At 31.4% G+C, this 72089-nt stretch overlaps 7 protein-coding genes across 8 annotated transcripts; 6 read left to right on the forward strand and 1 right to left on the reverse strand.

Moving 5' to 3' along the window:
• The first annotated feature begins 6921 nt into the window (after positions 1 to 6921).
• Positions 6922 to 8868, forward strand: LOC148575335 (uncharacterized). The gene is made up of 4 exons (XM_088506177.1): positions 6922 to 7255; positions 7727 to 7891; positions 8051 to 8224; positions 8453 to 8868. The coding sequence occupies exons 1-4, from the start codon at positions 6922 to 6924 to the stop codon at positions 8866 to 8868; spliced, it is 1089 nt and encodes a 362-aa protein (XP_088362303.1).
• Positions 8869 to 25831: 16963 nt separating this feature from the next.
• LOC107625956 (cytochrome P450 76T24) lies at positions 25832 to 28978 on the forward strand. Its single transcript, XM_016328704.3, has 2 exons — positions 25832 to 26780; positions 28134 to 28978. Exons 1-2 carry the CDS (start codon positions 25860 to 25862, stop codon positions 28755 to 28757), a joined length of 1545 nt encoding a protein of 514 aa, XP_016184190.2. The 5' UTR covers positions 25832 to 25859; the 3' UTR covers positions 28758 to 28978.
• A 2480-nt stretch (positions 28979 to 31458) lies between these two features.
• On the forward strand, positions 31459 to 32229 carry LOC148575336 (uncharacterized). Its single transcript, XM_088506178.1, has one exon. It carries the CDS (start codon positions 31459 to 31461, stop codon positions 32227 to 32229), a length of 771 nt encoding a protein of 256 aa, XP_088362304.1.
• A 78-nt stretch (positions 32230 to 32307) lies between these two features.
• LOC148575337 (uncharacterized) lies at positions 32308 to 35077 on the forward strand. The gene is made up of 7 exons (XM_088506179.1): positions 32308 to 32599; positions 32663 to 32773; positions 33311 to 33486; positions 33701 to 33797; positions 34008 to 34377; positions 34662 to 34932; positions 34997 to 35077. The coding sequence occupies exons 1-7, from the start codon at positions 32308 to 32310 to the stop codon at positions 35075 to 35077; spliced, it is 1398 nt and encodes a 465-aa protein (XP_088362305.1).
• Positions 35078 to 36185: 1108 nt separating this feature from the next.
• On the reverse strand, positions 36186 to 38334 carry LOC107627826 (uncharacterized). The gene has a single exon (XM_088505405.1). The coding sequence runs from the start codon at positions 38332 to 38334 to the stop codon at positions 36337 to 36339; it is 1998 nt and encodes a 665-aa protein (XP_088361531.1). The 3' UTR covers positions 36186 to 36336.
• Positions 38335 to 38858: 524 nt separating this feature from the next.
• Positions 38859 to 44685, forward strand: LOC107625957 (putative disease resistance RPP13-like protein 1). 2 transcript variants are annotated; one of them, XR_015904918.1, is made up of 3 exons: positions 38859 to 41829; positions 43647 to 43946; positions 44325 to 44685. XR_015904918.1 is itself a non-coding variant. In XM_016328706.3 (2 exons), the coding sequence occupies exon 1, from the start codon at positions 39109 to 39111 to the stop codon at positions 41782 to 41784; it is 2676 nt and encodes an 891-aa protein (XP_016184192.1). In that variant the 5' UTR covers positions 38859 to 39108; the 3' UTR covers positions 41785 to 41829; positions 44325 to 44685. The 2 variants fall into 2 exon arrangements, 1 of the variants encoding a protein (XP_016184192.1); XM_016328706.3 differs by lacking the exon at positions 43647 to 43946.
• Positions 44686 to 60959: 16274 nt separating this feature from the next.
• LOC107625958 (cytochrome P450 76T24-like) lies at positions 60960 to 63704 on the forward strand. Its single transcript, XM_016328709.3, has 2 exons — positions 60960 to 62012; positions 62980 to 63704. The coding sequence occupies exons 1-2, from the start codon at positions 61092 to 61094 to the stop codon at positions 63598 to 63600; spliced, it is 1542 nt and encodes a 513-aa protein (XP_016184195.1). The 5' UTR covers positions 60960 to 61091; the 3' UTR covers positions 63601 to 63704.
• The last annotated feature ends 8385 nt before the right edge of the window (positions 63705 to 72089 follow it).

A 72089-nucleotide genomic window follows, 5' to 3' on the forward strand; every position in this document is an offset into this window, starting at 1 on the left:
GCATGGCTTGTCTTTGATTCTGCTCAACCACCACAGGGAGTAGCTAGAGTGGCGAAGTGATGGTTGAAGGCAGAGATTAAAGCAGATGAAGTCATCATCATCATGAAGCATCAAGGGCCAGAATTTCATCTTGGAGAGCAAGCCAAGGATGGAGAGCTCGGATTGATGAAGGGTGATGATCAAGAAAGGACTAGAGGTAATTGCATGTTGGTTAATGCATGGTTATCTCTTCTCTCTCTATGTGGCCGAACCGGTTTTGTTGAAGGAGGAAGAAGTTGGTTCGGTTTTGGCTTCAATAAGTGGAGGCTCCCCTCTTCTATATTAAGGGTGGACAGCCACTGTTTGAAGCAAGGAGAAAATTTGAGAGTGCAAGGCACAGAGTTCTCAGAGCTACCTGAGCTAACAGTTTTCTCTTCTCCTTCAATGTATTCTGTTTTGTATTTTTCTGTTTAATTTTGTCATGTCTTGAGTCTCATGGAAAAAGGCAAACAGTGAGGTTTGTAATGAAAAAGCCATAGAGCGGAAAAAGGCAGAGAGTGCAAAATTAAAAGAAAAAGCCATAGATGTCTTAGAGTTCCTTTGTTCATCTATGTTGTGTTTCATGATTCTGTGGGAATCCCCTTGTAAGTTGGGTTAGCACTTTACAAGTTGTAATCAGATTGATTATAGTGAAATTCCATCATGTTTGTGATGGAGACTGGATGTAGGCTGCACTGCACTTAGCAGCCGAACCAGGATATATCTGGGTGTAATTTTCTTCTCTCATACTTCATTTCTGTTCTCTACTGCACAGGAGCAAAAACTAAAAATGTCTCGTGCCAAGTGACGAGCAAAAACAAAAAGTCTCGTGGCAAGTGACGAGCAAAAACAAAATTCTCGTGTCCAGAGACGAGCTAAAACAGAAAAGTCTCCTCTGAGTTCAGCAAGTGTAATCAAGCAAAAAGGGGGCTAAGATTCAACCCTCCCCCTTCTCTTAGCCACTGAAACCATCATAGTATATAATACAAAATTTTTTAAAAGATCACATGCCCAAAACATTAGCACCCAACTAATAAAATATGCACAACATATAAATTTTAGTATACAACACAAAAATATTGGTATATACCACAGAAGTTTTGATGTACTACACAAATCTTTGAAAGACTATATATTCGGAACATCGATTCATCCAACAAACAAAATACATTTGCAGTAAATTTTGTGTGCTATATATAAAAATTGTGTTATGTACAAAATTTTGTATAGCAAATATTTATGTGTTATAATGCAAAAGTTTGTATAATATACCAATAAAATACGTATATATAGCATATAAATTTTGGTATACAATACAAATTTTGATGCATAAAACATAAATTTTGATGTGTAATACAAAATTTTAGACGATTATAATTCACCCAACTAACAAAATACATTCGTAACAAAAATTTATAGATTATATTAATAAGTTTATATTATATACAAAATTTTGTGTATTATATTTTAAAATATTTATTATATCAATAAATTTTTATACTATTTAACAAAAGTTTATACGTTGCAAAAAGTACGAAAAAAAAATAATACAAAAGTTCTACATATGCTTGTTTTTTTTCATTAGACTTATATTAATTTAGTTAGACTTAATTACATAAATATTTATACGTGTAACATGAAAAAAAAATACAAAAGTGTGTGCGAAATCCGGATAGTAATTAGATATATATGATTTTGTGTATTTATTTTTCTTAAAATGAAAAATATATTTTTCGCATGTACACTTTTTTCTTGCTTTTGGTACGGCATAAAATAAAAATTTTAGATAACACTATCAGACAAACAGAAAATTTCAATAATAACAATATAATCTCTAAAGTAACCTCTAAAATTAAAACCGTCTATTATTTTATTTTTGAATTTTAATTACACTATTTTAATTTTCAAATTGAATTCCAAGCACCATAAGAATACTTAAACCTCTTTTTAGCAATGTGTCACCAATCAAATTACTGTTGAATCCTTAAAATATACGAATTATTTTTTAAAATAATAAAAAAATTAATTTGGTTGGTGATTGCATGCTTACATATCTACGTTAGCTGGTATGCAACTCACCCACTATCTTTTCACTCTTCAACTGTCACAACTATTTTAATTTAATTATTGCTATTCTCAAATTTTATATTTTATTTTAATTTTATTCTTAATATTTAATTTTAGTTTTATTTTTAATATTTTAATATATTTTAATTCAATCTTATGTGAGATAACATATGTAATAAATTTACGTTCATATGATATTGACACATTAATCTAAAGTTGTCACCTGTCAATAACATATGTTAGAATTAAAATAGATATAATTAAAATATTTAAAATATTAGAAGTAAAATTAAAATAAAATAATATTAAATATAATTTTAAAATTTTCAAAAATTTTAGAGACGAAATATGTATTTTTAAAACAGTCTTTAATTATTTTTAATTATTTTTTAATTTTTAAATAAAAAGTTTTGATATTTCATTTTCTGTATTTTCAAAAGAATATATATTTAAATTATTTATTTAAATGCTGAAAAACAATTTTAAAAAATAAATTAAGACTTTCAATCTTTAGTCTAAAAGAAAGAGAAAAATTAAACACGTTATCTTTGTTTTATTATTTCTATTTTATTAATTAAAAAAAGAAAATTCAAATATACACATTATTTTTTAAAATAAAAATAAAAATATTAATTTGGTTGCTGTTTACAAGCTTACATCTACATCTACATTAGCTGGTATGCAATTCACCCACTATCTCTTCACACTTCAACTGCCACAATTATTTTAATTTAATTATATATTTCACAGTTCACACTCCCATTTCATTTTGTCCTTTTAGGAAGTTATCATATTTTATATTGCCTGTGCGACACACGGGGATTAAAAAAACACATTAAATCATTGATAACAGATAAAATTATTAGGTAGATACTTTTATCAAAATATTTTTAATGTAAATATGATATTGTGAATTGTTAAATAATTCAGTCACATCGTTATAGCTCAAATGGCATAGTCTCCCCATACTCAATTAAGTGGTTGTGGATTCGAGTCTCCTATAAAAAAAATAAAAAATAAAAAAATAATTCAGTCACATCGTTAAATAAGATTATTATTATATTATATTATTATATTTAAATTAATAAAAAATTAGATAATAATATTTATAAACAATATATAGTTAAATATTTTGTACTAAGAAATCTTTTTAAAGCGTAATAAATGTTTCAAATTAAATAATTTTTTAAATATATATCACAGATTAAAAATATTAAATTCACTTGATTAATTTAATTTACTTTGTTTCATATAAAAGTGATGACCAAAAAACAAGAATAGATTCTCTTAATTTACTTTTTTTAATTAATGTTATATAATGTGATCTCTCGTTGTATATTTTTTAAGTTAGACTAAAAAAAATATATAAGAAAAAATCTTGAATGACAAAAGAATATACTTGACAAAATCATTAAAAAATTAAGAAAATTTATTCTCCCAAAAAAAAAACTAATTAAACTATATGTCTATATAAATAATCCAAATCATTAACTCAATTTTGTTTATAAGTAACGTTCCAGATTATTCCAAGCAAAACACAACAAAATGGCAAATATTATATACATATTGATGAATAAGTGACGAAAAAATATTTTTCATTAATTGTAATTACATTTATTTTAAATAATCATATTCTTGTCAAGTAACATTTTATTAAAGCATTCATTTTACAAAAGGAATTATGTGATATAAATCATGAATATTAGATATAATAATTTTTTTTTTTTACCGTCAAGAGAGACAACAAAAGGAATTCAAACGTACTTTTGATGGATATTTAATCTGTATCATAAAAAAATATTTAGTTTCTTTACAATAAAAAATTATTGATTATTTCTTAAAAACCTTATAACTCAAGAAATTAACAAAATAATAATAATAATAATAATAATAATAATAATAATAAATATTTTAAATTAATGAAGATTACCTATAAATTTTTAACTAAATAATTAAAACTGATATTATACAATTGTGTAATAATAAATATTCTTGAAACTTGTTTCTTAATATATTAAAATATATAATCTATTAGTTGTAAAAAATTAATTAACACTTTATACTTATATTTTAAATTACTATACTGTAAATGTTAATCTATATAATATTTGCGTAAAACAATATAAATATTAATTATATTTTTAAATACTGAATTTGGCTACTTAGATAAAAGGATTTATGACAAAGAAAATGATACATCTAGTATATTAATTATTGTTTTCTAAAAATATATAACTCAAGAAATTTGTAAAATAATAAGTATAAATATTTTAAATTAAGGAAAACTATCTATAATTTTCTAATTAAAGAGTTAAAAATAAAATTATATAATTGTGTCATAACAAAATGTTAAAGATTTTAGTAACGTTACTGTTGGAGATGATATTAAGCTGGTATCTAATAGTTCACAAAAGCAAGTTGTAATTAATTATGGTTGAATAATTTTTTAATCGTATTTATTTTTGTAACTTTAGTTAGAATGATAGAAAAGTTTGTTTTGATTAGAGGTTAAAGCTAGCAATAGTAATTACTTCATAACCATAGTAATTACTTCATAACCATAGTTAATTTATTTATCATATTGAGTTAGGTTTTAGTAAGATTAATTTTCTAATAGCTATAAATAGTGGATAACAATATGTACTCTGATGTACTTTGTGGTTTTTCTTTTAATTTTAGGTTTTGTATTTGTTCATATGACAAATTCACTTTCTCTGAGTCTTCTTCTTCCACTTCAATCTTATTTTCTTCAATAAAATCAGATCCAGATCACGATTTTATCATGGTGCGATGAGCGTGGAGGATCGTGAAAGAGGTGAAGCTTTTGGATACAAAAAGAGCATTGAATTAGCATCAATGGCCAACACTCTTTCTGACCTAATGTCGAGGGACGGCACACATGAGAGCTTTCAGTTTCGAAATCTAGCTCGCATTATAAGCCAACTATCGAGTTTGCAGCCACAATCGAGTACCAATTTACTTGTAGATCCAGCAAGTGTTTACTTCCTATACCAGCTTTGGGCAATTCAGTTCATAATTTCAACAATAATCCAAGCAGTCTTTCCAGAGAAAGAGGACGAGGAACTCGTGGAAGTAGAGGTGGAAGGAATTCAGCACCTAAGACCTGTTTTTATTGTCACAAGGCAGGGCATCTTGTGGATACTTGTTACCACAAACACGGATTTTCACCTCATCTACAAAGGAAGAAATTACCACGAGAGACTAGCAACGGAGTTATAGCTAATCATATTGCTGCTGGAATTGAAGAGAACAACACCCACAATGTCAAGCAGGACAAGGAAGCTGATGGTCAATCCCAATTCAATCAAAGTTTGAGAAATGCGTACACACAACTACAACTATAAGTGGAACGGTAGTATTTTCAGCTACATTCTATCTCACCGATGTGTTATACATACCAAGTTTTAACTTCAATCTTTTATCCATTTCCAAACTTACAAAAGGCCTGCATTGCAAATGTGTTTTTACTGACAAACTTTGTGAGATACAGAATTGGACCTCTTTAAAGATGATTGGCACAGTTAGAGCAAAACATGGATTATACATGCTAGATTTTTCTGCATTAGAATTAGCACATAAAGATAATATAGAAAATATAACATATAATAGGAGTACTAGGATTCTAGACATGCAAAGTCATAGTGACAAGATTTTCCTTTCTTCTAATCTTAGGACAGAAAATTTGGTTACACAAACTTCAAAATTTTCTATTAAGAATTTATAGCATTTTAGATTGGGTCATGTACCCCAAAGCAAATTTAACATTATCAAACAAATATATCCTTGTGTGCAGTTTCCTGTATCTACTTGTTCTAAACCATGTGATTTTTACCATTATGCGAAGCAAAAACGGTTACCATATACCCTTAGTGAAACAACAAGTTTAAACAGTTTTGATTTAATATATATTGATATCTGGGGCCAATGTCACTCATTTTTCTACAAGGTTATAAATATTTTTTAACTGTAGTAGATGATAAAATCAGATTTGTATGGATTTATTTCATGAAATTAAAGTCAAAAGCCAGTAGTTTGGTTCAGAATTTTGTTGCCTATGTGAAAGCACATTTTAATTCTCAAGTAAAGATTATTCGAACTGACAATGGTTCTGAGTTTAAACTTGATATTTTTTATAATTCACAAGGTATAGTGCATCAAACATCATGTGTTGAGACACCTCAACAAAATGGTATTGTTGAGCGAAAACACCAACATATTCTTAACATTACAAGAGCATTAATGTTTCAATCGTCCTTGCCAAAAAAATTTTGAAATTTCGCTATTGGTTTAGCTGTTCATTTAATTAATAGACTTCTAACTCCAGTTTTAAAAAATAAAACCCCTTATGCTACCTTATTTGGTAAGGATGCAGAGAGTAGTCACCTTAAAGTGTTTGGATGCTTGGCTTTTACTTTAACGTTAACTCATGGAAGAAAAAAAATTGATAAACGAGCATGAAAGAGTATTTTTCTTAGCTACCCAACTGGTACAAAAGGATATATTCTGTTTGATATTCACACTAGAGAACTATTTTTGTCTCAAAATGTGGATTTTTATGAACACTATTTTCTTTATAAATGTTTTCATGATGACATGCTCATAAAATCTATAAATGCCTTTTCTCTACCTATTGCTGATTCTAATTTTAATGGATTTGATCTTTTTACTTATGATTCCTTAAATGCATTTCATCCATCTCATGCAACTACTGATTCTTTTCATGAGCCTAGTGACCATACATTACTCACTGATTCACATGTAACTTCTACTAGTCCACCAAATAGTGCATCATTTAATTCTCATTCAAATGATAACATGCATAATCAGGATCTTAGAAGATCAACTTGTACACATAAACCACCTTCTTATCTTCAAGATTATCATTGTATGTTACTTAGAACAGGAAGCTCTAGTAACCAATCATGTTCCAAGCAGTATGATCTATCTCATATGGTGGCTTATGGGAAGCTGTCCCCTGTCCATAGAGCCTTTTCCCTAGCAATAACCACAACAGTTGAGCCAAAGACTTATGAACAAGCTGTGCGGCACAAATGCTGGAGAAATGCAATTAGTGCAAAATTGCTCGCTCTTGAGAAGAATAAGACTTGGTCTATTACTTCTTTGCCTATTGGAAAGCGCATCATTGGATGCAAGTAGATTTTTAAAGTGAATTTTAATTCATATGGTAGTGTTGAACGCCACAAAGCACGTCTGGTGGCTCAAAGTTTTCGTCAACGAGTTGGCTATGATTACTTTGATACATTCAATCCAGTTGTAAAAATCACCACTTTATGACTGATTCTTACTCTTGCTGCTGTCCATGGCTGGAAACTTCATCAATTAGACGTTAATACAGCATTCTTGCATGGTGAGTTGCAAGAAGAGGTTTATATGAAACCTCCCTAAGGTCTCGATGTTCCAAATGGTGCTATTTGTAAGTTGAATCTTTCTTTATATGGCTTGAAACAGGCAAGCCGTCAATGAAATTTAAGATTAAGTGGTTTTCTTCAACAACATGGTTTTATCAAGTCTCCTCATGATCATCCTCTGTTCATCAAGCACACTAAGCATGACTTGGCTATTATTATTGTTTATGTTGATGATCTTGTTTTATCTGAAGATAATCTATTTGAAATCGAAGCTATTAAAAGGGCTCTTGATGCTGAATTTAGTATTAAGGACTTAGGCCGGTTGAAATACTTTCTTAGAATAGAAATTGCTCGTAGTTCCAAAGAAATTGCTTTGTATCAACGTAAGTACACTCTTGATTTGCTTGAGGAATATGGTATGTTGGAAGCTAAACCTGCTTCAATTCCTATGTTGTATAATGGGAAACTTTCTGAGAAGAGTGGCACAAGATTACTAGATCCATTACAATATAGAAGATTGCTCGGATGACTCCTATATCTCACCAGCAATACTCGTCCGGACATTGCTTTTGCAGTTGGGAAGCTCAGCCAATTTTTGGATTGTGCAACTGATGACCATTACAAGGCAGCACTACATGTTCTTCGATACATCAAGAAATCTCTTTCTGAGGGTCTTTTCTTCTCTTCAAATAATGATCTCAAATTGACTGGTTATGTTGATTCGGATTGGGCAACTTGTTCCGATACTTGTCGATCAATAACTGGGTATTATTTTTTCCTAGGTTCTTTATTAGTGTCTTGAAAGAGTAAGAAGCAAACAACTGTAGCATGTACTTCCTCATAAGCTAAATATCGTGCCATGGCACAAGCAACTCGGGAAGGTCAATGGCTTCTTTATTTTCTTAATGACGGCCATGTATCTCATCCTCAGCCAATCAATCTCTATTGTGACAATCAATCTGCGCTGTATATTGCAGCTAATCCAGTCTTTCACAAAAGAACCAAGCACATTGAAGTAGATTGTCACATTGTTCGTGAAAAGTCTCAAACAGTGATGTTGAAATTGCTACCTATTAAATCAGCTCATCAAATGGCTGATTTACTTACTAAAGCGTTATCACCGGGTGTCTTTGAACCTTTATTTTTCAAGTTGGGCATGCTTGACTTACACGCCCCACTTGAGGGAAGATATTCTGTGGATGATAAGAGATTAAAGGTTTCAACAAGTCTTAATTCAAGGGAGGATGATAATAACGTTGCTGAACATGCAACTAATTCAATCAGTTTCAACTTGAGGGAGGATGTTGGAGATGATATTAAGCTGGTATCTAATGGCTCACAAAAGCAAGTTGTAACTATACTTAGAATGATAGAAAAGTTTCAACTTGAATAATTTTTTAATAGTATTTGTTTTTGTAACTTTAGTTAGAATGATAGAAAAGTTTGTTTTGATTAGAGGTTAAAGCTAGCAATAGTAATTATCTCATAACCATAGTTAATTTATTTACAATATTGAGTTAGATTGTAGTAAGGTTAATTTTCTAATAGCTATAAATAGTGGATAACAATATGTACTCTGTGGTTTTTTTTTAATTTTAGGTTTTGTATTTGTTCATATGACAAATTCACTTTTTTTGAGTCTTCTTCTTCCACTTCAATCTTATTTTCTTCAATAAAATCAGATCCAGATCACGATTTTATTAGTTACAGCTTACAACATTTGATGTTTGATTATAACTTTTTAATCTTCTTTTCAATATGAATGTTATTAAACTATTAAAAAATCTAATAATAAATATTCAAATGTTAATAATAAATATTTTTTAGACTTATTTCCTAGTATATTAAATATATATCTTAATAGTTGTAAAAAATTAATCCATTTTATATTTCATTTCATTTTGTGTTATTATTCATTACCCTTATGTGTCACTTTGTTTAAATTTTTGTGAATGTTTTGTTTCTCTTTAACAAGTTATGTTTATAACTATCATAAAAAAAATTATGTGTTAGTCGTTATAAAATTTCTATTTTTTTTCAATAATTTTTTTTGTATTTTCTTCATAAATTTCAATTTTTTGTCTTTATCATCACAAAAGTTTTGTGTTTATCTTCAATAAATTTGATTTCTGTGTTTTTTGTCTTTATTTCTCTTAAAAATATTGTGTGTATACCATGAAAAGATTTTGTTTCTCTCCAAAAATTGTGTTTGCCTTAAAGATTGAGTAATTACCCAAATCAGTCCCTGAAGATTTTAGAATCAGACATTTTAGTCCCCAAGGAAAATTAATACACGGATCAGTCCCTAAGGTTTTACTCCGGCAGACAAATCAGTCCCCATTTCATTTTCCGGCAGAGTAATTACCCAGATCAGTCCCCAAAGATTTTAAAAACGGACATTTTAGTCCCCAAGAAAAACTAATGTACAAATCAATCCCCAACGTTTCTCTCTATTAGACATAATAGTCCCCCGTCCAAAAATAAATAAAATAAAATAATAATTATTATTAATTGCACAATAATATTGTACTATATTTTTTGTATTTTTTAGACAAAAATAATGATAAATTTATTCATTAAATTCTTATATATATATATATATATATATATATATATATATATATATATATAGTCACTCAATAATAATAATAATAATAATAATAATAAAAATGATTAGAGATTATTTTACAAGAAATTCAAAGTTAAAATTATTTGATATTTTTGTATTTAATATAATCAAAAGATGTCCTAGGTAAAAAAAAATTATATATGTTTATATTAAAAAATATGTATTAAAAAAAAATTTTTAATTTGAATTTTATTTAATACATATTTTTTTTAATACAAACATATTTTTTAAAATAGTACATCTTTTGATTATATTAAATACAAAAATATCAAATGATTTTAACCTTGATTTTTTGTAAAATAATCTCTAATAATTTTATTTATTATTATTATTATTAATTACATAATAATATTATACCATGATTTTTTGTATTTTCTAGATAAAAATAATGATAAATTTATTCATTAGATTCTTATATATATATATATAGTCACTCAATAATAATAATAATAATAATAATAATAATAATAATAATAATAATAATAATAATAATAATAATAATAATAATAATAATAATAATAATAATAATAATAAATAAAATTATTAGAGATTATTTTACAAAAAAAATTAAGGTTAAAATCATTTGATATTTTTGTATTTAATATAATCAAAAGATGTACTATTTTAAAAAATATGTTTGTATTAAAAAAAATATGTATTTAATATAAATTCAAATTAAAAAATTTTGTTTTAATACATATTTTTTAATATAAACATATATAATTTTTTTTACCTAGGACATCTTTTGATTATATTAAATACAAAAATATCAAATGATTTTAACTTTGAATTTCTTGTAAAATAATCTCTAATCATTTTATTATTATTATTATTATTATTATTATTATTATTATTATTATTATTATTATTATTATTGAGTGACTATATATATATATAAGAATTTAATGAATAAATTTATCATTATTTTTGTCTAAAAAATACAAAAAATATAGTACAATATTATTGTGTAATTAATAATAATAATTATTTTATTTTCTTTATTTTTGGACGGGGGACTATTATGTCTAACAGAGAGAAACGTTAGGGATTGATTTGTACATTAGTTTTTCTTGGGGACTAAAATGTCCGTTTTTAAAATTTTTGGGGACTGATCTGGGTAATTACTCTGCCGGAAAATAAACTGGGGACTGATTTGTCTGCCGGAATAAAACCTTGGGGACTGATCCGTGTATTAATTTTCCTTGGGGACTAAAATGTCCAATTCTAAAATCCTCGGGGACTGATTTGGGTAATTACTCCTTAAAGATTATTTTGTGTTTTGTGCAAAAAATATCTGTATTTTTTACTAAAATTTATGTGTTATTATTTTGTGCCATCTAACTAAAAGTTACGCATAGTTCAAAGCAATTTTTGTGTTATCCAACTTATTTTTTGCATTATTCAACTAAAATTTGTGTATTTTTAACTAATATTTTTTTATATAATTCTTTTGAATAATTCAATTAAAAATATGCAAAATTCAAAATAATTTTGTGTTTTACAACTGAAATTTCTATATTTTTCTTATGCATTTTTTTGTGATGTTTCTGTGTAACTCAACTTAAAAAAGAAACTGATTTCTTTCCATAAAATTTCTATTTTTAAAGAGAAACATAAGAAAATAAAAAAATATTTTATATTAATAACAAAATATGAACCAGAGAAAAAAAAGTGCATGTTAAAAGAAAGAAGAAGAGAAAAAGTAAATAAAAAGAAGAAACTAAAAAAATAAAAGAAAAGAAGGAAAAAAAGAAGTATGCACTTAATAGTGTAAATGATATTTGTTGGACCAATTAATAATTTGAACAACTTGATTAGGTTTAGTTACTCAAAACCTTGTACTTATAACATATAAAACCGAATGCTTAATAGATTCCACAAGCTTGTCATGTATGTTAACCCTATTATATGTGATCATAAACTTTTGGCAAAGAACGATAAAGAGTAGCACTCAATTTATCCCTCAAATAATGTCAGATTGGATACTTTAGAACCTCCAACAAATTTTTATTTTTTAAAAAAATTTAAAAATTATTTTTGTCAAATAAATTATTTTTTTATTGTATTTAATTAAATTTGTAATATATATATATATATATAGACAAATAAATTTTTTACAAATTTTATTATAAAATAATTAAATTTAAAAAAATACTATAAGACAAATTAATCCCATCAAAATAATAAAGGGATTGGACTAATTTTTTCAACAAAAAGTTTTTAAAGAATAAAAATTTATTAGAGATTAAAATACTCTAATTTAAAATTTTTTTGAGATCAATTTAGGTTTTATTAAAAAAATATAGGCACAAAGCACACATACACGATCAATTGATAATAACCATCATATATATTTATAATTTCATACATACGATATTTATCATTAATAAATTTTTATAATTAACATTATAACATTTTAAATTATGCATCTTATTATATTCTTTAAACTATTTTATATATACACTAATAGATCATAATTTTAATTATTTTAATATTTTTATTTAATATTTATATATATGCTTTTTTATTAATTTTAACTTGATGAGTTAATAATTATTTTTAAAAATTTATTTTTTAATATTTAATTATATTTTATTTTTTAATTGTCTATATGTAAAATATGAGTTGTATAATAGAAGTTATTAAAATTTTTTAATTTAACCTCCATAATTTTTATAGAAAAATATTATTTTAATAGGTAATAATATGATTGAGAGATGTTAGAAATTTAATTTTTAAAAAACTGAAATTGATTTTGAAAAGAACATTAATAACTCTAAATAAACAGAAAAAATGTGAATAATAAAAAAAAGAGTAAAGTGTCGTTTTTGTCTCTAACGTTTGGGGTAAGTTCCAAAGTTGTCCCTAACGTTTTAATCGTCTTATTTAAGTCCCTAACGTTTCAAAATTGACTCAATGTTGTCTTGCCGTTAGGGATCTGTTAACAAAATTGACGGCGGGACAAAATTGAGACGATTTTGAAACGTTCAGGACTTAAATAGGACGAAAACGTTGGGGATAAAAACGATACATAGAAATAAATTTTAATTTTATCTTTCAATAATATCAATTTTTTACTGTACATAGTATTAAATTATTTTTTAATCATATCTAAATAAATTACACTTAGTCACATTACTTTCATTCTAAATAAATTTATTTATTTTTTTATAATTTTACACTTAAAGTAATGTAATTTTTTTATAAATAAATAAACTTTATACTTTCATTCTAAATAAATAATGTAATGTGATTAGAATGAAAGTGTAAAATTATAAAAAAAAAATTATAAGTAATGTGATTAAGTAATGAAAGTAAAATTATATTATTTAGAATGAAAGTATACAATTTATTTATTTATAAAAAATTACATTACTTTAAGTGTAAAATAATTAAAAATTAATTTATTTAGAATAAAGTGTAAAATCATAAAAAAATATAAGTAATGTGATAAGTAATGAAAGTAAAATTATATTATTTAGAATGAAAGTGAAAAATTTATTTATTTATAAAAAAATTATATTACTTTAAGAGTAAAATTATAAAAAAATTAATTTATTTTGAATAAAAGTAATGTAATTAACTGTAATTTACTTAACTTATATGTGATTAAAAAATAATTGAATACTATATATAGTAAAAAATTGATATTATTTATTGAAGGATAAAATTAAAATTTATTTCTATGTATCGTTTTTGTCCCCAATATTTTTGTCCTATTTAAGTTCCTAATGTTTCAAAATCGTCTCAATTTTATTTCGCAGCCAATTCTGTTAACGGATCTCTAACGACAAGATATCATTAAGTCAATTTTAAAACATTAGGGATTTAAATAGAACGATTAAAACGTTAGAGACAATAACTTTGAGATTTATTCCAAATATTAAAAACAAAAAAAATACTTTATTCTAAAAAAATAAATAATAAAAAAGTATATATCACTTACTTATTAAAAAATAAAAATTTTACATAATATTTTCATATTATAATTACCTTTTAACTACCTAGCATATTTGGTTTTATGTTTTGCATGCAATTTGCTTATGCAAATTATTCTCCCTGAATGAATTTCTTCCTAGTCTACTTTAGTTGGTGGCAGGTCTTTTCTCTATTTACCACTCTCATTTTATTTTTTAAATAAAAAAATATACATATATAATATGTTTTATTTTAAAATTTAAATAATTTCACTACAAATAAATTAAGTTTAATATTAAAAATTTTAAATTTATTTTATTTTTCTATTATATTAATCATTAGTTAATTTAATTAAATTTAGTTTTCTTCTATTTTTAAATTTTAGCCGTCATTTATTTATTCTTTTAAATTCTCTTTTTAATTTTATATTTATAACATCTTTTTTTTATTTTTTGTCTATTGGTTATCTTCTTTTTATTAAAAGGTAAATTTTAAATTTTCTATTTTATTTTATACAGCTCTCTATGACTTTATGTATCTTTCAATTTCATTGTTTCTTTTTTAATATTTTCAATTACAAATTTTAATTCAAACAATTATAGTTTAAGTATTAATTTATTTTTTTATTCTCTTAATGAATTTATATATTTTATTTTATTCTCAATTTAATGATCCTTGTTATTTATTTATTTATCTTTCGTTCTATTCTATTATATGTAATTATGTTGCACATAAAATTTTAAAGTGAATTAATCAATTTACTAATTTAGAATATATATCTTTTTTTTTAAATAGTAATGAAAAAATATTTCAAAAAAAAATTACCCATAGAATATAAAGTCACTCCATTAAATTTGAAGCGAAAAAACTTAGTGGCTAATATAAATTTTTTTATTCAAATAATTAATGTGCATTTTTATATTTTTAAATTTAAATTAATATATTTTTTGTTAGTAATATATATTATTTTTATCCTCCAGTATAAATTTTTTGTGTCCGTCACTGCTATTAACGCTGCTATTTTAAGATTATATTTAACTTATGAAATAGTGGGTTCTGGTAGATAGAGTTTAGCTAACGTATTTTAAAAATACATGGTAAATTTATTATTATTAATAAAAATATTTAAATTTTTTAAAATTAATATATTAATATTTTAAATTTTTTATTTTTTAATAATTTTTTAATTTAAAATATTAATATATATTTTTAAAACATATGATAACTAAACTCTTATTATTAATATTAAAACTCTATAATTAGTTAGTGTTTAATAGAAAAGAAGTGTTGGATGACACAATAAATACATTGAAAATTTAAATTTTTTTATTTTTTTCTATAAAAGTTTGTAATTGTTATACTCTAGAAAAACCAACAATGAATAAATTGAACATAATTTTACATTCAAATAAATTAAGGTGTTGCAAAATATAGGACAATTTTTACGTAAATAAAATATTTGGATTCTAATTTTATACAAATATAACTTTTGAAATATAAAGACGTAAATGTATTTTTTTCATATTTCTATAGAAACTGCTACTGGCAGCAACGGTTTATAGAAGAATATAATCTCCCATAGTGCAACACAGAAATCACTATAGGCAGCAGTGATTTCTGTTGATGGAGAATGTGCATAAATCGCTGTTGGTAGTAGCAGTTTATGTGTTTGGAATAGTTATTGGTATCTTTTTTATAGAAGAAAATGAAGGGCAGAGTTGGTAAAAAAGAAATAAATTTCTCACCTAATTTTTCAAGAGTAATTAGCAACCATAAACATGAAACGCAGAAACTACCAATTTTAGCTTCTCATATCCAAACATAAAAGTAAAACTTTCAAGAGGATCACTCGCGCTTCTCTCTTCCCAAGGTGTTTACTAAATACACCCTAAAGTGTATCTACAGTGTGAGACAGCAACAAAATATATCCATGCATGACATGATCATCCCTTATTTAGAGAGGGCTGGATTGTATCACTTAGCCGGATTCTCTGTCCTCATTATATCATAAGAAAACCGCTACTACCTCCAGCAATTTACACGCACGTCCCCAAACACATAAACCGCTGCTGTCAGTAGCGGTTTATGCACATTCTCCATCAACAGAAATTACTGCTACCTATAGCAGTTTCTGTGTTACACTCTACCCACGTAATCCGTAGTTATCTATAGCGAATTATGTGCTGCCAGTAGCGATTTCTATAGAAATATAAAAAAAAATATATTTACATCTTCATATTTCAAAACTTGTATTTTTATAAATTTAAAATCCAAACATTTTATTTATGTAAATTGTCCCAAAATATACTAAACAAAATACAAGTATATGGTGACATACTCTGCTCTTCATTCTTCTCCCCATCATAAAATGGGACAACATAATTGAACACACTACTATTTTAGTTGGTAGTAGGTCTTTTCTTAATTATTGATACTATTTTAAGATGAATTTTAGTAATCTCGTATCTTTAAGATATATGTTAAGATTATAAATTAAAAAAATATTTTTAAAAATATAAAAATTTAAAATTTAATATATTTATTTTATATTTATTAAAATAATATTTAAAATATTTCACTAATAATAATTTTATTATGTACTCTTAAAATATATAATAATTAAACTCTTTTAAGATTATATTTCACTTATTAAAATGGTAGAGTGTTCAAATTAAAGTTACCAGCACCATTATTATTAATATTGAAATCCTATTATTGGTTAATGCTTAATCGAAAATGTAACACCCTAACTTTTAGTATCTCATGATCGTATTAAAAGTAAGACGTTACTAACTTAATTCCTTTTATTATCTATGTAATATTGAGCCTTTACGCGTAAATCTATCGATGGTTTTACTAAAACTTATAACCTTTCCAACAAGAACAAACACCACATATTTACATACTTAATATTAATAATACATTGTAATATTACATACAAAAGAAATTACAGAACCTACCCCCTGAATAAAACTCTAACTAATGAGGCGACGAAAAAAAAAAATTCTAACAACTCAACTCGTAAACATATTTCTTTGTACTCTCGCCACTTCGCAATAAGCATTCCCACTTGTAGCTGAAAGGGGTGGATATAGGGGGTAAGAACTGGGGAGTTCTTAGTAGAGTTGGGGTGTATAATTATATCCATTTTATATATACTTGGTCAATAACAACAGTCAACAAAGTACGAGCCAATTCAACAATTATAGAACACAGAATCCAATCACAAGCACACACAATCATAGAAAACACACTCACAAACAAATATGCGCAAACAAGTATGATGCATGTCTATCCCTAGTGCAGGTAATGAACTTATCTGTCAGTTTCGACCCGCTCCCGATATGTAACTCAGCAACCTTTGTCTGAGTTTGGTTTCTAGTGTCATAATCTCTGTAAGACTGTAAGCAACTTCTATCTTACAGGTGCGACTCTCTTGAGCCGATGTATGCAAACATAACCTCAGTAAGCAATCTCTGTCTTACAGGTGAGGCTCTCTCTGGCCAATGTATGTATCAATAACTTTTGTAAGCAACCTCTGTCTTATAGGTGCGACCATCCCCTGAATTGGTCGATGTATCTCTGGAAAGCAAATCTCGGTGGATTCATCACCATATCTATGCTCGTTTTCAGTAGGTACATAATCATTTAAGCTTGTTCTTTTTTTCATTTCTTTTATTCCTGCTCTCTGTTCTTCTGTGGCAAAGATTCTTTTTACTTAATATATCCTTCTCTTTCTGTGCTTTTTCTGTTCTTCTCTTTCTCATCTTTCTCTTTTATTTTTTTTTTACTTCTTTTCTTTCTCTCTTCTTTTTTTCAATCTTTTAATTCCTTATCATAACCCAACTTCACAATCTTCCCTCGCCTTTCCCTAAGTGTCTTATAAAAAAGAATTATAAAGTACTTTAATTAAATCTGCGTTCTCTAAATCTTTTAAGATCACTCTGTTTGCTCTTCCCTGACTTATAATAATATTAATAATATCTTTACTATATAATGTTCTTAATAAAATAATAATAACAATAAAATAAGATATTTAAATGGTAAAAAAATAGCATTTATATCTATTCTTAAAAACTTAGTTTCATAAAAATTTTATTCTTAAACTCTTGCTATCTATGTTTTAAACCTCAAACTCTTAAATATTTTATTTTTAACTCAACATATTTACAAAATTATGTTTGAAACCTCACTTATCTCAATATTTATAAAAATAACCCTAAATTTTTATAAAATATCCAATTTTATCCCTGAACTTTATTTATTACCCAAAATACTCAAAAAACTTATATAATTATAATATTAAACTCAATCTTTTCATAAAAATACAACTATATTTTCTCAAAAATAATTCTTCTAGGCTGATTCTTCTCTTCACTAAGAACCGAAACTTTTCTTATTTTCTTTTTAAAATATACATTTAAATCTTAATCCGTTTTTGAGTTTTACGGTTATCGATTTTTCAACACTTTTAATTTAATTCCTCGGCCATTAAACCTCACCAACTTTATTCAAAAACTAACACAATAATAGCCTAAATCAGCCTCATTATCACAGTTTAGGTAGCACAAACATGACCAAATCACAAGCTTATTTACATATAACAATATATCAACAAAATTCAATATAAAGTCAATCAAACTCCATCAATAATCAATCACAACAACCATTCACTTATTCAATACAAATTTAATCGGTGAGAATTTACCGAAATCCTACCTCCGTACGAAATCAAAATACTCGAAGTTCCGAAGAAGCCTTCTGATCGAGTTGTCGAAGAAGAGAACGTCCGAAATTGTCTGTGTCTCCTAAAACTTCAGTTAGCCGAACTCAAGGGATAGAAAAACTACGTCACCATCAACTTCTACCGATCAAAAGTGATACCAACACATAAAAAAAGAGAATACGAACATTTTTACCAAATTAGATTTTTTTATTGGAGTTATAAATCACAAAAAATCAAAACTAAAATTTCGGTAGGATTGTGGTTCTCTCGATCTCTCGGTCACTCTTCTCTCTTCTCTCTTCTCTCTTCCTTGGCACTTTGCTTTCTTTTTTCTTCAAAGAATGAAAGCCATGCGTGTATGATGATGATTAATCAAGGATCATTGGTGATTAAATGAGAAATAACATGTGTCACAGTTATATATATATATATATTCATGCATGAAAGCCACATTTCAAATTTTCTTTCTTTATCCCTTCAATGGCTTTGGCCAATTTTCTTTTCCATTTGTTCCTTAATGGCTTTGGCCCAATGCATAGAAAAACTTAAATAATAATAATAATAATAATAATAATAATAATAATAATAATAATAATAATAATAATATAAGATTAAATGTATATAAGTTAATAATATAAATGAGATTGTAATTTAAGGATAAAAGATATTTGATGAAACATTAGCAAAGCTAAACTCACCAAAAAGTACCGATATTTACTCATATTGGCGGATTTAGAACCTGATAATAATAATATTAACTAAACTCTATTTTTTTAAAATTAAAAATATCAATTACTTAAATTAAAATATACATATCATTTTTATTATTTATAAATTACTAGATTTAAAATTTTAATTAGGTAAAATATTTCATCATATATATATATATATATATACACGAATATGAATTTGGTTAAATTTAAATAGTTATAAAATTAATTTAATTACTTATAATAAAGTAATTTCTAAAAATAAGAAACTCCAATTTATAAAAATATTTTTTAACTTATTTATATTTATATTTTCAAAAATGTGGGTCGTTACATCCTACCCACCTTACAAAGATTTTCGCCCTCGAAAATTGATACAATAAAATAAGTTCGAACTCTACAAAAAGAAACTAGGTTCATGAGAAAAATATCAGCAACATCAAAGATGAACACTCGAAAAGATTCGTGTGTGAACAGATAGGATCAAATAGAAAAAGAATGAAAACAAAATCCTCTTTAAAGAAGATTCAAAAATAAGAACTTCTGAAAAAAAGTACTAGAAATAGTTTATCGTATCAAAATAAGTTTTAAATTTTTATCTAGGGATTATCTCATTCATGTAGAAGAACACAAACTCAAGGGTTGTAATCTAAGCAGGAAGCGCATAAGTTACAGAATGCGAAGCAGAAGGATCAATCGTATAATTAGCTTGCTACGAATCGTAACTCTCAAGGTTTCAAATCGCTTAAGAATTAAGGATTATGCGTTGCATAAAAACAAATTCATGGTCAAATCAAAATGTATAGAATTTATGAAGAAGTGTATAAATAATGATAAAGATGGATAATCAAATCTGATTTCAAAGAGAATTGAAATAAGGGACGGAAGAGGTGAAAAATAAATGAATAAACAGTACACCTATCACGTGGCACGGTAAGAGTACATGTTTCGACGCAAACTAATCAAAAAAGAACATCTAACATTTTCAAAGACTTAAAAATCATTGTTATGCGAAATCAAGTTCAAAGCCAAATCAAAGAAGACATGGTTAATAAGAGGAATATGAGCAATATCAAGGACAAATTTTTCAAATGTTATCAAGTGAATAATTAGGATTACGATCAAGCAGACATATGTAAGAGCGATAAAGAATGGTTGAAATATAGTCAAATCATATTCCAAAAGAAAAATTTGAAACAAGAAACATTAATGCAAATGATAAAAGAGAAAAATGGAGCACTGAGTTACGCGGCACGAACAAAGATCATACTTCGAAATGGAGTAAACCCTCAAAAGTAACCTATAACGTCCCCAAACCTCGTGATTCGCGTTACCTATTACTTCTATTTCGTCTATGATAATCCATTAGTGTTTCTATGTACATGAATCATTAGTATTAAGTTGGCCAGACTTAATATCATGAGAAATGCAATAGTCAACTAACAGCATTAATCAATAGACAGTCATGCATCTGAAATTCAAACTTTTGTCATTAAGACAAGTCCTAATTCATAACAGACACTCAGAGTATACAGTGAAGCATAGTCAGTCCATTCCCAAGGCTCTAACAGGAATGAACTGCTCTGATACCATAATGTAACACCCTAACTTTTAGTACCTCATGATTGCACTAAAATTAAGGCGTTACTAACCTAATTCCTTTTATTATCTATGTAGTATAATATTGAGCCTTTACACGTAAATCTATCGATGGTTTTACTAAAACTTATAACCTTTCAACAAGAACAAACAACACATATTCACATATTTAATATTAATAATACATTGTAGTATTACATACATAAACAATTACAGAACCTATCCCTTTGAATAAAACTCTAACTAACGAGGCGAAGGAAAAACAAATTCTAACAACTTAACTCGTAAACATATTTCTCTGTGCTCTCGCCGCTTCGCAATAAGCCTTCGCATCTGTAGCTGAAACGGGTGGAGATAGGGGTAAGAACTGGGGAGTTCTTAGTAGGATTGGGGTGTATAGTTATATCCATTTTATATATACTTGGTCAGCAATAACGGTTAACAAAGTACGAGCCAATTCAGCAATTATAGAACACAGAATCCAATCACAAGCACACACAATCATAGAAAACACACTCACAAACAAATATGCGCAAACAAGTATGATGCATGTCTATCCCTAGTGCAGGTAATGAGCTCATCTGTCGGTTTCGACCAGCTCCCGATATGTAACTCAGAAACCTTTTGTCTGAGTTTAGTTTTTAGTGTCATAATCTCTGTAAGCAACCTCTGTCTTACAGGTGCGACTCTCTTGAGCCGATGTATGCAAACATAACCTCTGTAAGTAACCTCTGTCTTACAGGTGAGACTCTTTCTGGCCAATGTATGTATCGATAACCTCTGTAAGCAACCTCTGTCGTATAGGTGCGACCATTCCCTGGATTGGCCGATGTATCTTTGGAAAGCAAATCTCAGTGGACTCACCACCATATTTCTGCTCGTTTTCAGTAGGTACACAATCATTTTAGCTCGTTATTTCTTTCGTTTCTTTTATTCCTGCTCTATACTCTCCTGTGGCAGAGATTCTTTTTACTTAATATATCCTTTTCTTTCTGGGCTTTTTCTATTCTTCTCTTTCTCATCTTACTTTTATTTTTCTTATTTCTTTTCTTTTTCTCTTCTTTTCTTCAATCTTTTAAATCCTTATCATAACCCAACTTCACAATCTTCCCTCGTCTTTCCCTAAGTGTCTTATGAAAATGAATTATAAAGTACTTTAATTAAGTCTGCGTTTTCTAAACCTTTTAAGACTACTCTGTTTGCTCTTTCTTAAGTTATAATTATATTAATAATATCTTTACTATATAATATTCTTAATAAAATAATAATAACAATAAAATAAGATATTTAAATGGTAAGTAAATAATAGTATTTATATCTATTCTTAAAAACTTAGTTTCGTAAAACTTTTATTCTTAAATTCTTGCTATTTATGTTTTAAACCTCAAACTCTTAAATATTTTATTTTTAACTCAACATCTTTATAAAATTATGTTTAAAATCTCACTTATCTCAATATTTATAAAAATAATCCTAAATTTTTATAAAATATCCAATTTTACCCTTGAACTTTATTTATTATCCAAGATACTCAAAAGCTTATATAATTATAATACTAAACTTAATTTTTTAATAAAAATACAAGTATATTTTCTCAAAAATAATTCTTCTTGGCTGATTCTTCTCTTCACCAAGAACCGAAACCTTTCTTTTTTTTGAAATATACATTTAAATCTTAATCCGTTTTTGAGTTTTATGGTTTCTGATTTTTCATAACTTTTAATTTAATTCCTCGGCCATTAAATCTCACCCACTTTATTCAAAAACTAACACAATGACAGTCCCAAATTAGCCTCATTATCACAGTTTAGATAGCACAAACATGACCAAATCACAAGCTTAATCACATATAACAATATATCAACAAAATTCAATATAAAGTCAATCAAACTCCATCAATAATCAATCACAACAACCATTCACTTATCCAATACAAATTTAATCGGTGAGAATTTACTGAAATCCTATCTCCGTACGAAATTAAAATACTCGAAACTCCGAAAAAACCTTCTGATCGAGCTGCCGAAGAAGAGAACGTCCGGAATAGTCTGTGCCTCCTAAAACTCCAGTTGGCTGAACTCAAGAGGCAAGTAAGTTACGTCACCGTCAACTTTTACCGATCAAAAGTGATACCAACAAATAGAAAAAGACCGTCAACTTCTACCGATCAAAAGTGATACCAACAAATAGAGAAAGAGAATACGAACACTTTTATCATATTAAATTTTTTTATTGGAGTTACGGTTCACAAGAAATCGAATCCGAAATTTCAATAGAGTTACGGTTCTCTCACTTTCCGTCACTCTTCTCTCTTCCTCGGCACTTTGCTTTCTTTTTTCTTCAAAGAATGAAAGCCATGCGTGCATGATGATGATTAATCAAGGATCATTGGTGATTAAATGAGAAATGGCATGTGTCACAGTTATATATATATATATATATATATATATATATGAAAAGTCACGTTTCAAATTTTCTTTCTTTATCCGTTCAATGGCTTTGGCCAATTTTCTTTTCCATTTATTTTTTAATGGTATTGGCCCAATGGGTAGAAAAGCTTAAATAATAATAATAATAATAATAATAATAATAATAATAATATAAAGTTAAATATATATGAATTACTAATATAAATGACATTAGTAATTTAAGGATAAAAGATATTTGATGAAGTATTAGCAAAGTTAAACTCACCCAAAAGTACCGATATTTACTTGTATCGACAAATTTAAAACTTGATGATAATAATATGCGTATTTTTTTGAAATTCTATATATCTCGTTTGTAAATAAAATAAAATTAAATAAAATCGTGTTTTATCTCATTTATAGAATAAACAAGATATAAACAATTTTAATTTGTTTAAAATATGTAAAAAAATAAAAAATTAATAAAAATAAAATATTTAAATGATTTATTTAAAAAAATATTCTTATTCTACTCATTTAAGAACTCTCTAGAAAAAACTAACAATGAATAAATTGAACAAAATTTTATATTCAAATAATAAATTATGGTGTTGGAAAATATCTTTAACAAAATATAATTGCACAGTCACATAAGACACATATTCTCTTCTCCACCCATCATAAAATCCGACAACATAATTGAACACAACTATTTTAGTTGGTTGTAGGTATTTTCTCAATTATTGATGCTATTTTAAGATTATATTTGTCTTATTGAATTGAAATAGTGGAGTGTTGAAATTAAAGTTACTAGTACCGTTATTATTAATATTAAAATCCTATAATTGGTAAATGTTAATCTGAAAGAAATAAATGTTAGGTGACCAAATCAAATTTGTAACTAAGTCTAAATAAATATTTTTAAAAACATGTTTTTTATTTATCTTATATTAAGGTGCTCAATTTCTACCATTTTTTTTCTCTTATTTTTTTCCTTCTCTTTTATTTTCTTTTCTTCTTTTTCTACTTCTCTTTCATTCTTCTACATCTTCTCTTTCTTCTTATATATCCTTTTATTTATTTATTTGATTATTTTTTGTGCATTTTTAAAATTCGTATGCATAAGAAGAAGAGAAAAAAAGAAAGAAAATGAAAAATGCATAAAAAACCATAGAAATTCTTTGCACAAAACCAAAAAATTTATGATGATAAACATAGAAGTTTTTTTAAAGATAAACACAATTTTTAGGAAAAAAACAAAGGGAAAAAAAGCAAATATTTATTGAGAAAAAAACACATAAATTTTACAATAATAAACACATAAATAATTGTTTGAAGGTAAATATATAATTTTTTATTGACAATATACATAAATTGTGATAATTATCACATAAATATTTTAAAGGTAAACACGATTTTTTGAATAAAATATGGAAAAAAAACACAGAAACTTAATTATTGAGAAAAACAGAATTTTTCTTTTAAAAAAGCATAACTTTTTGAAGAGAGAAAAGGAAGAAAACACAAAAAATTATTGACAATAAATATGGAAACTTTTGAAGGTATAGAGAAAAATACAAAAATTTTATAACAATTTTTATGGTAAACAGTAAACACACGATGTTTTTAAGAGAAACAAAAGACGAAAATTAAACACAAGTTTATTAAGGATAAATAGAGAAATCTTATGATAATAAATACTAATTTCTTTTAAGTAAACACAATTTTTTAAAATAGAAACAAAGAAAGAACATACAAAAAATTATTGAAGAAAAAATAAGAAATTTTATAATGATAAATACAAAATCGTTTTACATATAAATGGAACTTTTTGAAGAGGAACAACAGAAAAAAATATAAAAAATTACTGACGATAAACACGAAATTTTTGTACTAATAAAGACAAAAATACAAAATAATTTGTGTCTTATTCAAATAATTTTTTTTATATTTTTCAACTAAAATTTTTATATTTTGTATTACAAATACTTTTTGTGTTATTTAACTAAATTTCATGGTTTATTCTTTTATACCATTCAATTTAACTAAAATGCTGAAAATATGTTATAATTTTCACATATTTAGTAATCCGAATTTCAAATCATATATATGTGAGAAAATATCCTTTAAAACAAGAAGATTAATATAGTGAAAAAAATAAAGGTTATTATTTTTTTATTATTTATAGAAGTTGAAAAAATAATAACTTCTCAAAAATATCATTATAAAACGTTTGCAATTATATATATGATTAAAGTGTAAAATTAATAGTACGGTTTAAAAAAATTAAAACAATCACACTACCCTTACCTTTGCATATAACTAACTCTCAAAATTAGGGCTATATATATACAAGTTTCCATAGAGATTAGCCACATAAACATATGAGAATCAATGATGATCATGGAGTATCTAGCACTACTTATAATTTCTTTTGTGTCCATAAGCATTATTATCCATCACATTTTTTTCAAATCCAAATTAGGCATCAGAGCACATAAATCAACCAAATTCCCACCAGGACCTAAACCTTTACCAATCATAGGAAACATCTTAGAACTTGGTACCCAACCTCACCAAGCACTTGCTAAGCTTTCTCAAACATATGGACCAATAATGACTCTTAAGCTTGGTACCATAACCACCATAGTTATCTCATCTCCTATGTTAGCCAAACAAATTCTCCAAAAATATGACCAAATTTTTTCTTATAGAACAATTCCGGATACCGTTAAAGCACTTGATCACCATATGTATTCAGTGGGATGGTTGCCACCTTCAACTCAATGGAGGATCCTTAGACGAGTTTGTGCTACGAAAGTGTTCTCTCCACTAAAACTTGATTCTACAGAAGTTCTTCGACAAAAGAAACTGCGAGAATTAATGGATTTTGTGAAAGTAAAAAGTGAAAAAGGCGAAGTTTTGAATTTCAGTGAGATTTGTTTTACAACCGTACTTAATTTTATATCTAACGCTTTCTTTTCTATGGATTTGGCTCATTACGACTCTTCTAAGACTCAAGAATTCAAGGATATAATTTGGGGCATTGGGGAAGAATCAGGAAGGCCTAATGTGGTGGATTTCTTCCCATTCCTTAGATTCCTTGATCCACAAGGTGCACGTGCAAGGATGACCAAGTATACTGAAAAGTTGATAGCTTTCGTTGATGGTCTTATAGAAGAAAGATTGAATTTAAAGGCTCTAGAAATGGAAACTACCAATAAAAGAGGCAAAGATGTGTTAGATTCTGTTTTGGAAGTTATGTTGGAAGACAATTCTCAAGTGACTCGTCTCCATGTTGTGCATCTCTTTCTGGTGAGTATCTTGTCCAATCCATCAAATAATTCAAGGTTTAGCTTTTGAAAAAAAAAAATTTTTTGGGCTAAAAAGTTGAATACTTAATTACATTCTTTTTGTTAGTATGTTTATATAAAGTTTAATTTTGATATTGTAAAGAATTTTACACAATTATCTAATCAATTTTATACTTTTAAATAATGTTTGAAGTAGTGGATTATTTGAAAATTAATTATTGAGTAAAGTATCGTTTTTGTTTCCAACGTTTGGGGTAAGTCCCAAAGCTGTTTCTAACGTTTCAATCGTCGTATTTAAGTTCCTAACGTTTCAAAATTTGCTCAATGTTGTTCTGCTGTTAAGGATCCGTTAACAGAATTGACAGCAGGACAAAATTGAAACGATTTTAAAACGTTAGGAACTTAAATAGAACGAAAACGTTGAGGACAAAAACGATACATAAAAATAAATTTTAATTTTATCATTCAATAATATCAATTTTTTACTGTATATAATATTCAATCATTTTTTAATCACATCTAAGTAAATTACACTTAATCACACTATTTTCATTCTAAATAATTTTTTTTTATATTTTTATATTAACTTATAACTTATAAAATTATAAAAAAATAAATTTATTTAGAATGAAATAATGTGATTAAGTGTAATTTACTTAGATATGATTAAAAAATAATTGAATACTATGTACAGCAAAAAATTGATATTATTGAAGGATAAAACTAAAATTTATTTTGTATGTATCGTTTTTGTCCCCAACGTTTTTGTCCTGTTTATGTTTCTAACGTTTCAAAATCGTCTCAATTTTGTCCCGCCGTCAATTCTGTTAATGGATCCCTAACCGCAGGACAACATTGAGTCAATTTTGAAACGTTAGGAACTTAAATAATATGATTGAAACGTTAGGGACAACTTTAAGACTTACTTCAAACGTTAGGGACAACACGATATTTACTCTTAATTATTTTTGTTAACATGGTAATACAATGATTGGTTATGATGAGTAAATAATATTAGGATAAATTATTTTGATTTCTTTTAACATTAGATATAATATTACATATGACATCTTTCTTTTATAAAAATGCACACTACTAGTGATTCTTTAAGGTTCATCAAGTTATATATATAATAACCAGTACTATTGTGCATATGTTTTGTAACATTTGACACAGAACTTTAGAAAAATAATATATATTGAAGGATAATAATTGACATGACAAATTAAAAAATGTCTTGAGTAAAATGCTTCACATAATACTATTACACTCTAATAATTAGCAATTTGTTGCGCAAACACTAACATATTGAATACTATTTCATCTTTTGTATTTTTTTGGAAAATTTTGTCAGATTTTATTTATGGCTGGAGTAGACTCAACATCAATGACCATAGAATGGGCAATGACAGAGTTATTACGTAATCCAGAAAAATTGGAAAAACTTAGAAAAGAGCTTCATTGTGTTCTTGGCAAAGATGAACAAAATCTTGAACAAATTGAAGAATCACATATCTCAAAGCTTCCTTTTCTAAGAGCAGTGGTTAAAGAAACTTTGCGCTTACATCCACCTGCCCCATTATTAGCACCACACAAGGCACTCGAAGATGTTGAGATAGCTGGATTCATGATTCCCAAGAATGCACAAATTTTGGTTAATGTATGGGCCATGGGAAAAGATTCAAGTATTTGGGAACATCAAAATGAATTCATGCCCGAAAGATTTTTAGATAGTAAAATTGATATTCATGGACATGATTTTGAATTAATTCCATTTGGTGCTGGAAGAAGGATATGCCCTGGATTGCCATTGGGTTATAGAAGTGTGCATATTGCGTTGGCCACTCTTCTAAATGGCTATGATTGGAAGCTAGCAAATGGACAAAAATCAAAAGATTTGGATATGTCTGAGAAATTTGGACTTACTTTGCATAAGGCCCAACCTCTCCAAGCCATTCCCATAAAATCACAACAATAATGAAGAATTGAAGATGATGCTTATTACAAAAGAGCAATCTTACTCTTCTTAACAAAAATATTTAAAAGACAATAAAAATCAGTTTAAATATTCTTATTTTATGCACTTTATAATTATTGTTGAAATAAATTAGTAATTTTAGATGTAATAAGTATATAACTATGTATATAAAATTATAAATCTAAATTAAATAAGATAACTTGAGATTATTGTCTTGCTAATATTATTATTCTTTTTTAATGATCTTTTTTTATTTTGTAGACTTTATGAAGCATTAAATAACAACTACACTACATCGAATAATTCAAGTTAATTATTGTTTATATATAATTATACATATGGATTAAGATTGTTAAGAATATTTTGGTTGTAGATAAAATTTAAGAAGAATTATATATATATATATATATATATATATATATATATATATAAAGTTATCCTTATTGGTATTTTATTGTAGAAAAATTAATGTTAAGGAACTAAATTTTTTAGGCAACATCAATTAACTTTTTAAAAATTATTTATTTATATATTTTAAATTATAATTTTTTAATAAAAAACGTTAACTTTTAAATTCTAAACCTTAAATCTTTAAAAGAAAGATGAGAATTTTTAAAACTAAAAAAAATTAATTAATGTTAGTTAATTAAAAATTGGTTATCTATACTTTTTCTTTTGAAAAATCATGCTTTATTTAGTATTGATAGTAACAAAAATGTTTGGTAACCAAAGAAAATTAGCCAAAAACAGACATAACTTGTGTTTTCAAAAAATTAGGGTTTAGTGGGAGTACGTACTCCGTACTCTGTACAATTTTGAAAATCGAAGATGAGCGGTGGAGTGAGCGGGGAAGAGACTTTGAGGGTGAAACACGGTGAGGCAGCCATTAATATCGGCGAAAGAGATAAGGGGGAGAGCGGGGAAGGGATTGCATAAGGGGAAAAGGAGGATCATATTTCGGGAGGGGTTTCTAAGCCTTTGAAGGTTTCTTTCAGGGACAAAGTTGTGGGTTCCAAGATTGCTAAAGCTTTTTCACTTGTTGAAACTTTATCAGGAGATAACATTGCGGTAGTTTCTGGGAAGCAAGGAGATCTCTTGCCACCGAGTGTCACGTTTACCCAAGAAGCTAAGAATTGCTTGGCAGAACTTTATAAAGATGATATAGTGATTAAGGTGCTAGGTAAACATTATAGCTAATTAAGGGAGGTTTTGATTTATTGGACGTGGGATTTGACTACTTTCTTGTGAAGTTTGATGTGGCTGAGGAGCGAGAAAAGGTTCTCTTAGGATCAAGAGTTTAGATCAAGTAAAAACTGTTTTGGAGCAACTTTAGTGTGGATTAGAATTTCCGGATTACTAATTTGGTGCTACCAAGAAGATGCAATGTTCCGTGTTGCGGCTGCAGTTGGCATTCCCGTTAAGGTTGATTTGGCAACAAAATTAGCTGAAAGAGGACGATATGCTCGAGCCTGTGTTCAGATAGATTTAGGATTGCCAATGACTAAGAAGATTCTTGTTGAAGGTGTTGAATATGATGTTGAATATGAAAGTCTTCACCTTATTTGTGGCTCCTGTCTCAAGTTTGGTCATGATATGAAGGTGTGCAAGACTGACAGCAATGCAGGAGGAGGAACTAATGCCAAGGTGATCAGCGATATAGCAAAGCAGCCAGAAAGCTCAAATTCAAAAAATCCAGTACATGTGGAAAAGGCAAGTTTTCATTTTGGCAAGAATCTTGGAGATGAGACTGTAAATGTTGCTGTCCCGGATTTGGTGGAGAGTGATTTGCATGCTGTTCATGTAGACCATGCACAACATAAGGATTTGGAAGGTTGGACTCAAGTGATTAGGAAAGGAAAGTATAAAATAGGTCAAAAGCCTTCTCCTAGCACCCATCAGGTACAACCAAAAGCAAAGACTCCTAACAAGGCTACCAATACTTGGACAAGGCCTAATCACCAACGTACAACACATGCTACTGGATCCAAAGTAAAATTAAGCAAGGGCATCAATATTGGAAAACTGGTTAGTGTGGCTTCTTCGGGGACCCGGCACAATGTTCATCATCAGCAGCAAGGTGAGACAACAAATGGCACTGTGCGAAAGCGTCCTCGTCCAAACTCTTTGCAGAATTCACCAATAGATAAGGATAGAGCATCGACGGCGGGTATGGTGCAAGTTTTGACGGAGAAAATTGGGCTGCAACTTGAGAGTCCATTAAAGGCAGGATCATCGAAGACAGGGACATCATGTTGAGTCTCGAGTTTGTTATTGGAGCTCCCTTTTTGCTGTTTTTATGGATAGTTTCAATATCATAGCCTGGAATGTGAAGGGTGCGTCTAACAAGATGGCCTGTGTGCATTGCAAAAATTTGGTGAGAATATATAAACCATCTTTCTTCTTTCTCTTTGAGACTCATACCATGTTTAATAATTTGAAGAATTTTTAGGATAAGTTGGGTTTTCATTGTGTTGGTATTGAGGAAGCAGTAGGACACAGGGGTGGCATTTGGTTTCTATCTTCTATTGTTAATGTTTCTTGTGTGGTTATTGATCAAATTGACCAATGTATCACAATGAAAGTGAGTGTGGGTAACTTAGTTTGGCTTTGTAGTGTAGTATATGGGAGTCCTCAATTCGAAAAAAGATGTATGCTTTGGGATCATTTGCGTTCTATTAATTCAGGCCATAATAGACCATGGATGGCCGTTGGTAATTTTAATGAGATTGTGGCACCAGATGAGAGTATATGTACTTATTTTTCTTCTCACAGAGCTAGTCTACTAGCTACTACTCTAGATGATTGTGAGCTCTTTGATCTTAAAGTGACTGGTAGGAGATATACTTGGTATAGAGCAGTTCAGGCTGGTAGGGACTTGGCTAAAAGGTTGGATAGAGCTCTAGTTAATGAGGCGTGGATGACAATATTTCCTGAGGGTTATTCTGAAATTCTTAGCAGGCTTCATTCTGATCATTGTCCTATTTTAGTTCGTTGTCATGGTAGCCCCAGAGTGAAAGGTTCTCGTCCTTTTAGGTTCCAAGCTGCGTGGGCAACACATCCTTCTTATAAACATGTTATTAGTAAGGCTTGGAATCAAGAGTTTGGAGGCGTTACTGAAAGGCTTAAGATGGTTCAACAGGCTTCTTTGGACTTCAAATCAAAGATTTTTGGAAATATTTTTGTGCGAAAAAATAAGCTGAAATATCAGATTGATCAGATTCAACGACGTTTGGAGGTTACCGATGTGTTATCTCTGAGAATTAAAGAAGCTGAACTGAGGGAAGATTACAATAGGCTTTTATTGCAAGAGAAACTTTTTTGGTACAAGAAATCTAAAGAGCAGTGGGTCAAGTATGGGGATAGAAACACTAAATTCTTTCATCTTCAGACTTTGGTGCGTAGAAACCATAATAGAGTACATGGATTATATGTTAGAGATGGGTCTTGGTCTACTGATCCAGATATTCTCTAGGAAGAAGCCCTCTCTTTTTACAAGAATCTCTTTGGTACAACGGAAGAGGTTGAGGTTGATTGTTTAGGGGATGTTCCGATGCCCACTCTAAGCACTGAGGCTTGTGCTAGGTTAATTGACCCTGTCTCTTTTGTGGAAGTCAAGTCAGCAGTATTCAGTATGAGCCCGTTTAAGGCTCCTGGTCCAGATGGCTTTCAAGCTTATTTTTTTAAAGAATATTGGGAGCTAGTAGGCACTGAGATTTGGAATATTGTCCGGAGCGCTTTTTTGGGAGAGTTCTTAAATCCTAGCATCATGGAAACTCTGATAGTGCTTATTCCTAAAATTGATAACCCTACCTTTATGAAGGATTTCAGGCCTATTAGCTTGTGTAATGTTGTTTATAAAATTATCACCAAAGTATTGACTAACTGACTTCGGCCTTTTCTTCCAGATATTGTTAGTCTTTTACAAGGAGGTTTTATTCCAGGTCGTGGTGCTCCTGATAATATTATTGTGGCCCAAGAAATTTTGAATTTCATGAAACACACAAAATCCAAGAAAGGTACTCTTGCTTTTAAAATTGATCTTGAAAAAGCTTATGATAGGGTGGATTGGAGGTTTTTGGAGAGTACTCTCATTGCTTTTGGTTTTCCTATCATCACTGTTAATTTGATTATGACTTGTGTCCGTGCATCATCTCTTTCTATTATGTGGAATGGGAATAGATTGGATAGTTTTGCTCCTAGAAGGAGGCTTAGACAGGGCGATCCAATGTCTCTTTACTTATTGGTGCTTTGTATGGAAAGACTTGCTTGCTATATATCTCATAAGGTGGTCGAGGGTGTGTGGAAACCAGTTTCTGTCACTAGGGGTGGCCCAAAATTTTCTCATTTGATGTTTGCAGATGATCTCTTACTCTTCTATCAGGCTACAAAGAGTCAGGTCCAAATGGTCATGCATTCTCTTAACATTTTTTGCAAGGCATCTGGCATGAAAGTGAATCTTGAAAAGTCTAAAGCTTTTTGTTCTAAAAATGTGACTGCTCGTAGAAGAGATATTTTTACTAGTGTTTCTTCAATACGTTTTGCTTTGGAGTTAGGAAAATATCTTGGAGTTAACCTTAATCATTCCCGTACCAGTAGGGCTTCTTTTCATTCGGTGATTGAAAATGTGAGGGGAAGATTAGCTAATTGGAAAGGAAGGCTTCTAAATAAAGCAGGGAAACTCTGCCTGATCAATTTTGTTGCAGCATCTATTCCTGTCTATCATATGCAGGTATCTTTTTTTTCCAAATTGGGTTTGTGATAAATTATCTTCTATGATGAGACAGCTCCTTTGGAAGGGTCAAGTTGATGGTAGAGGTCTTTCTCTTGTTAATTGGAGGACCGTGATCACTCCAAAAAATTTTGGTGGCCTGGGTGTTAGAGATCCTGCGTGTGTTAATATATCTTTACTTGGTAAATTGGTGTGGCAACTTTTTCATTGTCAGAACAAGCCTTGGGTTGCTCTATTGAGGGCGAAGTATCTGAGGAATGAGGGAGTGTTAGATGACCCTGTCCCTTGCAATGCTTCTCATGTTTGGAAGAGTATCTCAAAGGCTTTTGGTGCTCTTAAGGATGCCTTCTCTTGGTGTGTTGGGTCACTTGATCAATCTTTTTGGTTTGACAATTGGAGTATTGAGGGCCCAATTGCTCAAGATGTCCCTTTTGTACATATATTTGACTCTGATTTAACTATTAGAGACGTTTGGAAAGATGGTCAATGGAATCTCCATGATATTTTCTCTGTCATTCTAGAAGATGTCAAACAGCGTTTGAATGCTTATAATCCGGATTTGAATGCTGGAGAGAGTTCGGGTTGGTCGTGGGGTGTGGCATCTTCTAGACTCTACTCAGCTAGGAGTGGGTACAGTTGGCTAGCCAAAATAAAGTTTGACTGGAATGAGTATGATAATTGGTTGTGGGTATGGCGACTGCATATTCCTGAGAAGTACAAGTTCTTGATTTGGATCAGTCTTCATAATGCTATTCCTACGGCAGAGTTTCGTTTGGGTCGTGGTTTAGCTTTATCTAGCACCTGTCATCGGTGTCAGAATGGTTCTGAATCCATTCTTCATTGTCTTCGGGAGTGCCCTAGTGCCAAGGAGGTCTGGAACCTTTTAGGCCTGTATTCAGATAACTCGAATTTACATTATTGGCTCTATAGAGGTGCAAGGAGTGGAGATGTTTTTCTTTTCTTTTCGACCATCTGGTGGATTTGGAGAAGCAGGAATCATGACTTATTTAATATAGATGATTCATGGAGTGCTAGTAAAGTGGTGAGTTTGATTCGTAGTTTAGTAAGGGAGTTTCACACTATTTTTGCTATCATCAATCTCTGTCTCCTCCTTCACTTTGTTTGCATTGGGTTCCACCTCCAGTTCATTCTGTTAAATTGAATTGTGATGCTAGTTGGTTTGCTCCTTCTGTCTATACTGGTTTTGGTAGTATCATTCGCAATCCTGGTGGATGTTGGTTGAAAGGTTGCATTGGGAAAATCGAAGTGTACAGTGTTCTTTTTGCTGAATTGTATGCAATTTGGAGAGATTTACTTCTTGCTTGGGAGAGTGGATTTCGTGAGGTTATTTGTGAAATGGACTGTTTAGAAGCTCTTTTCTTGGTAAACCAAAGAATGCTTGGTAAGGATATTCCGGAATGGGATTTGACAAAGCATATACAGGAGGTTATGAATTAGAATTGGAGAGTCTCTATTCTTTTAATTCAGAGGACTGCAAATAATGTTGCAGATTGTATGGCTAAAGCAGCTGATTCTGTCGCGGACATTCACTCGAATTGGAGCCAACCATGGAGTGAGCTTCAACATCTAATAGATTTAGATATGACCCTAGCCAATTAATTTGGTTTTGTCTCTTTTTTTTCTTTCTTTTCTATTTAGTCACAAAAAAAAACAGGCATAACTTGCCTTATTTAGCATTCATTAATTGTTGCGACAATTAATGAATGCTAAATAAGGCAAGTTCTGGCTGTTTTTTGTGTCTCCCTGGCATTACCCTAATAATAATTATTGTTCAATGACAACAGAAATTCAAATTGAATTATTGAAATGAATATATTGAATTCTATCCTAGAGAGAAATTGGTATCACATCAAAACTAGTATCCATAAGGATCAACAATTTTACATTTGACCCATCCCCATCCATCATTTTGGCTTCCTTTATGAAGTCCCTGCCTTCCAATATCAAATTGTTGTTTTAAGCCAAGAACCACTCTTTACAATTACAAATCATTTCCCATGAACATCCAAGATCCTGCTCAGACTTGCCACTCTTGTCTCTTCTAAGTTGTTTGAGCGGCTGATAACTCTGTCTATACATTTAGATCAGCATTCTGGAAGTATCTGCATCATCTTTCATAGGAAACTGCTATCGGTGCAATATCCTTATGGCTTCCCTAAACGAATCTCAAACATGAATGAACGCGTTATTAGTAGAACATGAAGCATGTAATCATTGTAAAAATTTAAATTACTATCATAGTATACCACTAAATAGCTGAGATACTGACAGATTTTTCCAACTTTATCATTATAAAAAAATTAAATTATTATTATAGTCTATTAAGGTAGTTTTGGAAGTAGGCGTGATTGTTGCATGTTTCCAACGCACATATTCCTTTTGAATCATCACTCTTACCGAAACACTAATGTTGTTTGTGTTTTCTTCTTTTATGTATTACAAATAGATGGGAAAATCATCACAGTAACAAGAAGTGAATTCCTAATAATTATAATTCATTTTCAGGTCAAATTTAGTAGGCATGAAACAATAAGAGTGCTGCATACATATAGCATGTGTATCCTTAAGAAAAGATTGTCCAATTACTTCATTTATTATTAGCCTTTCCTGTTTTTAACTTTCCATCATACTGAAAAAAAGTAAACTAAATGGGTGGTAGCAATTTGTTTTTCCACATTCAAAACCATAATCACAATCAGATACCTTACTGAACATTGTTTTTCGGTGACAACAGGCATTGATTCAAATTGAAATAACAGGCTAAATTCTAACATAAGAAGATATTATATAACATGAAAGTGAGCTTCTCACATCACTTTAATTTACGTATTACACATCATCATCAGATCCACTCTCATGTTGGCTTCTTGTTGGAGGCCCCTGCATCCCAGCATCAAATTGTTCACTTAAACCAAGTTCTGCCATGAGAAGACGAACATGAGTGAGCAGTTCTCCTCCCCGGCGAAGTTGCTGAGCATGCGACCCCCACTCGCACTGATTTGCGGCATAAGTTAACATCTCTATCCACACCTCACAAATCATCTTCCACGAGCATCCAAGACTTTGTAACTGTGAAGCAAGACGACATCCATCCACCAAAACAGACTTGTCATTCTTTCTTCTGAGTTGCTTGAGCGGTTGATAAGTTCGCCTGTGCGTTTGAACCAGCATCCTTGCAGCATCCGCACCATTCTTTACATGAAACTGTCCCTGCTGCAATATCTTTATGGCTTCCCTGAAGGTATCCCGAACATGCGAAACCCTGTCAATCCATTTAGGCAGCATGAATGGACGCATGAGAAGAATATATATCATGTAATCTGAAAGCATTTTGCTCATTTTGCGATCTTTCTCCTCTGGAGTAGAATAGTAGTAAACACTAGTTGCCACATGCCAAACAAGGAGACAGTGATCAAATTCAAGTTCTATGCTCCATTTGATCTTTTTGGAGAAGTTATGGTTTCCGAGCACATTACTTTTAAATGAAAGCAATTCCTTGAGAGCATTGTGATCGAATAACCCTTTATCAAGAGTCTTGTGTTTGTTTAGAAGATTTCTAAAAATCAACTCCTTCAAATCATTTTCTACAGGATTCCAAGTCCTTTGCCAGTACAATTCAATGCCAAAGCAGATTCTGAAAAGAAAGTCAATTCCAAAATATGTTGCTACCCTCTTCTTCATGCAAAAGCTCAGCAAATCCTGTTGACTCACTTTTCCTGCCCACCTCGTTTGACCATGACGACACAAAGCCCAGTTTATTATGGAGCTCTGCAGTAGGCTTTTGCTTTTGTTCTTACTGGTTAGCCAACGGATAGTCCAGTCAGAAAAAACAAGTGAAACAAGCGCATAAAGCTCAAGCAGAATAGCCCCAACAAACAAAACAAGTGTTACATAGTAGTCAAGATTCTCAATATCAGAATAATAGTTATTATGAGAGTTAATAAAGAACAGATATGCCACTAGAGCAGATACCATAGAGAAAACACTGAAAAAACGGAAAATAAGGCCTGGTAAAGAGTAAATTACAGGTGCCTTGGTGTACAATAAGTCATAAAGGAATCCCAGCTGGACCTCAACCACTTTAAAGGCAAAATGACTCTGTTGTTGTACATTATTGTCCTCGATCTTCTTCACTATTAAGGAATGGCTTCGTCGACCTTCTGCGAACCGTAGACTTAGATTCGCATATAAACGCTTGAGAATGGGAAACAAAGAGTATCCTTTGTGAAGGAATTCTAGCTCATCAGAATCATGATGTGGTGTGAAATCCATGGCCTGGGCCTGGGCCTGCAGAGTTGGAACTGAGATAAGAGAGTCTTCGAATTGGGCAGGGCTAGCGAATCTGAGAACCCAAGTGCGCTGTGAGTACTTTATAAGTCCGGAGATGAAGACCGGTATGGCTATGAAGGTTAGAGGTGAGGTACTCCAAGATCTTAAGTAGACGTAGAAGGCCACTCCAACTTGGACTAGCAGACCAAGAAAGTGCCTTAACCATAATGTGTTGTCTTCCAAGGCATAAGCAGTGATTGTGTCAGGGCCACCAAGATGCAAGAGAAGAAAAGGGGCCCACAGCGCTTGCAGAGCGACGGCGTTTGAGATAGCACCTTGGCTGTTGGCAAGGTTCCCAAGCGAAACAGTGGCTAACCAGTCTGCTGATAAGTATGTAAACCAAACAAGGGCACTGATGAAGCTGCCACTCGCATATTTCCTTCTCGAGCCAAATATGATTAGAAGAACCTGCCATGTCAGGCTTAGTAGAACCAGCACACGGAGCTCCCATTTGTTCCACAGATCTCGGAGGTGTGCCGGGAAGATCTCCATATGCATGTAGCAACAATAAAGTACTCATTAAATACGGTCTCCTAAATAATTAATCTAGCTTTACCTTCTGAATTAAATTTATCAATAGTTCTAAAAAGCTAATATATTTTATGATTTATAATCATCAATTAATTATTAATAATATTTTTAATAATATAAAATTATACTTTTTTTGGCTACTAGTTAAATGCTAAGTAGATTTTAATATAAGTGCTGTACGTGAGACTTTCTCTAAGGTGAAAACTCAACTCCAGTCGACTTCACCTGAGTTGATAATTGAGAGTCGTTAAATGATTTGAGTGATTTAACTAAATTTTCTTCTAACAGCTCTCATCTATCAACTTTACGTGAAGTGCACTACAGATGAGTTTTCACCTTCCTCTAAACTTATTTCTTTTTGTGGGAGGCGCTGTGTGTTGTTGGGTAAAGAAAAGAAAGGAAACAAGGAAAAGAAATAATGATCTGATCTGATTTTCATTTTTATTGTTGTTGCAGAAGTTTGTTGTTTATGGTTAAGCTCTGTGGGAACCTTTTCTGCTTGTCTCATTCTTGTGGTCATGTAAAGATAAAAATAAAGAAAAAGATAAAAAAAAGTAGAAGGACGGAACGACAAAAGAAAAGAAAAGCCATAAAAGATTGGTCCCTATCTAATGTTTTCTTTCTGGTTTTGTCCAGAAATCTTTTATCATTTCTGGTTTTGTTGGTTTAAGCGATAAGATATAGACACACAAAAGTCTCAAGTTTGGAGAGGACTTGTTTGTATTTAGCCTACTGGCCACCATGGCTGCAGGTATGCTTAGTTGCGTGGAGTCTGAGTTGCAGGAAACATTATCCGGCTTGTCCCGGCAGGCGGGTCTAGTAACAACGTTGGAGAGAACATTAAAGATGTGTGCATCATTGAGAACTCTAGTTGAAGATGCGGAACATAAACAACTGTTTGATATTCAGGCGAAGCTGTGGATGCAACGCACTGTGGATATATGCTATGACATGGTGTACATATTGGACGAACTGAATCTGCAAGAGGTTGGAAAGGTACGTGTTTTTAGCCATCAGTTCTCTTTCTTCAATCCTTTCCGACGTCATCACAAGGGTATATATGCTCTTGGGCTGCGTCATAATAAGCTGAGAGAAATCATCAGTGGATTTGAAAGCCTAGCAGAGGAAGCACGTGTGTATGGAATTCGAAGGTCTGCTAAACTGGAGAACTGGAATATTTGTGAGCGGCAATTCAATCCTCTTTTTGAGTATGAGGTTTATGGCAGAGAAGTAGAAAGAGAATTTTTGGTCAGCAACTTATTAGACGGCAACGATGATATTCGAGTGATTTTCATTGAAGGAATGGCTGGAATGGGAAAGACTACACTGGCCAAACTTGTGTACCAAAATTATCAAGTGAAGGCTTATTTTGGTTATAAGGCATGGGTATCTGTCTCGGAAGAGTTCAATCTCAGAAAAATTGTCATGGCCATCCTAGGGTTTTCAACTTCTGATCTAATGAATGATGTTGAAATGGAATTACTGGTACTCATATTTCGTCGAGTTACTGCCGGAGAAAGATGTCTCTTTGTTCTGGACGACGTAGCCAACTATACTCTTGAGCACTGGCAACTAATAAGGGAGTTTTTCAATAATTTTTGTGTTGCGGGAAGTAGAATTTTGGTAACCACACGGAAGAAATCTGTCCCATACCGACTGGGATTCCCATCGGATGTTGTCGCATATCTGCTGCCACTAACTGAAGAAGATTCTTGGGCAATTGTTCGGGATACTGCATTTGGTCCACTAACACACACTGATTTCCGATACCCGAGAATGAAAATCACAGAGAAATGTCGTAACGTGCCGCTATATCTGAGATCTATTGGTGCTATCATGCGTTACAAACACAGCGAAATAGAATTTCGAGAGATATTGGAAAGTCAGATATGGGAGGTAGCACACGAAAATCAAATGGGGCCTTTCTTGATTATGCTCTATTGTCAACTCCCCTCTTATTTGAAACAATGCTTATTGTATTGTTCCATCTTTCCCAAGGATCACATAATCGTTATAGATCAACTGATCCGATTATGGATGGCACAGGGTTTTATTCACACGGAAGAACAAGGCCAGAGAATATTTAATGGGTTGTTGGGCTATTCCATCTTCAATGAAGTTACACTACATGGTACTCCGGGTTCCACATGCCGATTAGAGGGCGGAATCAGCAGTCTCAGCCACGCTATCGCAGAGAACGAATATCGCAGAATGCTTCTTGATAGTGGGGACGAACCTATAGAAGACCATGATCTTCCCAGGAATTGTCGCCATTGCACTCTTACTATTGCCACTCACACTTGTTTACCAGAGTCCATTCCCAATGCAGAGAAACTCTGCACTTTGATGATTTTGTCTGAGTATTCCTCAGTAGATGCAACAAACCTTTCTAGTCTGCTAAGTAATTTGAGGAGGCTCAGGGCACTGATCTTGAGCTCTTGTTCCATACAAGAACTTCCAACAAAGGTAGGAAAATTGTTTCATCTAAGATACCTTGACTTGTCTTTCAATCATGATTTAAAGCGCTTGCCTGGAGTAATATGCAATCTGCTCAATCTTCAAACTTTAAATCTCAATGGATGTCGTAGTCTTCAGAAACTACCCAAAGGTATCGGAAAATTGATCAAGCTACGGCATCTTGAGATTCTTTGGACAACCAGTCTTACTTACTTACCAAAAGGGATTGCATGTTTAACCTCGCTCAGAACCTTAAGCCGTTTCTTTGGGAATTCTCTTGTTGGAAGCAAAGCATGCAACATTGGAGACTTGGAAAAGCTGAACAATATCCAAGGGAATATCACCATAGATGGGTTGGGAGCTGAAACTGATGCTTCTGATGCTGAAAGAGCAGGTCTAGAGAATAAGAAAGGTTTGCGTGGCTTAGAGCTCTGGTTTACTGCTCCGGGAGCCGGTACCAACGATGAAAGGGTACTTGGAGCTTTGAAAGCACCTCCTGAATTGGAAGATCTCGGGATATTTTACTACAGAGGAAATTTGTTCCCCACTTGGATGATAGCACTGCAGAAGCTTACACATCTAACCCTTGCTGATTGTGAGAAATGCAGTGTTCTTCCCAGGCTTGGAGAACTTTCATCCCTTGAATCACTTAAAATAATCAATATGCCCAGTATAAAGAAGGTGGTGGATTCTGAATTTCTGGGAACAGAATCAACTGATGCATTTCCAAAGCTTAAAACACTTTCCTTCCAGAAACTGGATAATTGGGAAGAGTGGGTTGGACTAGGTGATGATGGCGTCCAAGCAAATTTTATGCCTTTGCTTTATTCTTTGTCAATTGTAAACCGCAGAAAGCTAAAGGCAATTCCGGACTACATAAAGCTGAAGAGAAATGAGAGGTCTTCATTTCAAACTAACATTAAAAAATGTCCTTCTCTTGAGCAAACACACTATCAGTAATGAACTAGAAGAACATTTTCCACTGCACAAAGGAATCATATGAAGGTAAGCCTTTCCCGAAACTATCCTTTGGTAAATGTTGCCAAAGTTGTTCATATTCCAAAATACTAAATTTGTGTTACAAACTTACAATATCTATCATTTTAGAAATGTCGTACATTTATAACTCAATATAGTAGTATTGCGTACCCAGTGTTTTTGCATACATTACCAGATTCTTAGAATGATCGATGATAAAGTATGAAGAGAGTATTATATTTTAAATATCTAAAATCTGCATAGCATGCAATCATCATCTGTTCATAATTCAATTCCACCATTATCGCAATATAAGGTTGTCATTTGTCAATGTCAGCAGCTAATAAAGTACGCACATGGACCAAATATTTTGATGACTTCAAAGTTCGACGTGTGAATGATTTTTTGGCTGGTTTTAGTCCATATTTTCTTCGCAATTTCTTTTATTTCTATCTCTTGTTTTTGTTGCTACACTATCTCCTACGCAGGACATATTAACAGGGTACTGCTCTCTGTATTTACAATTTAGGCCACTTAAGCAAAGGATTTTGCCTTCCGTTCTTTTAATACATATATATATATATATATAACCCTTTCTAAAATAACATTTAAGTTATCCTTTTTGATGTGTCATATTTTAATAGGTGTTTATTTATTTCAAATTTTTAATAGAATTTGTTAGATGGCTAATTTATCTAATAAAATAAAAAAATAAGAAATTGATTTCGGATCATTAAAATTTGTTGAAAATTTAACAAAATATTTGAAAAATAATGTTATAGATTACTCTTTTATTTTTCACACAAAATCTCTTATTTCTAATAAAAATTAAATAAAAATCCATACTTTCATAAAAAATAATTGTAAACTAGCTACATTAATTTAAAAAAAAAGATATAAAGTGTTTCAATTTCTTTCCCCCTTTTTTTTATATAATTAGAAACCAAATTGTATAGAATAAATTTTCAAATTTAAAGATCTACTTAACACGATAAACTTTTTAAATTGAAAATTTTTACGGTAACACTAATTTGTGTTTTTATTTTTAATTTGTCACATCAATATTTTAGTTTAGAATTTAGTTAATATAAGAAAATTTTTAAATTAACATTTTAATGAATATATAACAAATGTATTAAAATAAACATCAAATTAGAATGTGACACATCAGAAAAAGTAATTTACATATTATTTTAGAGAGGATATAGTAGCATTCATATATATATATATATATATATATTTATTGAAGTATTTAAGTTAAAGGGAAATTAATGGTTTTTATTTGCACAAAATGTTAACGGAATTATGAATGCAAATGCAATGCTTGTTTGGAAATTTATTGGGGATGCCTAACAGCTATTTTGGAGAGGTAAAAGTAAAGAGAAATTCTCCACATTCAAGCGTTTTTTTATATAAGTTTTTACAATCGCAATTTCTTTTTTTTTTTTGCTGCACGTTCTTTTTCCTCTTCCTCTTCTTTTTCTTCTTTTCTTTCGTTTCTTGTCTTCTCTTTCTCCTTCTTCAACCGTTACTGCATGTTTTCACTACACCTTTTCTTCTTCTTGCTGCACGTTCTTCTTCCTCTTCCTCTTCTTCTTCTTCTTTTCTTTCGTTTCTTGCCTTCTCTTTCTCCTTCTTCAACCGTTATTGCACGTTTTCGCTACACTTTCTTCTTCTTCTTGCTGCACGTTCTTCTTCCTCTTTCTCTTCTTTTTATTCTTTTCTTTCATTTCTTGCCTTCTCTTTCTTCTTTTTCATTTACGTGCTTTTCTCTCTATTTTCTTTCTTCGTTATTCTCGATTTACATTGTTTTTTGATATTAAGCTCTGAAATCGTTTTTGAAGAAGAAGAAGCAGCAGAAGATGAGGAGGAGAAAGAGAAAGAGTTCTGAATTATGCATAAGGTGTACTTCAACGAATTTTGGGTGTATTTCTTAAATCCTTTGGGTGTAGTTTTGTAATCTTTTGGGTGTATTTCTGTAATTCTTTGGATGTATTTCTATAATCGTTTGGGTGAATTTCTGTAACCGTTTGGGTGTATTTTTGTAATTCTTTGGGTGTATTTCTGAAGTTCCATTATCTTCAAATTTGGCAAGAAACTCGTTTTCATGAAGAAAGAAGAAGAAAAGTCGTGTATAATACATGGTGAGTAGCGCGCTTTGGAAACAGGAAGTGGTTGAATAACATGCATTTATTTACTCTTGAATGTGGGAGTGTAATACGTGTGTTTTGTTGGGCTTGTGCCAACTTGTAAGACTTGTAAGCCAAAAAGACTTATATGTATAGTAGGCCTCAAAAGTAAAACTTATTTTGCTAATTTTAATTAGTTTAATTGCTGGTCCCAAAATCAATTTTTACTTCTAGATTTCATCCTGAGAAAAGTGATAATTTGTTAATTTCTATCACATTTATTTTTTTTAGGAACTACTACCAAATATAAAATATTAATTGATCATACAAATTTCTGCTAGATCAAGAATTCATCTTTCTTATTATTGACCCATTTTTTTCATGTCTAAACAGATGTCTAGTCAAGCGTGGAATCTAGTAGACGGGGAAGTGCTTATTCAAGCTTTCTGCTTTTTATAATAAAGGTCCAGTTTACACAAATAAAATTGTTGCCTGTTGCCTGTTGCCCTGTTGAGCTACTTCGGATTTGGGAAACATTTTGTTTAATGTCTATTAAACTATGAGTGTCCTTGTATCCTTGCATGACTATTTGCTTAGTTTGCTTTTTTTTTTTTGTTTCCCTTTCGGTTTCACTCTATTTGTTTGGATAGTTTCATGTTTCAGTTGACAAACACTACTTATGCTCTGAACACTTCTATTGTTGACTCATATATGGTCGGAAATTGGAATACTACTGTTGTGTAGCATTTTGCCATTTTCGGCTTTTTTAAACATGTATCATGTATGTTTAGGGTATAACCGTATAAGGACTCACTAATTTAGATATGCTTCATCTATGTGTGTAACGCATTTATATGGAGTAAGGGGGTGCTTTACAAGGATATGGGGTAGCTTTTGACTGTACCATGGAACAAGAAATCAAAGGGAGGAAATTGTGTGCCAAAAAAAATGAGGCGCCAAATCGGAGAGTCCGAAATGTGAGGGATGAAAAATTTAAATTTTACGGTGAACTAATCGGACTCTTCGATTAGTTTTTTTTTTTAATTAAAAAACGGACCCTCCGAGTGTGCATAAAAAATTATTTTTTTGAAAACGGACCATCCGAGTTCTTCTACCACACAACTCCCTCGGTCCGAATTGTGTTCCACTGTCACTACACGTAGGTCAAGCACCTGTGTACTCCATAACGAGGCAAGACACCAAACTTACTTCTATATTAAAAATAAAAAACGCCGTATAAGAGAATGAAAATTTTATAAAGAATTATCTATGTTAAATTTTATTTTCTAACTAAAACATGCCCTATTGTTAAACATTTTACCTTATGAATTGATCATATATAAAATTTTTAATATTAGTCTTTAGGGTATACGTTTTTCATTAAGATTTGGATATAACTTTAATTAAGTTATATTTGGTATATTTGAGTTTTTTGGTATATACCGAGATCAGAACTATAAAATATATATATTAAAATATAAATATATATTAAAAATAAATTAAATAATATGTATATTTATATACAAATACATTAATACTAATTTTACTAGTTAATTTTAGTATATAAATAATACTTTTGTTTTAAAATTATCACTTAAACTTTTTTTGCACCATTTATCTCTCAGTTGTTTTTAAAATCTTCAATAACATTCTTCGGTTTTTTTCTTTTCTGAATATTAGTTCTCTCTCATCATTATCTCTTTCATATCCAGCAAATCACTCTCTTCCAGGGGCGGAGCTAGGTACAAGAAAAGGGGGGCAATGTCCCCCCTAATTTTAATTTTTTATATGTAAATTATATGTAAATTTCAGTTTAGCCCCCCTTAAAATTTTATTTTAGTCTTATTTTATTGTGTAAATATTTTTTGCCCCTTCTAATATTTTTTCTAGCTCCGCCCCTGCTTTCTTCATTCTTTTTTCACCAATAGTGCCTGTGACGCAGCCATTCACTACTGTCTTATGGTGCAACGAATACCTCAACCACCGCCACAAGCTAACAATGTGAAATATCTGCTAAACACCTAATATGGGCTCATTTTAATATTTTTTTGGTGACTAAAAATAAAACACAACAAAAACAAAAACCTAAGAAAAAGAAGATATATTTTCAAAAAAAACTCGTGACCGAAAAATTGATCTTTTTCTCTCCGTACACTACTGTTGCATTAGCTAGTAACACCATCCTCCACCGCAATGAGAGGTGGGTATGTCCGAGGTGGACACTCAAGATCTCATGAACCAAAACAGAAACAAACGATGGAACTAGAAAACACAGAAAGAAAAGGGAAGAAAGTAAGAAGGGCTGAAGAAGAGGAAGGGTTCACTGGAAGTTTGTCCCTAGTACCAAGAGAGGAAGACTGGATGATAGAGGAAACAGAGAGACAAATAGTCTCTGCTCCAACAATCCGAACCTTCAGTGAAGCAGTAAAGGGAGGCTTAAAGCCAGTTAGGGAAGCAGAAATGGAGGATGACGAGTTTTCCTCAACCGAAGAAGAAGGGGATAGCTCAGAGGAGGAAGAGGAATCCGAACAAGAATAGAACCGAAGAACTATGGAGAAGAGCCAGCAACCAGATATCAGGGTGGAAAGAGTGGATGGAATTGTTAACTTCGTCCTTAATGAAGCTGCATTGAAGGCATTAAGACATCCCTGGTGGGATACCTTAATCGTGAAATTACTAGGGAGGAAAATCTCGTTACCGGTCCTCAGTAGAAGATTAGAGACAATGTGGGGGAAGCAAGGAAGTATTGAGGTTATTGACATAGGTAATGACTTTTTCATCGTCAAGTTTTTCTCACAGGAAGACCTAGATTTTGCGCTAACAGGAGGCCCATGGAAAATTTTCGATCACTATTTAGCCATTAGGCCATGGAAACCAAACTTCAATCCAGTTGAAGCCACAGTAGATACTATTGCAGCATGGGTGCGATTACCCGGTCTGGCGATTGAATATTATGATGAAGAGATGCTCAAGAAGATTGGTAATGTGATTGGTCAGACCATGAAAGTGGATGTGAACACAGCAGAGAAATCAAGGGGAAAATTTGCGAGGCTATGTGTGCAACTGGACCTTACCGCTCCCCTGGTGGCGCAATACTCCATTAATGGAGTGAAGTATGGAGTGGAATATGAAGGGTTATACAACATCTGCTTTGCCTGTGGTATGGTGGGACACGAGCAAAACAACTGCCCGAAAAAAGTCACAGTTGAAGAAACCCAGAAAGATCCACAAGCGGCCATGGAGGAGGGAACGAGAGTAGAAAAGACAGGAAGTGGAAACGATGGAAAGGAAAAGGGCAATACTGGAATTGGCACAAAAGAAAAGGGTAAAAAAGTAATAGGAGAAGGGAACAGTGCCTATGGACCCTGGATGACCGTCCAACAAATAACACGTGGTAAGAGGGCAGCAAAACAAAATACTGAAGCAAGTAGTGGAGGCAAGGGTGAGACGAGTAGTAGAAATACGATTGGAGAAAATGGTACGAATGGTACGAGGTATCATGTTTTAAGGAATATGGAGGGGACCAGCCCTGATGACCACAATACAGATCATGCTAATCATTTGAGAGAAGAGAACGTCACTTCCAAGGGAAAGAAGAATAATACTGAGAAAACAGTAACTGTTATGGAGCAACACCAAACCAAACCCTTTAACCAGAAAAAACCCCAAGCCAACAAAAACAAACAAGACACTAAAACAGCCCAACCCAAAGAAAAAACACAAACCATAAACCCAAAACAGAAAAACCAAAATGCTACCCAACAGACCCACCCTAAAAACCCAATAGAACCCCAACAAAGAATGACCATCACCCAAGAGCAAAATAACCTGATCCCTGCCAGCCTTGATTCGAAAAACACACCAGAAAACCACCCAAGATGCAACACCTACGAACCCCAGAGCACCCATGAGACAACCATGAATACACCACAAGATGCACATTTGGAACAGGAGATCGTACCAGAAACAATACAGGGTGACGAAATAATGGAGGAAGTTATGGAACCAGACCCAAAGCCTCCAGACCTCAACTCCATTGAAACAGAGGTAATGCTGGAAGCAATAATGAAATATGAGGAACAACAGCAACTATCTCACAAGATGATAGAAGATGAACTACAAGATGAAGTGCAAGAGGAGGGCATGCAACTTGCAGATGAGGAAGGAGATCAGGAAAGGGAGGACAATCCCTTGAATGATTAAGATGGTAAACACCTTCCCTATTATAACCTCAATGATTATTATGTCGTGGAACTGTAGAGGGGCGGCAAGCAGTGCTTTTTGTCACACCCTGAAGGAATTTGTTGGTATGCATAAGCCCAATGTAGTAATATTGCTAGAAATCCGGTGTAGTGGTGAAACAGCTGAGAGAACTATAAGAAATTGTGGCTTTGACCATTGGCACATTGAAGAAGCAGTAGGGTATAGTGGAGGAATTTGGGTTATGTGGAAGGATCCTGACCTAGTGATCAATGTCATTGAGTCAAAATTTCAGTATGTCCACATGAAAGTCCGTGGTGGAAATGAGGAAGAGTGGCTCCTAACTGCAGTGTATGCTAGTCCACATGAAAATAAAAGACGGGAGTTGTGGAATGAATTGAAGGGTGTTGGAGGGAGAATGACAGAGGACTGGTTAATGGTAGGAGATTTTAATGAAATTTCAGATCCGTCAGAAAAGAAAGGGGGAGGAAGAGTGGATACTAATGCCTGCAGAAGATTTAAGAACTGGATAAATGAATGTGCCATGATTGATCTTGGGGCAGTGGGAAACCGGTTTACCTGGAAAGGACCAAAGTGGGAGAATCTGGACAGGGTGTTCAAAAGGTTAGATCGTGTAATTGCAAATGCAGACTGGAGATTAAGGTTTCCGGAGGCGCGAGTCGATGTTTTGACTAGGATGAAATCAGACCACCACCCGCTTCTCATAACCACTAATCCAGGGGCTGGAAGAAGGAGGGAAAAGCCTTTTAGATACGAGGCTATGTGGAGTAGGCACTCAGAATTCCAGGACTTTGTGAAGCAAAATTGGAATTATAACTATCAAAACAACAGAACTCTGGAGACATTTTCCAATGAGCTCCTAAGATGGAACAAAGACATTTTTGGGCATGTGGGTAAACAAAAAAGGAGAATAATAAATAGAATAGCTGGAATCCAGAAAGCTGCTAACTACGGAAAAAATGCTTTTCTGGAAGAGTTGGAGGAGAAACTAAGAAAGGAGTTAGAGGAGTTGTTAGATAGAGAGGAAGAATTGTGGAAGCAGAAATCACGGGATCAATGGATGATAGACGGTGATCGGAACACAAAATATTATCACACTAAAACCATTGTTAGAAGAAGAAGAAATAGAATTTTGGCACTAAAAGACAATGACGGGGTTTGGACTATGGAAGAGCAGAAGCTGAAGCTTAAGGTCGTGGAGTTCTTCCAAACTCTGTATGCAGAAGACAACAACGAGGTAATTAATTTAGAGGAGAACCAGCACTACCCCCCTATAGAGGAAGAGCTTAAGAGAAAGATGGAAGTGAAGCCAACAGCAAGGGAAGTAAAGGATGCCATCTTCAATATCGGATCCTACAAAGCACCAGGGCCAGATGGTTTCCCTTCAATCTTCTTTAAAGAAAATTGGGAAGTGGTGAATGAGAGCATGATAAAGCTTGTGCAGCAATGCTGGTGTAACCCAGAGCAGGTTAAAGACTTGAATGAGACTTATATAACTCTAATCCCAAAAGTTAAACTGCCGGAGGCAATCAACCAGTTTCGACCCATCTCCCTATGCAACGTGAGCTACAAGTGCATTGCAAAAATTTTAGTGGAAAGACTAAAACCAATAATGAGAGATAGAATCGCACCCTTTCAATCTAGCTTTGTTCCGGGGAGACAAATTCAAGACAACATCCTGATTGCTAAAGAGTTAGCTCACATGATGAAGAGGGCTAGAGGAAAGAAGACCTTCATGGCCATCAAGTTTGATCTTGAGAAAGCCTACGACAGGCTAAAGTGGAGCTTCTTGAGAAAATGCCTTTATGATTTTGGACTAGGTGAAGGGATGATCATTTTAATCATGAACTGCATAAGCTCTGTGTCTTATAACATCCTATGGAATGGGGAGAAAACAACCAGCTTCAATCCATCCCGGGGGGTAAGGCAAGGAGATCCTATCTCCCCATATTTATTTGTGATAGCAATGGACAAGTTGTCTCAAATGATTGAAAAGGAGGTTGCGAAAGGCAGGTGGAGGCCAATAAGAGTAAGTAGAAAAGGGCCAGAGATATCTCATCTTCTCTTCGCCGACGACCTATTGGTTTTTGCGGAAGTGGGGACGGAGCAAATACAGAACATCCAAGATTGCATCAGCCTTTTTTGTGCTCAATCAGGGTTGAAAATCAGTGTGGAGAAAACATCTATAGTATTTTCAAACAATACCAGAAGAGCGGAAAGAAACCAGATTACTAGCATATGTCAATATCAGGAAAAAACCAGTTTGGGAAGGTACTTGGGAGCCATGATCAGTAACCATAGAAAAGGTAAAGACCGTTTCAAGAATATGATAGAGAAAGTACAAAGCAAGCTCAAAGGTTGGAAGGCCAACTGCCTATCTCTTGCGGGGAGGATAACCCTGGCCAAATCGGTCCTCAACCCAATAGCAAATTTTGAAATGCAACACTGTCATCTACCAAAGAGCATATGCAATCAACTTGAGAAGATGCAAAGAGGTTTCATATGGGGAGAATCGCAACAACAGAAGCGGATTCATCACATTAGTTGGAACACCCTATGCCTCCCGAAGGCCAAAGGGGGGGGGTTGGTCTTCGACATATGACGAAGGTCAATGATACTTTTTTAATAAAACTCATATGGAAACTGATCACTGACAGGGATGCGTTGGTCACCAAAGTCTTCTCCCAGAGATACATATACGGCAGGAATAATACAGGGGGTTTGTATAGCAAACATGCAGATTCACCTCTATGGAAAGAGATTGTCAAACTCTGGCCTCTACTAATAGAGAATTGCAATTGCAACATAGGTGACGGTAGGAAAACTCTGTTCTGGCTTAATAGATGGGTTCAAGATGAAGAATGCTTGATCACAAAGAAACTTCTTCACACCGATAACATTGACATCACAGCAACAGTGGCAGATATGACAGATGAAAGTGGAGAATGGGATTTTCATGAATTGAGAAGGGTGCTCCCGCAAACAATCTTAGAGAAGATTCAAGCTATACCCCCACCAAAATAAGGAGTGGAAGACACCATAAAGTGGAACCATAACTCGAATGGTGAAGTTACGGTTTCATCAGTGTACAAATTCCTGACAAAAAATAACCAACAGGAAGAATTGCCGATGTGGAAACATATATGGAAGTGGAGAGGAATGGAGAGAATTAAAGTCCTAATGTGGAGGCTAGCCCATGGCAGAATCTTAACGGCGGGAAGAAAAGCAAAAATTATGGGAACAAATCCAAGTTGTCATAATTGCCCTAATCAGCCTTAGACATTGCTTCATGCCTTTCGGGATTGCCCACAAGCAGCAAAAATTTGGAGCCAGCTAATACAACCAACTGCAACAGCCATCTTCTTTGGTACGGATTTAACAAACTGGCTAAAACTAAATATGGAAAATAGCTTTGGAACAGCATCTGAACACTCCTGAAAGGATGAATTTTTTGTGACTTGTTGGTTGATATGGAAATGGAGAAACCAAGAAGTGCATTCCTTCCCCTTCAAAAGACCCAGAAATACAGTTAAAGTAATAAAATCTACAATCAGCAACTATACAGAAGCACTGCTAAAGAGAAAAAACGGAAGATCCAATACCCCCTCTAATAGGGAACGAGTAATCTGGTACCCACCTCCTCAAGGGTGGGTGAAATTGAACACTGATGGAGCATATAGGGAGAAAACAAAAGAAGCGGGGAGTGGCGGCTTGCTAAGAACACATGAAGGGGAATGGATAGGAGGTTTTACCGCAAGACTGGGAAATTGTCAAATTATGCAGGCAGAATTGTGGGGTGTTCTCCATGGGCTTAGGATGGCATGGGATTTGGGTATGAGGAGAGTAGTTATAGAAGTTGATTCAATAAAAGTGTATGAAGAGATAAAGCTCAAGCAGAATACACAACGCTTTAATCCCCTCCTTAGAGAAATTGACGAGCTACAAAAAGACCCTGGGAGCTCAACTTTCAACACATCTTAAGAGAAGGAAACATGTGCGCAGATTGGCTTGCCAAAGAAAGTTTCAAAAGGAAAAATGGGTTTCACTTCATCGACAGTATGCCTGAAGGAATGGAGTCTCTGTATATGAATGATAGAAGAGAAATAGTCATTGTAGACAATTAGTTTTTTTTCCTTGGGCCTTGGCCCCGATGGTTCACCAAAAAAAAAGAAGATATATTTTCTGCTATAATCTCAATTAAACTATGCCTAGGTAGCAGTCATTCCGTGTATAGAAGCTTATTTCGCACAGCATGCTTCGCCATGTAGTTAGTAGCAGTGTTAGCAGTCCGTTGGATTATGGCCAAATTCACCGTCCAGCTCCTATTACGAAGTTCTTAAATTTTGCCAATAAAATTCTGATGCACACCAAAAGAATAACGCATGATAGTATGATAGGCATTAATGCAGTCAGTTTCACAAATAACTTCTCTAAAGTCATCATCCCACACCAAACAAAGACCTCACAAGATACCAAACAATTCACACTGAACAATGCCAACCTCTGGTATAGTACTGGAACATTCCTTAATCCAATTTCCCGAGTGATCCCGAAGAATACACCCAAAACCAGCCACATGCTGATAGTCCAAGACACTAGCATCACAATTAAGTTTGATCACAGAGATAGGTAGAGAAGTCCAAGAAAAAGGAGTAGAATTCGGGTTTATACTAACCCCAAAATCATACAAATCACCACAATCTTTTACTGCATGCTTTATTAAATGAACAACTGTTGAAGTACTCAAGGAACCCTCAATATTAAAAAAGTCGTTATTACGGTCATGCCAAATCCACCAAACTGCCGCCGAGAAGAGGCACTCACAAACATGAGTATTATAATTAATCCAGCTATGGAAGTCCCTATCAAGATCAGCCACAATGCGCCCAATACCCAAACGATTCCAAACTGCCCGGACTTTTGGGCAATTCCAGAAGCAATGAAAAAGGTCCTCCTCTATCAGGTTGCAGCGTTGGCATATCGGGGAGCTAGCTAGACTTCAGCGGTACCAAAACTGTTGGTCGACAAGGCATTGTGAATTCCAAGCCACATAAGAAGCTTAACCTTTTCTAGAACTTGCAGCCACCAAAGCCAGAGATAATTGTCCTCATGATTTCATTGAATGGTCTGTTGTAAAAACCAATCATAGCCATATTTGGCTGAGTAAACCTTTGTACTCGAGTTTCTCCATGCCCACCTAGGACCAAAATCACCATGCAAGGCTGGTTGGATAGAAGACAGCTTGATTTTAAACACATCGTCAATAGAGTGCATAAGACATTCCAATCCCAGCGGTTATGAACCCATACATCCTCCACCTTCAAAGATGTATGCAGAGATGTGAACAAAAAAGGGGACACGCTCAATCAAACAGCCCTCCGGGTACTGTGAACCGAACCAGAAAGATTGAGAAAGTGACCCAATGCTCTAAGAAAATCCCTCTAGCATCTTGTTCTTAATCTTCATTATGTCATGCAAAATGTCCGAAGCATTATTTGTGATCACCGTATCCAACATCAAAGAATCAGGCACATACTTAGCCTTCAACATTCGCACCCAGAGCTTATGCGAATTATGCAACAACTGCCAAAGAAGTTTGCCCATCAAAGCCAAATTAGCACACTTCGTGTCTCTAACATCAAGGCCACCAAACTTAAGGGGAGTAATAACTGTATCCCACTTAACTAAGTGAAGACACCTTTCATCAATTTTTTTCTTTCAAAGAAAAGCTCTCAGAACAGAATCAATTTTTTTGCAAATAGAGGTAGAAAACAGAGAAACTTGCATATGATAAATAGGTAAAGTAGAAGTAACAACTGATTTAATCAAGCAAAGTCTACCTGCTCTATTGAGGAGTCTTCTCCTTTAATTTGCCAATCTAAATTTGATTTGGTTCAAAGTATCCGCAAAAGAGGCCTTAGAAGCTCTTGGAAGCCCAATGTTGACACCTAAATATTTTTCCAAGTCATTAGTCAGCCGAATAAGAGAAATCCTGATAAAAAACCTCCCTTCTACTATTAGAGATATTTTTGGAGCAAAGCGCTTTGGATTTTTCAAAGTTAATCTTCATACCAGATGCCTTGCAAAAAAGGTGCATAGTCCTTATAACATTCTGAACCTGAGTCTTGATAGCCTTACAAAATGAGAGAAGATCATCAGCAAACATAAGGTGAGACATACGCGGATCACCCTGAGAAACAACCATAGCTTCCCAACCACCAGAGCAAACTTGAGAATCAATAAAAGTGGCTAACCGCTCCATATAATGAATATTTATTTTTAATATATTTTTCTTTGTGTCCCACTAAATATTTCTCATCATAATAATAGAAAAGGCCCTTATCACGTCGTTGTTTGATCTTGCAGCTGAGAGTCGACGATGAGTAATTCTGCCACTGCTCCCCTGAGTTTGAATGGATGCCTTTTCTGGTGTCGTGACCATGGGTGCTACATTTGGCGTGGCCGAACGGACCAGTAGTGGGGTCCGAGCCAAACTAAATTGGGTAGGGAAGTTACTGGATGGGCTGCGTCCTCCATGCGGTCTCAAGCTAAGCTGAGTAGCTTGAAATTTCTACTCATGCAGTTTGGCTAACGAAACCGCTTCCACATACATCTTTGGTTTTGCCAACTTCAACTCACACTTCAAAGCATCCATGAGTCCTACCACGAAAAGGGAGATAAGCTAGTCTTCTCTGAGTTCGGTGACCTGGTTTGAGAGCTCCTCAAAGTGGTATTAATAATTGGCCACGGTGGTTTGCTGTTTAAGCTCTTTGAGCGCCGCCTTGGGTTCATGAAAAATATTATGGCCGAATCTCACGCGTAAGGCTTCGAGGAATCCTTCCCAATTGTAGTTGATGGCATTGTTGACGCAGCATCGATACCAGGTGTAAGCTGGTCCCGTGAGGTGGAACGATAGCATTCACATCCGCCATGCCTCCCAAACCACATACAATTCAAAATACTCCCTAGCACGGAAGGTCCACTCCTAGACCCCAACTCCGTCAAACATGGGAAGCTCAGATCGTGATCCCTTCGACCACCACAATTGGTAAGTCTCCCCCATCGACTCAACCGGATCGTAATTCTCCAATGGCTCTAAGGTTGATTTCTTCAGCTTTAAGGTTTTTCTGAGCATCCGCTCAATGTCCTTCATGGTGGTCTATGGTCTTTACACTACAAGAAAAATACTGAGAACCATCGGATTTACCTCGAATTTAGTATCCGACATTAGCGGCAAGTTTTTTGTCGGATTTACTGTCAGAATTGGCAATGAATTCGTCAACCTAAAATATGTTTTTATAAGATTTTTATTTAAATAAAAAAAATTAAAATTATGTTTTCGAAATTAGAATAGAGATTTTCTAATTCATAAATATTTGTCTGTCATTGTTTAATTTGTTTTTTTATTTTATTGTTTGGTTGATATATTAATTTGTAGTCTAAGTCGTTGGATCGTGAGACAACACTGGTGGAGACTTTCAAGTATTCCCATACTTTGAAGGCAAACAAGGAGAAAATTGCTGACGAGTGGTCGGCAACCCATTATGTGAGTTTAAATTAATCCTAAATTTTAGCTTCATTTGGTTTAAAGTCAATTATTTAACTATTATCCTAAAAAAAAAAAAAAACTAACGTGCGTAATGCAGGAGGAGTATCAGCAGAGGTTGGAGACTGCGACCACAAATCTTAGTCTCTTGGTGGAGCCGACGAAGTTGGCTCCAAGACCTCAATTGTGGATTCCGACAAAATTTGGCACAAGACCACCTCTGAATCACACAAGAATCGTCGTTTTAGGTTGGCCTCATTCTTCGCCAGTGGCCTCCTCTCCTCTGCGTTAGCGGCTTCTTCTGCCTCTGCCACCAGCCTTGCTGATCCCCAGAAAGTTATCGACCTGAGAGAGGAGGTGCAGAAGCTAATACAGAAGTTTCACGAGCAGCAGAAGCAGTCCGAGCAGAAGTATCAAGAGATTCTTGCATGCGTTGCCGCCAGCTCGGACCTGACAGAGAAGAGGAGGAGGATGAAGAAGAAGAGGAAGATGTTAAAGAGGGATTTTTTGTCCCTCCAACAAAAGGAACTGACACGTGACACACCTGGGATTGGTAGCCGTTTGCTATTCGGTTGTAGGGATCGTTTTGTCTATTTTTTTAGTGAATAGGGACCTGGATGAGGTTTAAAGATGATTAGGATGCGTTATGTCTTACGGAAAAAAGGTCAGGGACTGAAAAGGGTATTTACCCAAGAATCAATTTTGAACATTCTTCACTATTATTTTGAGTTTGTATCACTTGAAATATTGTGTGACAGAGTGGGTCAAAGAAAGATATTTACGTGTATTTTTACTTTATACAATTTAAATTTAATTTTATTAAAAAGAACTTATTCAATATTTGTAGACACGCACAATAAATATTCTAAAAAAAAAGTTATTTTTATTATTTTAGAGGTCATTGAAAAACTGCATGCAATAGGAGAAGAAAATAAATAAATGTTAAAAGAAAAATCACAAAAATACGAAGAATAAAGTTAATATTTAAAGAGTAAAAAAATAAATATACAATTCAATTTCAGTTTACATATATAGTAATGCAAATATCATATACCTAATTATAACAAAAAACTCTATTATTAATTAATGCTTAATAGAAAAGAATTGGATGACACAATAAATACATTAAAAATCTATATTTTTTTATTTTTTTTCTATAAAAGTTTGTAATTGTTATACTCTAGAAAAACCAACAATGAATAAATTGAACAAAATTTTACATTCAAAAATTAAGGTGTTGCAAAATATATTAAACAAAATACAATTGTACGGTGACATACTCTATTCTTCAGTCTTCTCCCCCATCATAAAATGGGACAACATAATTGAACACACTACTATTTTAGTTGGTGGTAGGTTGTCTTTTCTTAATTATTGATACTATTTTAAGATAGAGTTTAGCTATTTCGTATCTTTAAGATATATGTTAAGATTATAAATTTAAAAAAATATTTATTAAAAATAAAAAATTTAAATTTTAATATATTTATTTTATATTTATTAAAATAATATATTTAAAATATTTTACTAATAATAATTTTATTATGTACTTTTAGAATATATAATAATTAAATTCTTTTAAAATTATATTTGACTTATTAAAATGGTAGGGTGTTCAAATTAAAGTTACCAGTACCATGATTATTATTAATATTGAAATTCTATTATTGGTTAATGCTTAATCGAAAAAATATATGCTGGGTGACCAAATTAATTTTGTAATTAAATCTAATTAAATATTTTAAGATATTTTTTTATTTATCTTATATTTAGATATTCAACTTTCAAGCAACATCTTCTTTTTCTCTTATTCTTTTCTCTTCTTCTTTTTTTTTTTTCTACTTCTCTTTCATTTTTCTACATTTTTTAGTTTATTTATTTGATTATTTTTTGCGTATTTTTTAAAATTTTATATGCTTAAGTAGAAGAAGAAAAAAAAGAAAAAAAATGCATAAAAAACCACAAAAATTCTTTATGCAAAAAAAAAAAAAATTTACCACAATAAACATATAAGTTTTTAAGGTAAACCTAACTTTTAGGAGAAAAATAAAGGAAGGAAATATAAAAATTTATTGAAGAAGAATACAAAAATTTTACGAAGACAAACGCATATAATAAATAATTGTTTGAAGGTAAACACACAATCTTTTGAAAAGAAAACAAAGAAAAAAATATATAGAAATTTATTGATAATATACGTAAATTGTGATATTTAACTAAAATTCATGTTTTATACTTTTGTACCATTCAATTTTAACCAAAATGCTGAAAACTTGTTATAGTTTTCACATATGTGAAAGATGATACTTTAAAACAAGAAGATTAGTATAGTGAAAAAGTAAAAGTTACTATTTATTTATTATTATTTGTAGAAGTTGAAAATATAATAACTTCTCAGAAATATCATTATAAAACTTCTGCAATTATATAGAAGATTAAAGTGTAAAATTACTGGTACGGTCTAAAAAACTAAAAGAATCACACTACCCTTACCTTGCATATAACTCTTAACTAGGACTATATATATTAGCTCCATAGAGATAGATTAGCCACATACACATATGAGAACCGATGACGATAATCATGGAGTATCTAGTATTACTTCTTACTAGAATGAGACCCGCACGATACGCGGAAAGGTAAATTAATAATAGTATATAATAAATATTAAAAATTATTATATTTTATAGAAATAAATTAAATATGTATAAATTGAAGTTAAATTTAAAAAAATATTTTATTTTAAATAATTTATAATATAAAAGATTTGGATGTTAGAGTTATACAAAGTAATATTTTTATTTGGTGGTTTGATTTTTGCATTTTTTTTAGTTGATGGACTTAGTTATCTTATGTGGTCGCTCGTCCTCCTTTTTTTTTTTGGTTGTTAGAGTTGCTGCTTTTTTCTTTTTGTCGTAGGTTTTTGTGAAGATATATTCTTTATGAATTGTTGAGTTTGATGTACTTTCTATTGTGTTATTTGGTTCCATCTTTGTATGTATGTTCTTCTTCCGAAGATGTGTCTTGAATTTGTATGGTTTTCTTTCTCCTTAATCTCTTGATGGGGTGGTGCTTCAATGTCATTATTTTTCTGAAATGTCATTAGATTTGAAGCAGTTGTGCCCAATAAATTTTTTGCGTCGCCATCAAATAGTACAAAAGTTGTTGTAACACTTTGATCTGAAACATTTAATTGAATTATGAACCTAAAATAAGTATTGGGTTAACAACTAATAATTTGATAGATGAGATTATGAAAAGTATATAGAGTTACCTTATTGTTGGATATTGTGGTGTTTAATTACATGTGCCACAAATGTAGTTGTTTCTTTTTTTTATATGCTTTCTTCTGAAACTTTTTATATTTAACATAGTTTCATCCTAATTTGTCATCAATTTCGTTTATAGTTGCTAAAATTATGACGATCTTTTTCCCATTCCAATATTCAATTTATATTATCATTAGGTATATGGTATTTGAGTAAGTATGAATGTATGATGTATGTTGTGATTTTTTTTTGTCATACCTGATCATCAGATTCTCATTGCATGACCATTAGATCTTGGATAGTTATTCGTTTTCTAATCGTTCTGCTTTGAAAGAATGATACTCTATTGAGTAAGTTTGAGATGTACAGTTCGAAAATAAATTTTTTGTGCTATATTTGATGTTATGTGAAGGAATATTGATAAGAGACTTATATATGTAGTTTAAATGGTATGAAATTTAAATACTTATAACGTAAAATTTATTATGATTAATAATATTATTATGACATTTGTAATAAGAATGTTTATTATCTTTAGTGAGTTATTTATAAAAATTAATAAATTAATTGTTGCGGTTATAAATTTATTGTATTGTTTATAACGATAAAGATATAATAAATATAGGAATATGAATTCAATGTATTTGTAGGTTACAAATTTATTGGATTCTATTTTTTAGTTTTTTATTTGTATATTTTATTTTTTTTGCTGATTTGGAAATAATAGTTGATTTGGCAAGAATTGAGTGGTTAATTCTAAAGTTATGCTAAATAAACAATATTGCTGATATGATATTAGTAGGAGGAAAGAAATATCCAAAAATAATGTGATGCATGTTTATGTATCTACTTTTATATATTAAGAATAGATAATTTCTTTTGAGTTCGTAAGCATTATTATTCATCAAATTCTCAAATCCAAATTAGCCATGAGAACACCTAAATCAACCAAATTCCCACTAAGACCTAATATTGGCGTTTTGATACCTAGTGTTTTTTCACATTGAAATATAAGTATTTTTTCAAATTCTATATATCTCTTGTTTGTAAATGAAACAAAATAAAATAAAATTGTGTTTTATTTTATTTTAAATGAATTAAAATGGTTTATATCTCGTTTATAAACGAGATATAAACCATTTTAATTCGTTTAAAATATGTAAAAAATAAAAATTAATAAAAATAAAATATTTAAATTATTTATTTAAAAAAAATTCCCTTATTCTACTCATTTAAGAACTCTCTAGAAAAACTAACAATGAATAAATTGAACAAAATTTTATATTCAAATAATACATTATGGTGTTGGAAAATATCTTTAACAAAATATAATTGCACGGTCACATAAGACACATATTCTCTTCTCCACCCATCATAAAATCCGACAACATAATTTAACACAACTATTTTAGTTGGTTGTAGGTATTTTCTCAATTATTGATGCATTTTAAGATGAGTAATGCTAGGTGGCCAGCAACTTTTGTCATTTGTAGTCATCAAATAGCCATCAATGATGGTTTTAATGGTGTGAGATTGATGTGAGATTTCATCCAATAGTTCATTTTTCTTTGCTAGTTACATGCTGGCCAAAATTTTACAAAGTTGCTGGTCCCCTAAACTTTTCCATATTAAAATCCTATAGTTGGTAAGTGTTAATCGGAAAGAAATAAATGTTACGTGACCAAATCAAATTTGTAACTAAATCTAAATAAATATTTTTAAAAACATGTTTTTTATTTATCTTATATTTAGGTGTTTAATTTTCACAATTTTTTTTCTTATTATTTTCCTTCTCCTTCGTTTTCTTTTTCTTCTTTTTCTACTTCTCTTTCATTCTTCTACATCTTCTCTTTCTTCTTATATATTTTTTTATTTATTTATTTGATTTTTTTTTGTGTATTTTTAAAATTCGTATGCATAAAAAGAAGAGAAAAAGAAAAAAAAATTGAAAAATGCATAAAAGATCATAGAAATTCTTTGCACAAAACCAAAAAATTAATCGTATGGTTTAAAAAAATTAAAACAATCACACTACCCTTACCTTGCATATAAGATATAACTCTCAATTAGGGCTATATATATATAAGTTCCATAGAGAGTAGCCACATACACATATGAGAATCAATGATGATCATGGAGTATCTAGCATTACTTATAGTTTCTTTTGTGTCCATAAGCATTATTATCCATCACATTTTCATCAAATCCAAATTAGGCATCAGAGCACCTAAATTAACCAAATTCCCACCAGGACCTAAACCTTTACCAATCATAGGAAACATCTTAGAACTTGGTACCCAACCTCACCAAGCACTTGCTAAGCTTTCTCAAACATATGGACCAATAATGACTCTTAAGCTTGGTACCATAACCACCATAGTTATCTCATCTCCTATGTTAGCCAAACAAATCCTCCAAAAATATGACCAAATTTTTTCTTATAGAACAATTCCGGATACCATTAAAGCACTTGATCACCATTTGTATTCAGTGGGATGGTTGCCACCTTCGACTCAATGGAGGATCCTAAGACGAGTTTGTGCTACGAAAGTGTTCTCTCCACTAAAACTTGATTCCACGGAAGTTCTTCAACAAAAGAAACTGCGAGAATTAATGGATTTTGTGAAAGACAAAAGTGAAAAAGGCGAAATTTTGAATTTCAGTGAGACTTGTTTTACAACTGTACTTAATTTTATATCTAACGCTTTCTTTTCTATGGATTTAGCTCATTACGACTCTTCTAAGTCTCAAGAATTCAAGGATATAATTTGGGGCATTGGGGAAGAATCAGGAAGGCCTAATGTGGTGGATTTCTTCCCATTTCTTAGATTCCTTGATCCACAAGGTGCACGTGCAAGGATGACCAAGTATAATGAAAAGTTGATAGCTTTTGTTGATGGTCTTATAGAAGAAAGATTGAATTTAAAGGTTCTAGAAATGGAGACTACCAATAAAAGAGGCAAAGATGTTTTAGATTCTGTTTTAGAAGTTATGTTGGAAGACAATTCTCAAGTGACTCGTCTCCATGTTGTGCATCTCTTTCTGGTGAGTATCTTGTCCAATCCATCAAATATTTCAAGGTTTAGCTTTTGAAATTATTTTTTTTGGGCTACAAAGTTGAATACTTAATTACATTCTTTTTGTTAGTATGTTTATATAAAGTTTAATTTTGATATTGTAAAAAATTTTACACAATTATCTAATCAATTTTATACTTTTAAATCACTTTTGAAGTAGTGGATTATTTGAAAATGAGGAAGTATAGGGAGCCAATAAAGTATTTATACAATGTGTATAATAGGGGGATAGATATGTTCGATTTAGTAAGATATCAGATGTTTATTATCCTTGGTATCCGGATGGTTATTCTGGATAGTATGGATGTATTGTGTTTGAGAAATTAGTAGTATTTTATCTTGGATGTTCATTTTTTAACTCATATTGAGCCAAATAAATAACTCATTATACACATTGTATAAATACTTCATTGGCCCCTAACGGGATTCTTTGAAAATTAATTACTTTTGTTAACATGGTAATACAATGATTGGTTATGATGAGTAAATAATATTAGGATAAATTATTTTGATTTCTTTTAACATTAGATAATATTACATATGACATCTTTCTTTTATAAAAATGTACACAAGTTTTTCTTAAGGTTCATCGAGTTATTTATATAAGAACCAGTACTATTGTGCATATGTTTTGTAACATTTGACACAGAACTTCTTTAGAAAAATAATATTGAAGGATAATAATTTGATATGACAAATTAAAGAATGTCTTGAGTAAAATGCTTCACATAATATTATTAGTTTATTACACTTTAATAATTAGCAATTTGTTGCGCAAACACTAATATATTAAATACTATTTTTTTTGTTAATGAGCTACAGTTCAAATGGCATAATTTTTCTATACTTACCTAAAAGTCGTGGGTTCGAGAATCTTAACTTCGGAAAAAAAAAAAAACTATTTCATCTTTTGTATTTTTGGAAAATTTTGTTAGATTTTATTTGTGGCTGGAGTAGACTCAACATCAATCACCATAGAATGGGCAATGGCAGAGTTATTACGTAATCCAGAAAAATTGGAAAAACTTAGAAAAGAGCTTCATTGTGTTCTTGGCAAAGGTGAACAAAATCTTGAACAAATTGAAGAATCACATATCTCAAAGCTTCCTTTTCTAAGAGCAGTGGTTAAAGAAACTTGGCGCTTGCATCCACCTGCCCCATTATTAGCACCACACAAGGCACTCGAAGATGTTGAGATAACTGGATTCATGATACCTAAGAATGCACAAATTTTGGTTAATGTATGGGCCATGGGAAAAGATTCAAGTATTTGGGAACATCCAAATGAATTCATGCCTGAAAGATTCTTAGATAGTAAAATTGATATTCATGGACATGATTTTGAATTAATTCCATTTGGTGCTGGAAGAAGGATATGCCCTGGATTGCCATTGGGTTATAGAAGTGTGCACATTGCGTTGGCTACTCTTCTAAATGGCTATGATTGGAAGCTAGCAAATGGACAAAAATCAAAAGATTTGGATATGTCTGAGAAATTTGGACTTACTTTGCATAAGGCTCAACCTCTCCAAGCCATTCCCATAAAATCACAATAATGAAGATGATGCTTATTACAAAAGAGCAATCTTACTCTTCTTAACAAAAATATTTAAAAGACAATAAAAATCAGTTCAAAATAGTTTAAAATCTCCTTACTTTATGTATTTTATAATTATTGTTGAAATAAATTAACAAATTTAGAGCCAACGAGTAATATCTCAAATGACATAATCTTTTCATTCTCATTTAGAGGTTTTAGATTCGAGTCTCATTCCTAACTTTAAAAAAAAATTAATAAGTTTATATGTGTAATAAATATATAATTATATATATAAAATTATGAATGCTAAATTAAATAAAATAATTTAAAATTATTATCTTTTTTAACATTACTCTTTTTTAAATACTTTTTTATTTTGTAGACTTTATAAAGCATTAAATAATAACTACACTCGATCGAATAATTCAAGTTAGTTATCGTTTTTTATATATAATTATACATATGGATTAAGATGATGATTAAGAATATTTTGGTTGTATAGATAAAATTTAAGGAAAATTTTATATATAGAAATTAGAAAGTTATCCTTATTGGTATTTTATATATAGTTAACTTCTTACTTGAAAAATAACGCTAAGAAATTAATTTTTTTAGTTAACATCAACAATTTTTTTAAAAATTATTTTACTAGATTTTTAAAATTATTACCCAACCGCAGAAGCACCAACCTAGATGAGAGATTTATTTTGCTAGCAAATAGTGAGAAGCAGGGGATGGATGGAAAATGCATTTTGCTATAGATTCACGTATACATGAATTGTGAGGTTACTTTTGGAGTTTTACCCTGACTCAAAGAGGAAGTGTGATCTGTGATTCCATTTTCTTCTGCCAATAATAATCTCATCATCATCTTCCAGCAATTTCCAGGGCAAGGAGGGTTGATGTTGTCATAATATATATCCTTTTTATGTCTTTGTTGCCATTACTTTATCTGATTGGACAGTGTATTGGCTAACTCAGCGAGGAGAGAAGGAGTTGTTTGATGAAACATTTGTACTCTTGCATTTCTCGCTTTAGATTAATTTTACACAGTGATAAGTCATCAAAAATATACATGGGACAGTTCGACCTGTTTGGTCGGAAAACGGCTTGTTCAGCAAATTAAAGTATATTTTAATACAATCCTACTACGTTACTAACAGCATTTCTGCGAACTTCTGCCAACTCTTATTTATAACTGTGTTTAATGGAAGTGTCTTTGTGGATGTATCTAATAAAAATGTCTTTTTTATAGCTGTATTTAGTAAAAGTGTCTTTAAAGATATATTTTTTGGATGTGTCTCTTTATATATGTGTTTAAAATATAATAATTAATTATTGTTGGCAATAAGTTGGCAGATAATATATTGGTACCCTATACTTTTCCATATTTTAAATATAATCGGTTCCGTCATGAGCGATTCCAAGAAGTGGATAATAACTTGAAAGAATTTATTTCTAAGCAACTAGAAGATGAGTCCTGCTAGAAAGACAATGGAGTATTTGTATAATGTGTATAATTGGTTGTTTATTTAACCCAATATGAATTAAAAATGAAAATTATCCACGAAATAATCAATTTAAAAACTCTTATATATTTAGTTATTTCACATCAAATTTCAAATTTCAAATTTCAAATTTTCCAATTTCAAATTTTGAAAAAATTCAGTTAGTTATTAAATCCTCTAATACTCTCTTCTTTTTTAACCGGCGGCCACCTCACCTTCATCAATAATCATTCCATTTCACCATCGCTACTTGGCATGTTACATGCCACTCACCCTTAATAAAAATAACCATCCACTTAAGGATAAAAATAATCATCCGCATACCTAATGAATTGAACATCTAACATATTTTAATTATATATAACTAAACTCAATCCAATCAAAATAATCATCTACATAAAAATAAAATAATCATCCGCATACCTACTAAAATGACCATCCTAAATTAACCATTAAAATAGAAGAAGAAGATGAATAAACAGAAGAAACTATTATTGTGGTGAAACATAATTTTGAAGGACTAGTCATGACAAAAGCGGCACTGTTGTGAAGCATAGGACTCAAATCATGAAAGAAGCTAACTATGCTTGGATCAGAAGAAGAAGAGCATGATGATATCATCGGTGAGAAGAGACTTGAAGGAATCGGAGAAAGCGAAGGCGCATCGGAGGAGGTGAGGACGATGTCGGGAAGAAGGCACACACTGCGACAAAGGCGCTGAACATCCGGGTTGTTGCAGTGCCGTTAGTTCGACCCACACAATATGCGCGTCCTCTCTTCGCGGTAGCCTGTGCGGCAACGGCGCCAGTCGGAACAGTGTCGGCGCGATTTCCAATGGCGACTGGTGACCGTAGCGTTAATGTACCGGCGAGATTTCATGAGAAAGATATAGAACGCTGACAAATTATATTGAGAGAGAGAGGTGAGAGATGGAGGTAGTTTATTTGTTTCCAAAACCAACAATAATCTTAATATTTAATTTAAATTTTAAATTAAAAACTATTTAAAATTAATTAGTTGCCTATAAATTAGTTTTAATTTTAAATTAACTCCATTGTATATATAATATAAAATATACTAGGTCTCCTCATTCTTTTCCCTAAAAAATATATTATTATTAGTATATAGACACCTTCTCGCTCTTCCGTGAGAAACGACTAAGGATATTGCTTTCACATTAGAAAATGCGAGCAATAGTGGTTGATATCGGTCACAACGTGCTTATTATGCATGTTGCTCAGTTGTCAAAACGAGACGTGAAACCGATAAAGTTATTAGTTTCTTGATTCAATTAATATATTATTAGCTGAAGTGGTTAATTTGGGAAATGGATTCTTTTCAATTTTTTTAATATTTGACAAAATTTAGTGTGGTCTCTTACTTTTGATTTTATAAGTGGGATCAGAAATAAATAAGAGAGAAAATAGTGAATAGTTAAATTAAACACTGCACACTATTTATTTTTTTTGTTATTGAAGAGGATTTACTCCCGTTAATTTGATCATGTTAAAAAAAATTAAGTAAAAATACTGAAATGTTTTTTTTTTTTATAATTTGTGCAATTAAATAGGTAATACCACAAATACTCCAAATAACAAATTTAATAGTAGAAATTAAATAATTAAATACTATAATTTTTATTGTGAAAAATTTTTTAAAAGAGAGACAAAACCTACAGAACTTAGTCTAATAAATCTTTCTACTATCAAAATAATGGGTATATAATTAATTTTTTTAGTAGTATTAATGTATCTCAACAATTAATAAAATACATCATCAAAACTGATGAAATCAATATAAACCTTTCACAAAAGTAAGTATCTCAAATTAGACAAAAAAAAAAAGACAATACAACTAATAAATTATAGAAAAATTATCACATGTTCCACCAATAAAAACAGGAACATGAAAAAGACTAAAATAACCCTAATTTTTGAGGTAAATTGACAAAAAATGTTAGTTTAAAAACACCGTCCGTAACTCGCAGTTAATATAACATCTAAAGGTGGAACAGTGACTATAGAAAATTGGAAATAATGAGCCTTAGGTACTGTTTGGGAATCCAAATAAATAGAAATTAATGGTTGTATTTACATCTAAAATATTCTTCTAATAATTATTGGGTACAACCAATGTTCATTTTTTTTCAATAAAAAATACTTTTATTATATGTATAAAATTATTAAAACAATCTAAGTATGATGACAAAATTTTAATAGAAGTCATTCTATTTAGGAGTGGCAACATACATCTTATCTGTGAGTATTTAATTTGGTCAAAGCAAATTTAAATGTGGGTTGAATTTCAATTCTATCCCACCAATCCACACCTTATATATGTATATGTTATAAAAATAGTAAAATATATTATAGGTGGATATTAAACCAAAAATCTCTCACTTAGTATAAAAAGTCTTTAATATTGAACCAAGATCATCAATTAATAATAATTTAACAATTTTATTTATATAAAAATTAATTTTATTTTAGTGATATATAAATACAACATTATATCACAATATTTTATTTGTATTTATATTATTAATTTAAACAAAGACTTTATGTAAAATTGAATATTTGATGGTTATATTATTTATGGGATGATTGTATTATTTGTGGGATAATTGTGTTGTCTGTATTAAATTTTTAATTTACATGCTCATTAAGTTATATAATAATATTGCATATTTGTAAAAATTCGTAAGAAAGGTTGGATACTCACGAATTAATTGCATGTAGGGTTAGCGTTGGGTTGCTATCAACTCGCTAATAAAATAGGATTGAATTCAGTAATAAATTTAACTCATAAATAAAATTAGAATTGAATTCAAACTCTATTCTACTCATTGCCACCCCTAAATTTTCACTGTATGCTCAGAACTTTGCAAATAAATATTACATTTTTACATGTTCAAAATCATCAAATATATTAATATTTTATTATTTATTATATCATTAATTTGTAAAATAAAAAATATACACTTTTATATAATATTGTCAATTATATTTATTTAAAATTTAACTATTAATATTAAATTAAGATATTTAATTAATTTTTCATTCTCATATATTAAAAAAAACCATTTACAAATAATTTTACACCATATAATTAATACTTTTTATGTATATATTATTTATTTAAAATAATTTTTTTCAAAATATTTATTATTTTATTATATTTGTAATATTATTCAACTATTATATATATATATACACACGTTTTATTAATATATGACATTTATTAATATTTACTCAATTTATTACTATCTATTACTTAATTATATAATTCTTTTCACAATATTTGAGTATAATTTAAAAATGTGCTAATTTCTTATATTTTAAAATATTTTATTTATAAAATTATTTTATAATATCCATTTTAATATCGACGTTTAGATCTATGGTTAATTTAATAAATGCTTTAAACACCAACTAATAACTATCCAAAAGTCCAAAATATAGTGCCAACTTTGAATGAAGTTAGACAAATAAGACAGATTCAGCCTTCTAAACTTAGGAAAGGCTGGAACGATTGAATGTTCAATGTGCACTACTTTTGGTATAGATCCACAAAAAAAAAGTTATATTGAATCTCTACCATTTACATTTTTTAAATTAAATATGGATGGTTGAAAAAAATAGAATAACATGTTTCGCTCAAGTACAACGGAACATGTGATAAGCTTCCTAAATTATATCTAATGTTTATCTATACACTAAAAACAACATACTAAAATTTCATAAAAAATAAAATAAAGGTTAAATTACACAATTAGTCCCTACACTTTTAGTAAAATTACAAATTGGTCCCTATAGTTTAAAAGCTTATAATTGGGTCCCGGAAGAAAATTAAAATTTGTAATTAGGTCCTCAATAACGTTTACTGTCAAAAAAATATATATTTACCATAATGTCCACTTCTTCTTTTTCCTTTTCTTCCATTATCCTTTCTCTTCCCCTCTTCCCCTTCTTTATTCACTGGCAGCCATGGCCATGTCATCAACCACCACAGCAGCTCTCTTCTTCTTCCCCTCACTTCCTCTCTGCAAATTCAGTTTCTCTTCAAGCAAATAATAATTTGCTGGGCTGCATTTTTGCATTTCTACTGTTGTTCAATGATGCTGATTATATGGTTTGAAATGTTGAATTACAATGAATTCAAAACTCATCCATTATGAAAATTCAACTTCCTTTTATCGTAGTAGCACACAAAGTCTCAAACTTTGACTCTGCCCAATCTTTCTGAACTTTCTCTGATTACTTCAATATGTAAATGTAGTTTTTCTTTTATTTCTTATACAAGCTTGGGCAAACGAATTATGTTCATACTTGAGGAAATTTGTGGGTTTTGAGTTAACTGAGTCCGGTTGTCTAGATGACCATAATTGTAGATAATAATGTGATAATTCATGTTTTTGGATGTCAACGAATGAAAGATGCACTCTTGGTATTCGATGAAATGCTTGTGAGGAGAAGGGTAGCGTTTGAGAAATGTTGGTACATATCTGAATATGTTTTTCATAGTGCCAGAGCTACATGTTACCACCGATCCTAACTTCACTGCCGCTATTACAGCCGCCATCTCCTGCATCATCGGAGGTAACTACAACAACAACAACAACAATAATAATAATCATAATAATAATAAACCAAACAGCACTTGAGATGGTAACAACGACAACAACGGCAGCCATCTCCTCCATAATCCAATTCATGACGCTCTTTCCTCTTTTTCCTCTGTTTTGGAAAGTGGAGAAGTGATAATGAGAGGGCTGGGGTGGGGGTGGGGTGGGTTAGAGAATTTTTGGTCATTTTTAAATAGTTAAATTATAGTGTTGGTCCCTATACTTTTACTAAAATTACAAATTAGTCATTACTACTAAACACGTACAACTCACATGTTTTAAATAGCGAATATGCTGAGGAATATTCCATTAAATCAAACGGTGTTTAAACGGTAGAGATCCAATTACAAATTTTAATTTTCTTCAGGGACCCAATTACAAACTTTTAAACTATAAGGACCAATTTGCAATTTCACTAAAAATGTAAGGATTAACTGTGTAATTTAACCTAAAATAAATTTATCAATTTAAAGAGATCAAATTAAACCTGCCCATTTCTCCAATTTCTTCTTCTTCTCGTTGTGCTCTCCCTCACTCTCTGTATCTTTCTTTTTTGTTTTGAAAAATTAAGCCTTCTAATCTCTTTCTCCCTCACGTGGCTTATAGCCACTTCTTCCTCTTTTATTTATTTATTATTTTAAAGTTATGGGTTCTACTTGAGTTGAAGACCCATCAATAAATCTTCTTTTCACCGATTCAAATGGGAATAGGCTATTCTATTAAGTCCATCTTCTCTTTACAAGAATCAAACTTCACTGTAGGTAAATTCTTAATCATCATATCTAAATATTATTATCAGTATGGATCTTCTCAAGTGCATATGACTTCATCTCAAGCACTTGACGTATCCAATGATACCTCATCTCTATGAGTTTCGATGTAGAATAAAACGTTAGATTCTTACTGAGATGGATAACACTTTAACTGTCACAAAATAATACAAACTTCTCTTGATTGATACCTAACTCTTGTAGAAATTTTTTCATCCATAAGAGATCCTTAGAAACTTCAACAACAGCAATATATTCTGCCTCTGTAGTCAAAGCAACACATTTCTAAAGTCGAGATTGCCACGACATAGCTCCCACTATAAAAGTCATCATATAACTAGAAGTAGACTTCCTTGAATCAAGATTCTCAATCATATCTGCATCTGTGTAACCATCTAACACAGGTTGGCCACTCCCAAAGCATAAACAAACTTTAAAAACACCATTAAGGTATCTGAGAATCCACTTCACTGATTGCTAGTGTTCCTTGCTAAGATTAGAGATAAATCGACTAATAACTCTAACATCATGAGCAATATTTGGCCTGGTGCAAACCATAACATACATCAAACTACCAACTACATATGTATATGAAATCTTCTACATTTCTTCTTTTTCTTTCTCACTTGTAGGATATTGTCACGAACTCAACTTGAAATGACTAATAAGTGGAGTACTAACAGGTTTGGAATTACTTATGCTAAACCTCTCTAAAGTTTTCTCAATATACTTCTGCTGCGACAACCATAGTTTTTCATTCTTTCTGTCTCATGCCAAGGATTTTCTTTGCAGGAACAAATCGTTCATTCTTCAATGAAGGATTTGTTCAAGTCTTTCTTAAGACTTTCGATCTTTTACAGTGTCATGACCAACAATTAACATGTCATCAACATAAAGCAAGAGAATTATAAAGTAACCATCAAAGAATTTCTTAACATACACACAATGATAAGAAGAAGTCTTACTTTATCCATGACTTTCCATGAAAGAATCAAAATTTGTGAACCACTATATTGGTGCATGCTTTAGCCCATATAAGCTCTTCTTCAACTTACATACAAGATGCTCCTTTCTTTTAACCTCAAAATCCTCTGATTGCTCCATATAAATTTTTTGATCTATGTCATCGTGAAGGAATGCATTCTTCACATCAAGCTGCTCAACCTCTAAATTCAAGCTAGCCGCCAATCTAAGCACAACTTGAATAGAAGACATCTTCACAACTGGAGAGAAAATCTCTTCAAAATTAATACCTTTCTTCTACTCAAAACCTTTCACAACCAACCGAGTTTTGTACCTTGGTCGTGAGACATTTTTATCTGCTTTCAATTTAAACACCCATTTATTCTTGAATTCTCTCTTACCATTCGGCAACTTCACCAATTTAAACGTATGATTCTCATGTAAGGATTTTATTTCTTCTAGCATGGCCTTCAACCAATCTTCTTTATACTCATCAGACATAACTTTCTAGTAGCTCTCTAATATCAGAGTTCATCACATACTCATGAAGAGAGTATCTCTGAGAAGGATGACACTCTCTAGTAGATCTTCTCAATTCAGGCCCAACTGTTGGTTCAGATGGAACTTCAACATCTGGTGA

Source organism: Arachis ipaensis, chromosome B2, assembly GCF_059453495.1.
Source record: "Arachis ipaensis isolate K30076 ecotype BB chromosome B2, ASM5945349v1, whole genome shotgun sequence".
Lineage (NCBI taxonomy): Eukaryota > Viridiplantae > Streptophyta > Magnoliopsida > Fabales > Fabaceae > Arachis > Arachis ipaensis.

Coding starts and splice junctions, on each gene's coding strand:
- LOC148575336 (XM_088506178.1), top strand. CDS start 31,459: ATGGCCGTTGGTAATTTTAATGAGATTGTGGCACCAGATGAGAGTATA.
- LOC148575337 (XM_088506179.1), top strand. CDS start 32,308: ATGCCCACTCTAAGCACTGAGGCTTGTGCTAGGTTAATTGACCCTGTC. Junction 32,600..32,662: donor TTTCAGGCCTATTAGCTTGT/GTAATGTTGTTT, acceptor CTTTTCTTCCAG/ATATTGTTAGTCTTTTACAA. Junction 32,774..33,310: donor ACACACAAAATCCAAGAAAG/GTACTCTTGCTT, acceptor CTTTGGAGTTAG/GAAAATATCTTGGAGTTAAC.
- LOC107627826 (XM_088505405.1), bottom strand. CDS start 38,334: ATGCATATGGAGATCTTCCCGGCACACCTCCGAGATCTGTGGAACAAA.
- LOC107625958 (XM_016328709.3), top strand. CDS start 61,092: ATGATGATCATGGAGTATCTAGCATTACTTATAGTTTCTTTTGTGTCC. Junction 62,013..62,979: donor ATGTTGTGCATCTCTTTCTG/GTGAGTATCTTG, acceptor AAATTTTGTTAG/ATTTTATTTGTGGCTGGAGT.
- LOC148575335 (XM_088506177.1), top strand. CDS start 6,922: ATGCATAATCAGGATCTTAGAAGATCAACTTGTACACATAAACCACCT. Junction 7,256..7,726: donor TGGAAAGCGCATCATTGGAT/GCAAGTAGATTT, acceptor TTTTATCTGAAG/ATAATCTATTTGAAATCGAA. Junction 7,892..8,050: donor TGATTTGCTTGAGGAATATG/GTATGTTGGAAG, acceptor TTGCTTTTGCAG/TTGGGAAGCTCAGCCAATTT.
- LOC107625956 (XM_016328704.3), top strand. CDS start 25,860: ATGATGATCATGGAGTATCTAGCACTACTTATAATTTCTTTTGTGTCC. Junction 26,781..28,133: donor ATGTTGTGCATCTCTTTCTG/GTGAGTATCTTG, acceptor AAATTTTGTCAG/ATTTTATTTATGGCTGGAGT.
- LOC107625957 (XM_016328706.3), top strand. CDS start 39,109: ATGGCTGCAGGTATGCTTAGTTGCGTGGAGTCTGAGTTGCAGGAAACA.